Source organism: Triticum urartu, chromosome 2A (genome assembly GCF_056163025.1).
Source record: "Triticum urartu cultivar PI428250 chromosome 2A, HENAU_Tu73, whole genome shotgun sequence".
Classification (NCBI taxonomy): domain Eukaryota; kingdom Viridiplantae; phylum Streptophyta; class Magnoliopsida; order Poales; family Poaceae; genus Triticum; species Triticum urartu.
In genome coordinates, this window is record NC_141874.1 from 567,259,557 (window position 1) to 567,331,645 (window position 72,089).

A 72,089-nucleotide genomic window follows, 5' to 3' on the forward strand; every position below is an offset into this window, starting at 1 on the left:
AAGCCTATCCTCCTAACTGCACTGTAGGGTATGGCTCCAAAGGCTACTGAATGGATTATGGATAGTGGATGTACTAACGACATGACTGGTGATCGAAGTCTTCTTATGGATTCAACCTACGTCCGTTTGACAAAAGTCACATCACATTTGCTGACACTCGTAAAAGCAAGGTATTGGGCCTAGGTAGAGTTGCAATCTCAAAGGATCAGCACATGGATAATGTGATGCTTGTTGAATCCCTTGGTTTCATCTTAATGTTTGTCTCAATGCTTTGTGATCTGGACATGATTGTGATATTTGGAAAGTATCGTTGCCTTGTGCTTATGGAATCTTACAAATCTCTAGTCTTCGAAGGGTATCGAAGAGACGATTTGTATGTGGTAGATTTCTCCGCAGGACCACAACTCGCCGTATGTCTTCTAGCAAAAGCTTTAGAGTGCTGGCTCTGGCATCGGAGGCTAGGGCATGCGGGCTTGAGGAACTTGCACACTCTCGTGAAGAAGAAGCATGTTATTGTCATCAAGGGCGTCAAGTTCAAGAAGGATCATCTGTGTGGTGCCTGTGAAGCCATAAAGATGACAAGGGCCAAGCATCCCTCAAAGACAATCATGACGACAACACGTCCCTTTGAGCTGCTTCATATGGACTTATTTGTCCCTACTCATTACTCTACTCTTACTACTACGGCATGCCTATATGGTTTCGTTATTGTTGATGATTACTCAAGATACACATGGGTGCACATAATTCTCTACAAGACTGAACTGCAGGATGTCTTCAGGCGATTTGCCAATCGTGCCATGACCAACTATGGCATCAAGATCAAGCACATCAGAAGTGACAACAGCACAGAATTCAAGAACACGGGCCTCGACACTTATCTTGATACATTGGGCATCACACATGAGTTCTCTGCTCCATACACACCTCAGAAGAATGGCATCATGGAGCGCAAGAACAAAACCCTCATTGAGATGGCACGTACGATGCTCGATGAGTACAAGACTCCAAGAAAGTTCTGGCCTGAAGCCATTGATACTGCTTGCCACATCATCAACCGTGTTTATCTTCACAGGTTCCTAAAGAAGACATCCTATGAGCTCCTGACTGGTAAGAAACCACATGTCAGCTATTTCAAAGTCTTTGGTGCTAGGTGTTGGATCAAGGATCCACATCACACTTCAAAATTTGCACCAAAAGCACATGAAGGTTTTATGCTTGGCTACAGAAAGGACTCGCACTCCTATAGAGTATTCAACCTCTTTCACTACAAAGTGGTTGAAACTGTGGATGTGTGATTCGATGAGACTAACGGCTCGCAAAGAGAGCACCTGCCAAATGTGCTAGATGAAGCTACACCAAGTGAGTCTATCAAGCTAATGGGTACTGGAGAAATCATACCTACAGAGGAACAGGCTGAAGAGGAAATCATCATTTATGCACCTAATCAACATGAAGATACTTCTCAGCCTGAAGCCAATGCTGAAGATGAAGACAATGATCAGCAAGGGCAAAATCTTTGTCCGGAACATCCTCGCGTTGCAAATGAAGTCTAGATTAAGAAGATAATTGATAGCATCAATGCACCTGGTCCACTCACTCATTCAAAAGCAACACAACTAGCAAATTTCTGGGGGCACTTTGCATTTGTCTCAATATCTAAACCCAAGAAAGTTGATGAAGCCTTCATGGAACCTGAATGGATTCAAGCTATGCAAGAAGAGCTTCAACAGTTTGAGCTGAATAATGTATGGGAGCTAGTAAAGCGTCTTGATCCTCGCAAGCACAATATCATCGGCACCAAATAGATCTATCGCAACAAACAAGATGAGCATGGTCAAGTTATCAGAAACAAGGCTCGTCTTGTTGCTCAAGGTTACACGCAAGTGGAAGGGATTGATTTCGATGAAACATTTGCTCCTATGGCTAGGCCTGAAGCCATTTGCATACTGCTTGCTTATGCCAATCACAACAACATTCTTCTGTACCAAATGGATGTAAAGGGTGCCTTCCTCAAAGGCAAAATTGAAGAAGAGGTGTACGTTGCACAACCACCTGGTTTTGAAGACCCAAAGCGTCCTGACATGGTGTACAAGCTCAACAAGGCACTGTATGGCCTCAAACAAGCACCTCGCGCTTGTATGACACACTCAAAGACTTCCTGAAGAGCAAAGGCTTCAAACCTGGTCTCTAGATCCCACTCTCTTCACAAAGACATGCGATGGTGAATTGTTTGTATGCCAAATCTATGTGGATGACATTATCTTCGGCTGCACTGATAAGAGATAAAGTGATGAATTTGGGCATATGATGCAAGAGCAATATCAGATGTCCATGATGGGTGAGCTAAAATTCTTCCTTGGTCTTCAAATCCATTAGCAGCAAAATGGTATCTCAATATCACAAGAAAAGTATCTCAAAGATTGCCTGAAAAAGTTTGGAACGCAATACTGCAAAGGGTACACGACGCCAATGCCAACCAAAGGCCAATTAGGCCCCGATGAAAATGGTAAAGAGTTCGATCAAAAGGTATAGCGCTCCATGATTGGTTCTTAACTCTACTTATGTGCGTCTAGGCCTGATATAATGCTTGGCATTTGCATGTGTGCCCGATTCCAAGCGGCACCAAAGGAATCGCATCACTTAGCTATGAAGCGAATTCTTCGATATTTGGCTTACACCCCAACACTAGGATTATGGTATCCAAAGGGCTCAGAATTTGATCTAGTTGGATTCTCAGATGCTGATTATGATGGTGACAAGGTTGATCGCAAGTCCACATCAGGAACATGTCACTTTTTTGGACAATCTCTTGTCTGTTGGTCTTCAAAGAAGCAGAACTGTGTACCACTCTCCATTGCTGAATATGAATACATTGCTGCTGGATCATGCTGCGCTCATCTTCTCTAGATGAAGCAAACTCTCAAGGACTATGGCATCAATCTGAAGCATGTGCCACTCTACTGCGACAATGAAAGGGCCATCAAGATTGCCAACAATCTAGTTCAGCACTCGAAGACTAAGCACATTCAGATCCGTCGTCACTTTCTCAGAGATCATGTCATGAAGGAAGACATTGATATCATTCACGTCAACACTGAAGAGCAATTGGCAGATATCTTCATGAAGCCCTTGGATGAGAAAAGGATTTGCAAGTTGTGGTGTGAGCTAAATATCTTAGAATCCTCAAATGTCCTGTGAATGGACACACATCCTAATGCTTATGCATGTTGATGACTTAGATGTAGAACACACGAAGTAATGTATATCTTAAATTAATGAAGACTTGCCCTCTAAGTGTGAATACATTAATGCGGAATTTGACTTTGGAGCGCCACGATAATTGTGCGCCATATCTGGGTCTAATACTTCCTATACGGTGGGTAACACCACCACCAAATTTTCTCGAAGATTTTCATTTGGCATCATGATTGCATTATCTTCATATTTGATTTGTATTCAACATTGATTTGTCTTCAGAGTTTATCTTCGCAGTTCATGTGTGTGTGTGTGTGTGTTCTGTCCTCTACAGCATTCACTTATAGCTATGTCTTCAAACTTGCCATTTTCTGACCTACGTGAATGTGATCAGACCCTAACCCCTTCTGTGCTTCTACCTCAAATTCTGTCTAACTAGTCATATGCATTCCATTTACATGCGTCGAATGTCTTCACCGAGTCCTTGTCAGCTGAAGATATAGAGACACACATTTAAAATGGTTTTAATGCTATATATCCTTTGCCTAAATACCAGAGAAGTCGGAACGACCACCCGACAAACTAGGAGCGCGTGGGAACATGGAACAACTCTCAATGAGTTGCGTGCACGCCAGGTGTCCACCAAATGTGAACTGCCAGGGGCACCTGCGTAATTGCACTGTGCAGCCCTTCACCTTATAAATACACACTCGTGCGGTCATTATCTCCTCTTCCACCTCGCCATCTCGCTCAAACCCTAGCGCCACCACTAGCTCGAGTCGACGCTGGAGACGAAGCGCTTGGCTGCCGCGACCTCTTCGACGTCGTCCTCACGCAGGCCGCGGACCTTGTCTTCTCCGCTGCCACCGTAGGTGTCTTCCACCACCAAACTAGGGCATGGGAGATTGGAATGCTCGGCATCCTTTCCGCCCCGTCTAGCAGTTCTTCAAGTGGTAAATAAATTCGCTTGTTACCGCTTTTTCGATCTGTTGAATCTGTCTGCTTCACCCAAAAGTGGTTTCTGAAATTCCAAATCTGGATCTTTCTGTTTCTGCATCTCATATATTGCAAAGTATATTCACTTATGCTTCACAACTAGTTAGATTCCTCACTTGTACTTATTCATGGATTTGTAAAAATCTAGAACCAACTCATTTCAAATAAGTGAATGTCTTCGCACTATGAGGTTGATGTCTTCAAACTGATTGATCTTCAAAATCTTCTGAGAATGCATATGACCTCTTCCCCTTCCCTCGCATCTCTAATGCTGTCACAGGTACATGTCCGTGGGAGAATCCCTTGGTTCTCATAGTCTGCATTCATTTGTAGAATACTTGCAACATCACATCGAATCTCCTGAAGCCAGTTCTTGTTTGACAAGTCGTCGGAAGCCTTTCACTATTTTGAAGCCTCTCAATCTGAATATTATGGCAACTGAAAAATCCGCAAGGAAAGGTGGCAGGCAACACCGTGTCAATACTGCTCTGGACCTACCCCTAGATCTGTATGAACTTTACAAGTATGATCCTGAGGAGAACTACAATCAACGCCAAAATCCATACAAGAAGCCCAAGATCTCCTCTGACAGGTTTTGGAGCCATCAACAACGAAGCTATTACTCATGCATTCTCTACAACCAAGACCGGATCTTTCCTCATAAGCGTCTGGATTGTGATGCTATTGCTGGGCTGCCATGCCTTGAGGAGGCTCTGGACTGCTTCAGAGACGTTGGGCTGCTGCCATTTGTGATTGACAAAGAGCATTGGAACGAAGAGCTTCTGCTGCAGTTTTATGCCACTCTACACATTCGCGGCTACAACAGGGATCCAAAGACTTGGATCCTTGAGTGGATGACAGGTGACGTACATCATGAAGCCAAAGCTCAGGACATTATTGAGCTTACTTCCCCGCCCACTCCAGGTGAGTTGTTTGAACCTGGTTGTCAGCTTCATCAGAATGAAAGGCAGAGCATATTCCAGAAGCCAGAGCCAAACATGAGTCAGATGCTGAGCATGATGAAGCCTTTTCCCCATGACACCGACTACCCCAAGGAGTTCTTTGCTAATGACCTCGAGTACTTGCCTCGCACAGTTTATCACATTCTGAGGCGTACTCTCTGGCCAATCAAAGGCAACTCTTCTGAAGCCAAACTTGAAGGCGCCATGAATACATTGGTCTTCTATATCGTCCATGGAATCAGATTCAATACCCAGGATTTCTTCATCCGACAACTTGCAGCTTCTGGCATTGATCTCTTTGGACAGAAGTTTTATGCTCCCTGGGTTATGCGCCTGATCTAGCTTCATTCAACAATCAACTATCAGCCATCAGCGCGCAACCATGTCATATTTTTGCCTGATGTTGATATGGAATATCAAGCCATCTACCCTGAGCCTGCCAAGAAGCCACTCCATCTTCAAAATGCAGAACATCAAAGCTTCACACGGCCAATTGAAGGCATTCATGTGCCAAATTCTACTACTCCTGCTTATCCTCTGGCTAGCAACTTGTGTTTGCCGCATCGTGCCAACATTGAATCCACTCATGAGTCATTGCACATCCCGGTACACTGCCGGAGGCATTCATATAGAGTCATATTTTGTTCTAAGTATCGAGTTGTAATTCTTGAGTTGTAAGTAAATAAAAGTGTGATGGTCATCATTATTAGAACATTGTCCCATGTGAGGAAAGGATGATGGAGACTATGATTCCCCCACAAGTCGGGATGAGACTCCGGATGAAAAATATAAAAAAAGAGAGAAAAAGAGGCCATAAAAAAGAGAAAGGGCCCAAATAAAAAAAATAAAAAAATGAGAGAAAAAGAGAGAAGGGGCAATGCTACTATCCTTTTACCACACTTGTGCTTCAAAGTAGCACCATGATCTTCATGATAGAGAGTCTCCTATGTTGTCACTTCCATATACTAGTGGGAATCTTTCATTATAGAACTTGGCTTGTATATTCCAATGATGGGCTTCCTCAAAATGCCCTAGGTCTTCGTGAGCAAGCGAGTTGGATGCACACCCACTAGTTTCTTTTGTTGAGTTTTCATATACTTATAGCTCTAGTGCATCCGTTGCATGGCAATCCCTACTCACTCACATTGATATCTATTGATGGGCATCTCCATAGCCCATTGATACGCCTAGCTAGTGTGAGACTATCTTCTCCCTTTTTGTCTTCTCCTCAACCATCCTTCTATTCCACATATAGTGCTATATCCATGGCTCAAGCTCATGTATCGCGTGAAGATTGAAAAAGTTTGAGAACATCAAAAGTATGAAACAATTGCTTGGCTTGTCATCGGGGTTGTGCATTATTTAAATATTTTGTGTGGTGAAGATAGAGCATAGTCGGACTATATGATTTTGTAGGGATAACTTTCTTTGGCCATGTTATTTTGAGAAGACATGATTGCTTTGTTAGTATGCTTGAAGTATTATTGTTTTCATGTCAATATTAAACTTTTGTTTTGAATCTTATCGATCTGAATTTTCTTGCCACAATAAAGAAGATATCATTGATAAATATGTTAGGTAGCATTCCACATCAAAAATTATGTTTTTATCATTTACCTACTCGAGGACGAGCAGGAATTAAGCTTGGGGATGCTGATACGTCTCCAACGTATCTATAATTTTTTTATTGTTCCATGCTATTATATTATCAACCTTGGATGTTTTATATGCATTTATATGCTATTTTATATGATTTTTGGGACTAACATATTAACCTAGAGCCCAGTGCTAGTTTCTGTTTTTTCCTTGTTTTAGAGTATCGCACAAAAGGAAAATCAAACGGAGTCCAATTGCCAAAAACTTCACGGAACTTATTTTTGGACCAGAAGAAGCCCACGGAGTATCAGAGATGGACCAGAAGAGTCCCGGGCTGCCCACGAGGGTGGGGGGTGCGCCCACCCCCCTGGGCGTGCCCCTTGCCTCATGGACAGCCCAGAGATCCACTGACGTACTTCTTCCTCCTATATTTATCCATATACCCTAAAAACTTCAAGGAGCACAATAGATCGGGAGTTCCGATGCCAGAAGCCTCCGTAGCCACCGAAAACCAATCTAGACCCGTTCCGGCACCCTGCCGGAGGTGGAATCCCTCTCCGGTGGCCATCTTCATCATCCCGGTGCTCTCCATGATGAGGAGGGAGTAGTTCTCCCTTGGGGCTGAGGGTATGTACCAGTAGCTATGTGTTTGATCTCTCTCTCTCTCTCGTGTTCTTGAGGTGATACGATCTTGATGTATCGCGGGCTTTGCTATTATAGTTGGATGTTATGATGTCTCTCCTCCTCTACTCTCTTGTAATGGATTGAGTTTTCCCTTTGAAGTTATCTTATAGGATTGAGTCTTTAATGATTTGAGAACACTTGATGTATGTCTTGCATGGGATACCCGTGGTGACAATGGGGTATTCTATTGTCACAGCCCTAGAGTACCTGAGTGAAATAGTTGCATCTGCACTCATGCATCATGTCTAAAATTTCTGAAAGTTGAATTGAGGTTTGTTGAAACCCTCAGAAATCACTTCAGAAATAATCAACATTAAAAATCTTTTCAAATGAGTCCAAGGAAATGTTCCTGTTATTCTGTAAAAATATTGGCAAGAAGTAAAATTCAAACCAATATTTTTGGAGTTTCAGAAATATTTATTTTGGGCATTTGAAATTAATTCAATAACTATTTGAATTGGATCTATATTTATTATATAATAAATATATGTTCAATAATTCTGAAAATTGTTGTGTAGCTTTGGAGAAGTCCATTTAGTTCACACAATTATTTTCATGAATTTTGAAAATGGTTTGGTCTTTGAACTAAATCAAAGCATAACAGCAAAAAAATAGAAAAGAGAACAAATTAAAAAAAGGAGAGAGAGAGGTTACCTGTGGCTTACCTGGTGCCCACTTGGCCCAGCACTGTGCGGCCCAGCCCACTGGCCTGTGCCAGTCGTCGTCGTCCTCCCGCCAGTCGGACAGGGCGCATGCCCGACGCGCGCGCGTGCTCCGCGTGCCACGCGAGCTGCCTGCCTGCCCTCCCCTGCCACCGCGACGCCTCGCGTCCTCTCCTCGGCGCCGCCTCGACCCCCTCGTTCGTTCCTCTCTCTCCCCCGAATGCCTCCCCCTCCTCTGTTCTCCACACCGAACGCGCCCGCCGCTGCCGATGAGCATCACCGCGGCCATCGCCTCTCCCTCGTCCCCTGAAGCTGCCCACGAGCTCCGCCGAGTCCCTCTCCTCCTCCTCCTCCTCATTGAGCCGCCTGATGCCGGAAGCCCCTGGATGCGGCCTGCACTGCCGTTCCCCTCGTCGGCCACCGAAGATCGTCGCCGTCGATTAGCTGCCTCCGGTGCCTCCCCGAGCTCGCTGACCCTCCCGTTCGACTCACTGTGAGCTCCTGCTCCCAAACCCCCTCTCTCCTCTGTCTATTTCCTCTTCTAGCCAACTGACCACCACGGCCGAAGCTCGCCGCCGCCGTGCTTCATCGCCGCCGTGGCTGGAGCCGTTGTAGCTCGAAGCCGAGCACACCATCGCGCTCAATGCGTCTCCAGGAGCCCGTAGCCAGCACCAGCTTCTCCCCACATGCCCCCTAGCTCCAACCCGATTACGCCGTAGCTCCGGCCGCCGCTCGGCTCGTCGCCGACGTTGATTCCGGTGACCCCGTGACCTGCCGCTGCCTCCGCTAGATGCGCGGGAGCAAGGGCTATCACCCGGTGCCCTCGGCACGTCCAACCGACGCCATAGTGCGATTCCGGCGAGCCACCGCCGCACTGTGAGGTCGTCGGAGTTTAACTCTGGTGGCTGGTGACGTGGCACATCATTAGCCGCTGATGACCCTGCTAATTAACCCCCTCACTCACTAACATGTGGGCCCCAGCCTGCTAACTAACCTAGCTTAGCACTTAACTAATCTGAGTTAGTTAATTAACTAACTGTGTGACTGACCAACAGGCCCCACGGGTCAGTTTGACCTGGCCACGTCACTGTTGACCTGGTCCCACACGTCAGCCATAGAAACCAGCCCTGGGTCACTGACTAGTGGGCCCCACTGGTCAGGTTTGACCCGGACCAGCCCTGTTGACTTGGTGACACCATCATGACGTTAGGCTGACGCAGTAATCCTTTTTTCTGGAATTTAGATAAATCTTAAATGATTTATTTATTTTCAGAAAATATCCAAAACTTTGAAAAATCATAGAAAATAATCTATAACTCAGATTGAAAAGATTTATATATGAAAATTTATCAGAAAAATCGAAAGAATCTGAATCTGGCATTTTCATGCATGTCAGAACAGCTTAAAGTTGCTGTTTAGGACCATCCAATTAAATGGCATTTAAGAAATCACATATGGAGTTTGAATTTGAACTTAGGGTTCAAACCAACCCCATTTAACCTGTTGCTAGTTGCATTAGTTGAAAACACAGCATATTGACATGTGATCATCATGCATCATATTGTGCATTGCATTGATTGTGTTCTTTCTGTGTTTGCCGGTGGTTGTCCCCTCTCGATAGACGTTGTACCGACGTTGTGATCGTTGACACTGATGAAGACCCAATGATATCTTCAGAAGTGCCAGGCAAGCAAAAACCCCTTGTTCATTCTGATACAATCCCACTCTCTCGCTCCGGCTCTCTTTTACTGCATTAGGACAACAACGATTCAACTGTTACATGTTGCGGTAGTTGAACCCCTTTCCTCTGCATGACCTGTCATTGCCACAGTAAATAGATGAAATCCACTAGCATGAGTAGGAGTTGTTTGAGCCCTGATGTGCCTAGTCATTCATGCTTGTTTGCCATGCCTGCTATTGCCTAGAGTCGTGTCAGGTCTGGTTCATCGGGGATGAACTGGAGGTGTGTAAACATGTCCTACAGTGTGTGAGCTAAGTGTGTGAACACGATTTGGTAAAGGTAGCGGTGAGAGGCCATGTAGGAGTACATGGTGGGTTGTCTCATTGAAACCGTTCTTAGGAACTGAGTTCTGTGTTTGTGATCCATGAAACAGTTACTACCACGCATTGGGCCCGAAACCAATGGACCCTCTCGGCTTCTTGATCACCCTTGTCCTCTGTCCAGGAGTTTCAACTAGTTTCTGGTGTTTATAGGATATGTGTTGGCGGCCGTGCGTAGCACTGACCCTAGGGGTGGGCTATGTTGCGGTAGATACACTGTGGCCGGGCATGCCGGGCGCCCGTTTGGTGTCTCGGAACCCTGTACACATCGTTCGGGGCCGTAGGTGGAAACCTCAGCCGGACTCCCTGCGGATGGAACCTGGATAGGCGATAAACCTGGACTAGAGACTTGACTGTTTAGGTAGGCCATGTCCGACACCCTCATTGGGCTTCCGCTTGAAGGTTGCCGAGTACATGTCGTGTAAACGGCGGTAAGTGGTGAGAGCGTGTGTGAAGAAGTACACCCCTGCAGGGTTAACATCATCTATTCGAATAGCCGTGTCCGCGGTAATGGACTTCTGGGTTGCCTATAACAGTTCATAGACAAGTGAAAGTGGATACTCTAAAACTCGCAAGATAAGTGTGAGTGCTATGGATGGCCTTCTCGTAGGGAGACGGGAGCGGATCCATAGTGGTGTATTGAATGGTGAATATGTGGACTCGTGTGTGCCACCTCAAAAGAGTTGCTTGCAATCGTAGTTCAGGTTAGCCACTGAGTCAAAGCTGGCTTGCTGCAGTCAAACTCCACCACCACCCCCCCCTTGTTGATACCGATGCATATGTAGCTAGTTCTGATGTAAGTCTTGCTGAGTACCTTTGTACTCATGTTTGCTTAATTTATGTTTTGCAGAGAGAGAGAGACTTCCGTCTCGCTAGTAGTTCCGCGTGGACTTCGACGTTAGCTTGATACCTCAGCTACGATCTTGTGCCTTGGCAGGATCTGGTAGATAGTCAGGCTTCTCAGCCTTCTTCATTTGTAGTTGTCTGTACTCAGACAAGTTAAGCTTCCGCATGTGCTTGTTGCTTGTATGCTCTGTGTGTTGGGTCATAAGACCCATGTTTGTAATGTCTCGCTCCTCGGGGCCTAATGAATAAATACTTTGAGTCATAGAGTTATGTTGTGATGCCATGTTGTATTTACACATATCGAGCATATTGTGTGTATGATTGAAATGCTTGGTATGTGTGGGATCCGACAATCTAGTTGTTTATCCTTGGCAGCCTCTCTTATGGGGAAATGTAGTCCAGTGCTTCCTTGATCCATAGTAGTCCGCTACAGCCCAGTTCACCGGAGTCCTGTTAGCCCAGCACTACTGCTCAGGACACTTGACTGGCCGGCATGTGTTTCACTTCGTTCCTGTGTCTGTCCCTTCAGGGAAATGTCACGCGGTAACATCCGGAGTCCTGCCTAGCCTGCTACAGCCCGGGTTCCCGGAGTCCTGTTAGCCCAGTGCTACAGCCCGGATATACACGCTGCTGACCGACATGCTCGATGTGATTCATGTATGCCTGTTCCCATAGGTTAGTGCTGCTTTGGGTTCACGACTAGCCATGTCGGCCCGGGTTCTCTGTCATATGGATGCTAGCGATGCTATCATATACGTGAGCCAAAAGGCACAAACGGTCCCGGGCCATGGTAAGGCGACACCCGTGGGAATACCGTGCGTGAGGCCGCAAAGTGATATGAGGTGTTACCGGCTAGATCGATGTGACTTGGAATCGGGGTCCTGACAGCGTTGGTATTAGAGCCTGACTGCCTGTAGGATTACCAAGCCAAACTGGTCGAAGTCGAGTCTAGAAATGCTTTAGCTATGTAAGGGAATTGATTGTGGAAGGGAACGTAAGGCTCTCTTTACTCCTTTACCTTATGCCCTTCTGATCTGAGTCAACCTCTTCTTTTCTATGGGGATTAAGAATTAGGCCTTCTCATCTTTCTATCAGGATGACATGTTACTAATCCATAGACTTATAGAATTGATAGTTTCAAGTCTCAGTTCAGTTCCTTTTACCTCCGTATGCTCATAGCTGGCCTCAGAACCTTGATATTGTAATGTTGAGTGGTCATGCCACTATTTTGCAGGATGTCTCCAATTTTTTGAGCATTTACAGCCGTTATGCTGTCCGAGTCATCCCAGGTTTCTAAGTAGTCTGATGCATTTGCAAACCCCTTCCTCCTGTTCCTGATGTCCAATTGGGCCAGATTAATCACACTAATCGGTGAGTTGAGGTACTCTGTTGCCTCGACATATATGTTGGAGCTATTACTATGACCCTAGGTGTTTTAGGGAGTCACCTAGTAATCTAGCCATGTTTTGTGTTCCGGTGTGATGTTCTGGCCACCATTCTCGAAAGCATCCCATGATGCCATTTAGTTAGTAGGTATTCTACTACTGGGTTTTGAACCCGAGATTCACCCTACTTACCTCATGTTGATAGTGTTGCTAGTTCCTTTAGGATATTAGTAACTTTTGCATTAGTCCTCGAGGTTCGTGGTACATCCTTCTTCCAATTATCATGAGCCATTCTTGGCAGGAGTTCTTTTGAACCAAAAGGTCACGACAGAGTGCTCCTGATGAGTTCTCCATTCTATGTTGTGACTCTGCTAACCCTACCTTTCTGCATGGGTTATTCGGAAGAAATATGTTGAACTCGTTCGACATACTAATCTATGCATCCACAACTCAGAAAATTATATGTTCCTTTGAGTTGTCCCTCTTTATTTGTATTCTGAACCTCGTCCATCAATTGTTGGTCCAGAGTAGTTGTGCATTGGTGTTATCGATGCCTATTATTCATGTGATCCGTCAAGCCATTCTATTCCGGAATGACTAGGAGAAACAAACTCCAGTACCTCATCCATATCCGGGATTGGGTCAAAGTAGTTGTGTTCTGCAGATCAAATGCCAATCCACCTTTTGTTCTGTTCTACCCTGTAGTATTACCCCCTTTATGTCAGGAATGTCATGATAATTGTACCTTCTCTTACGAATTCTTGACATAGTGATACTTCTCGCCACCATTATTCATTCCTCGGTTCCGTGTTGTCGCAACCGGAATGCCGACAAGTGAATCGTGATGTGTGAAATCAGTACTGCTAGCAACCCCGTTGATGGGTAGTTAATGGACAATAATCTCATTCTTAGCGTGTTGGTATTGAATCATCACCCTAAGGTTGATCGTGCTACCTAGTCCATTTTCCTGGTGCACTCTTCAATCGATGAGTTAGGATTATTCCAAATCCTCGCTCTTTTGATCATATCATATTGCCCTAAGTAGCAAGATTTGTTCTCGAGCTTAGTAACATACCGGTGGTTTGTGATTTTCCGAATATCTTCTCGGAAGTATCACCAGGTTGTCACCTGACCACTATGTTGAGTTCGTGATCAAGTTGGTTTTCGAAACCACCCTTTCTCCAAGAATCGGTGTTGGGTACCCCTGAGCTAGTTGGTTAAGCTGAACAACAACTTGGAGAGTTGGAAGATAAAAGATTGCCTAACTTAGTTCATTCCAAAGGGATATTCTTGTGTAGTGTGTGTTGAAGAAAGATGATATCTTCATCGATTGGTCCCTGTGATCAGTTGTTGAACCTATTGTCTTATCAATCCTTTGATTTGAGTGTGGGCTATCGTCAAATCAAATCAGTACCAACGATGTTCGTAATGTTGTCTTACTTGCGGTTGTCCCTCGAGCATACACCATTATATCCTTGGTCTGACCAATACTATCACATTGTTCACATAGTGGTGGAAGTCCAGTGATATGGAAATCCCGATGAGTTGCTGTTGAGCCCATCAGCGGCATTTTGTCTCCTCCATGATTGTGTTGAACATCAAGCTAGTGCTGGAAACTTGTGCAAGCATATCTTCATGCTCTGTTCATGAAGTATCTGTCTGGATGAAAGAAGTGACTTCCTCTGGTTCACGTGCAATCGATGCAAGTTGCCGCCGTGAATTCGAGAAAGATTGTTTTTGTTTCCTCTAGAATCTTCCCAAGTTAGTCACGCATAGGTGCGAAGTACTCTATGGTTTGATAGGTTGGCCGCCTCCATTCTATATGTGTTTCCTAGCACACCAAGCCACTGACTGATTTGTTCAAGGAGAAGAAGTTCCTTCTTAAGCCAGGACTTCATTATCCTCGATGATGGTTCCCCAACCTGAACTTGGTAGTATTTTATTATAAGACTACCACGTGGTCACGCTTGTCTCGGATAGCGTGTTCACAGGTTTGTAGCAGAACCAGCTCATGTTTTGGAGCCTGCTATCGCAGTTCCTTCCTCGAGAATCTCGCAACGTCATCTCGTAAAATTGTGTTGCAAACCTTCATTTTCCTTTCTAGACTCGATGAGTCTAGAATATCCTGACACCAACCAGATCTGAATCTCAGGCAGATAAGATGGTTGGAGCATTTTCCAAGAACTATAATATTGGTCTCTCGATAAACGGTAAAGTGGATGTCGTGGCCAACACATCCAGTCGGAAGATCTATTATTGTAGTATCTTGATTGAAGAAGTTGGCCACCTCTCTATAAGGATTTCGTAGGATTTTCTCCAGAAGTTGTTCCTTATGGATCCTTTGTATTCCGAAGTCCGACCACTACTTGATGGCTATGTTGATGCTTTAAAGCATGACCATGGTAACCAGTACATCAAGGGGAACATTAGAAGTGGAGTGCTAAATGTCTCTCGGTCGATCATCCAGATTTTGATTCCTTGGCCTCGCTAAGGTGAAATCTGAGAACGTGTTATCTTTCTTTGCATCTGCATCTTCCACCATTATTCATCATGGTAGCATGTTGTGTTGCCAGGATCCTTGACACGGATATTGGTAAAACCTTGATTGATACGGAAATGCTCAAGTTCTTGAGAGCACGCTTAAGCACTAGGATTTATCGTCGGCATTAACTGGGATCCGTTCTCAGTTTCTTCGATTATGCCATAACCTTTCAAACAGTGGAATATCTCTCTACTGTTGGGTTTCTCCCCAGTTACTAGAATCATTCCCAGCATTTGCATTTTGTTCCCAGCTTGCACCTCCATTGTGTCCTCCTACTACGAACTACCCTAATCAGCAGTTGCTGTCCAGGATCATCTTCAACAGTGGTCCTGTCATGGGTCCCATCCATTTCCGGTGATAAGAAAAAGTCATCCATTGCGTTGTCTTCAACAAGGTAGTCCACATCATCCATTCTGGCATGGGTATGCCATTCGTTCGAATTCGTTCACACGATCATTTGTGATTGCTTAGGCTGGTATAAAGAATTTCAATGATCTTTGTATCAAAAGTAATTCTTTTTTCCACTTAAGGGAATACTTCTACGAGTCACCTTCCTTAAGATGTCTCGTTATGGTATCATGGCAACTCAACTCCTTGCTACATTGACAACCGTTCACCACCTTCTTAGGTGTGGAATTGTTGCCTATCTAGTGAACCTTTGTCATGTGTTTCACTCCATCCCTCTCGATGTGTTTTGTGTCTCAACTCGAGATGTTTCAACATCTCATTCCGCGAGTTGATATTGTTTAGCTCGATCTTCGAGAAGATCAATCCTAGTTGAGTTTCTTTCCGTCGTCATCGCGTGGATGAAGATCTCAAAAGCGAGGATGTCAAGATCGACATGATCAATGAATCAAAATCTTCGAGAAGGGCAATCGGATCGTGAAGATTCTTTATTGGTGTTCCCTCTGTCTTCTTACCTCACGTCTTGAATCTCGGGACGAGATTCTTGTTTAGTGGGGGTGAGTTGTCACAGCCCTAGAGTACCTGAGTGAAATAGTTGCATCTGCACTCATGCATCATGTCTAAAATTTCTGAAAGTTGAATTGAGGTTTGTTGAAACCCTCAGAAATCACTTCAGAAATAATCAACATTAAAAATCTTTTCAAATGAGTCCAAGGAAATGTTCCTGTTATTCTGTAAAAATATTGGCAAGAAGTAAAATTCAAACCAATATTTTTGGAGTTTCAGAAATTTTTATTTTGGGCATTTGAAATTAATTCAATAACTATTTGAATTGGATCTATATTTATTATATAATAAATATATGTTCAATAATTCTGAAAATTGTTGTGTAGCTTTGGAGAAGTCCATTTAGTTCACACAATTATTTTCATGAATTTTGAAAATGGTTTGGTCTTTGAACTAAATCAAAGCATAACAGCAAAAAAATAGAAAAGAGAACAAATTAAAAAAAGGAGAGAGAGAGGTTACCTGTGGCTTACCTGGTGCCCACTTGGCCCAGCACTGTGCGGCCCAGCCCACCGGCCTGTGCCAGTCGTCGTCGTCCTCCCGCCAGTCGGACAGGGCGCATGCCCGACGCGCGCGCGTGCTCCGCGTGCCACGCGAGCTGCCTGCCTGCCCTCCCCTGCCACCGCGACGCCTCGCGTCCTCTCCTCGGCGCCGCCTCGACCCCCTCGTTCGTTCCTCTCTCTCCCCCGAATGCCTCCCCCTCCTCTGTTCTCCACACCGAACGCGCCCGCCGCTGCCGATGAGCATCACCGCGGCCATCGCCTCTCCCTCGTCCCCTGAAGCTGCCCACGAGCTCCGCCGAGTCCCTCTCCTCCTCCTCCTCCTCATTGAGCCGCCTGATGCCGGAAGCCCCTCGATGCGGCCTGCACTGCCGTTCCCCTCGTCGGCCACCGAAGATCGTCGCCGTCGATTAGCTGCCTCCGGTGCCTCCCCGAGCTCGCTGACCCTCCCGTTCGACTCACTGTGAGCTCCTGCTCCCAAACCCCCTCTCTCCTCTGTCGATTTCCTCTTCTAGCCAACTGACCACCACGGCCGAAGCTCGCCGCCGCCGTGCTTCATCGCCGCCGTGGCTGGAGCCGTTGTAGCTCGAAGTCGAGCACACCATCGCGCTCAATGCGTCTCCAGGAGCCCATAGCCAGCACTGGCTTCTCCCCACATGCCCCCTAGCTCCAACCCGATTACGCCGTAGCTCCGGCCGCCGCTCGGCTCGTCGCCGACGTTGATTCCGGTGACCCCGTGACCTGCCGCTGCCTCCGCTAGATGTGCGGGAGCAAGGGCTATCGCCCGGTGCCCTCGGCACGTCCAACCGACGCCATAGTGCGATTCCGGCGAGCCACCGCCGCACTGTGAGGTCGTCGGAGTTTAACTCTGGTGGCTGGTGACGTGGCACATCATTAGCCGCTGATGACCCTGCTAATTAACCCCCTCACTCACTAACATGTGGGCCCCAGCCTGCTAACTAACCTAGCTTAGCACTTAACTAATCTGAGTTAGTTAATTAACTAACTGTGTGACTGACCAACAGGCCCCACGGGTCAGTTTGACCTGGCCACGTCACTGTTGACCTGGTCCCACACGTCAGCCATAGAAACCAGCCCTGGGTCACTGACCAGTGGGCCCCACTGGTCAGGTTTGACCCGGACCAGCCCTGTTGACTTGGTGACACCATCATGACGTTAGGCTGACGCAGTAATCCTTTTTTCTGGAATTTAGATAAATCTTAAATGATTTATTTATTTTCAGAAAATATCCAAAACTTTGAAAAATCATAGAAAATAATCTATAACTCAGATTGAAAAGATTTATATATGAAAATTTATCAGAAAAATCGAAAGAATCTGAATCTGGCATCTTCATGCATGTCAGAACAGCTTAAAGTTTCTGTTTAGGACCATCCAATTAAATGGCATTTAAGAAATCACATATGGAGTTTGAATTTGAACTTAGGGTTCAAACCAACCCCATTTAACCTGTTGCTAGTTGCATTAGCTGAAAAACACAGCATATTGACATGTGATCATCATGCATCATATTGTGCATTGCATTGATTGTGTTCTTTCTGTGTTTGCCGGTGGTTGTCCCCTCTCGATAGACGTTGTACCGACGTTGTGATCGTTGACACTGATGAAGACCCAATGATATCTTCAGAAGTGCCAGGCAAGCAAAAACCCCTTGTTCATTCTGATACAATCCCACTCTCTCGCTCCGGCTCTCTTTTACTGCATTAGGACAACAACGATTCAACTGTTACATGTTGCGGTAGTTGAACCCCTTTCCTCTGCATGACCTGTCATTGCCACATTAAATAGATGAAATCCACTAGCATGAGTAGGAGTTGTTTGAGCCCTGATGTGCCTAGTCATTCATGCTTGTTTGCCATGCCTGCTATTGCCTAGAGTCGTGTCAGGTCTGGTTCATCGGGGATGAACTGGAGGTGTGTAAACATGTCCTACAGTGTGTGAGCTAAGTGTGTGAACACGATTTGGTAAAGGTAGCGGTGAGAGGCCATGTAGGAGTACATGGTGGGTTGTCTCATTGAAACCGTTCTTAGGAACTGAGTTCTGTGTTTGTGATCCATGAAACAGTTACTACCACGCATTGGGCCCGAAACCAATGGACCCTCTCGGCTTCTTGATCACCCTTGTCCTCTGTCCAGGAGTTTCAACTAGTTTCTGGTGTTTATAGGATATGTGTTGGCGGCCGTGCGTAGCACTGACCCTAGGGGTGGGCTATGTTGCGGTAGATACACTGTGGCCGGGCATGCCGGGCGCCCGTTTGGTGTCTCGGAACCCTGTACACATCGTTCGGGGCCGTAGGTGGAAACCTCAGCCGGACTCCCTGTGGATGGAACCTGGATAGGCGATAAACCTGGACTAGAGACTTGACTGTTTAGGTAGGCCATGTCCGACACCCTCATTGGGCTTCCGCTTGAAGGTTGCCGAGTACATGTCGTGTAAACGGCGGTAAGTGGTGAGAGCGTGTGTGAAGAAGTACACCCCTGCAGGGTTAACATCATCTATTCGAATAGCCGTGTCCGCGGTAATGGACTTCTGGGTTGCCTATAACAGTTCATAGACAAGTGAAAGTGGATACTCTAAAACTCGCAAGATAAGTGTGAGTGCTATGGATGGCCTTCTCGTAGGGAGACGGGAGCGGATCCATAGTGGTGTATTGAATGGTGAATATGTGGACTCGTGTGTGCCACCTCAAAAGAGTTGCTTGCAATCGTAGTTCAGGTTAGCCACTGAGTCAAAGCTGGCTTGCTGCAGTCAAACTCCACCACCACCCCCCCCTTGTTGATACCGATGCATATGTAGCTAGTTCTGATGTAAGTCTTGCTGAGTACCTTTGTACTCATGTTTGCTTAATTTATGTTTTGCAGAGAGAGAGAGACTTCCGTCTCGCTAGTAGTTCCGCGTGGACTTCGACGTTAGCTTGATACCTCAGCTACGATCTTGTGCCTTGGCAGGATCTGGTAGATAGTCAGGCTTCTCAGCCTTCTTCATTTGTAGTTGTCTGTACTCAGACAAGTTAAGCTTCCGCATGTGCTTGTTGCTTGTATGCTCTGTGTGTTGGGTCATAAGACCCATGTTTGTAATATCTCGCTCCTCGGGGCCTAATGAATAAATACTTTGAGTCATAGAGTTATGTTGTGATGCCATGTTGTATTTACACATATCGAGCATATTGTGTGTATGATTGAAATGCTTGGTATGTGTGGGATCCGACAATCTAGTTGTTTATCCTTGGCAGCCTCTCTTATGGGGAAATGTAGTCCAGTGCTTCCTTGATCCATAGTAGTCCGCTACAGCCCAGTTCACCGGAGTCCTGTTAGCCCAGCACTACTGCTCAGGACACTTGACTGGCCGGCATGTGTTTCACTTCGTTCCTGTGTCTGTCCCTTCAGGGAAATGTCACGCGGTAACATCCGGAGTCCTGCCTAGCCTGCTACAGCCCGGGTTCCCGGAGTCCTGTTAGCCCAGTGCTACAGCCCGGATATACACGCTGCTGACCGACATGCTCGATGTGATTCATGTATGCCTGTTCCCATAGGTTAGTGCCGCTTTGGGTTCACGACTAGCCATGTCGGCCCGGGTTCTCTGTCATATGGATGCTAGCGATGCTATCATATACGTGAGCCAAAAGGCGCAAACGGTCCCGGGCCATGGTAAGGCGACACCCGTGGGAATACCGTGCGTGAGGCCGCAAAGTGATATGAGGTGTTACCGGCTAGATCGATGTGACTTGGAATCGGGGTCCTGACAGCGTTGGTATTAGAGCCTGACTGCCTGTAGGATTACCAAGCCAAACTGGTCGAAGTCGAGTCTAGAAATGCTTTAGCTATGTAAGGGAATTGATTGTGGAAGGGAACGTAAGGCTCTCTTTACTCCTTTACCTTATGCCCTTCTGATCTGAGTCAACCTCTTCTTTTCTACGGGGATTAAGAATTAGGCCTTCTCATCTTTCTATCAGGATGACATGTTACTAATCCATAGACTTATAGAATTGATAGTTTCAAGTCTCAGTTCAGTTCCTTTTACCTCCGTATGCTCATAGCTGGCCTCAGAACCTTGATATTGTAATGTTGAGTGGTCATGCCACTATTTTGCAGGATGTCTCCAATTTTTTGAGCATTTATAGCCGTTATGCTGTCCGAGTCATCCCAGGTTTCTAAGTAGTCTGATGCATTTGCAAACCCCTTCCTCCTGTTCCTGATGTCCAATTGGGCCAGATTAATCACACTAATCGGTGAGTTGAGGTACTCTGTTGCCTCGACATATATGTTGGAGCTATTACTATGACCCTAGGTGTTTTAGGGAGTCACCTAGTAATCTAGCCATGTTTTGTGTTCCGGTGTGATGATTCTGGCCACCATTCTCGAAAGCATCCCATGATGCCATTTAGTTAGTAGGTATTCTACTACTGGGTTTTGAACTCGAGATTCACCCTACTTACCTCATGTTGATAGTGTTGCTAGTTCCTTTAGGATATTAGTAACTTTTGCATTAGTCCTCGAGGTTCGTGGTACATCCTTCTTCCAATTATCATGAGCCATTCTTGGCAGGAGTTCTTTTGAACCAAAAGGTCACGACAGAGTGCTCCTGATGAGTTCTCCATTCTATGTTGTGACTCTGCTAACCCTACCTTTCTGCATGGGTTATTCGGAAGAAATATGTTGAACTCGTTCGACATACTAATCTATGCATCCACAACTCAGAAAATTATATGTTCCTTTGAGTTGTCCCTCTTTATTTGTATTCTGAACCTCGTCCATCAATTGTTGGTCCAGAGTAGTTGTGCATTGGTGTTATCGATGCCTATTATTCATGTGATCCGTCAAGCCATTCTATTCCGGAATGACTAGGAGAAACAAACTCCAGTACCTCATCCATATCCGGGATTGGGTCAAAGTAGTTGTGTTCTGCAGATCAAATGCCAATCCACCTTTTGTTCTGTTCTACCCTGTAGTATTACCCCCTTTATGTCAGGAATGTCATGATAATTGTACCTTCTCTTACGAATTCTTGACATAGTGATACTTCTCGCCACCATTATTCATTCCTCGGTTCTGTGTTGTCGCAACCGGAATGCCGACAAGTGAATCGTGATGTGTGAAATCAGTACTGCTAGCAACCCCGTTGATGGGTAGTTAATGGACAATAATCTCATTCTTAGCGTGTTGGTATTGAATCATCACCCTAAGGTTGATCGTGCTACCTAGTCCATTTTCCTGGTGCACTCTTCAATCGATGAGTTAGGATTATTCCAAATCCTCGCTCTTTTGATCATATCATATTGCCCTAAGTAGCAAGATTTGTTCTCGAGCTTAGTAACATACCGGTGGTTTGTGATTTTCCGAATATCTTCTCTGAAGTATCACCAGGTTGTCACCTGACCACTATGTTGAGTTCGTGATCAAGTTGGTTTTCGAAACCACCCTTTCTCCAAGAATCAGTGTTGGGTACCCCTGAGCTAGTTGGTTAAGCTGAACAACAACTTGGAGAGTTGGAAGATAAAAGATTGCCTAACTTAGTTCGTTCCAAAGGGATATTCTTGTGTAGTGTGTGTTGAAGAAAGATGATATCTTCATCGATTGGTCCCTGTGATCAGTTGTTGAACCTATTGTCTTATCAATCCTTTGATTTGAGTGTGGGCTATCATCAAATCAAATCAGTACCAACGATGTTCGTAATGTTGTCTTACTTGCGGTTGTCCCTCGAGCATACACCATTATATCCTTGGTCTGACCAATACTATCACATTGTTCACATAGTGGTGGAAGTCCAGTGATATGGAAATCCCGATGAGTTGCTGTTGAGCCCATCAGCGGCATTTTGTCTCCTCCATGATTGTGTTGAACATCAAGCTAGTGCTGGAAACTTGTGCAAGCATATCTTCATGCTCTGTTCATGAAGTATCTGTCTGGATGAAAGAAGTGACTTCCTCTGGTTCACGTGCAATCGATGCAAGTTGCCGCCGTGAATTCGAGAAAGATTGTTTTTGTTTCCTCTAGAATCTTCCCAAGTTAGTCACGCATAGGTGCGAAGTACTCTATGGTTTGATAGGTTGGCCGCCTCCATTCTATATGTGTTTCCTAGCACACCAAGCCACTGACTGATTTGTTCAAGGAGAAGAAGTTCCTTCTTAAGCCAGGACTTCATTATCCTCGATGATGGTTCCCCAACCTGAACTTGGTAGTATTTTATTATAAGACTACCACGTGGTCACGCTTGTCTCGGATAGCGTGTTCACAGGTTTGTAGCAGAACCAGCTCATGTTTTGGAGCCTGCTATCGCAGTTCCTTCCTCGAGAATCTCGCAACGTCATCTCGTAAAATTGTGTTGCAAACCTTCATTTTCCTTTCTAGACTCGATGAGTCTAGAATATCCTGACACCAACCAGATCTGAATCTCAGGCAGATAAGATGGTTGGAGCATTTTCCAAGAACTATAATATTGGTCTCTCGATAAACGGTAAAGTGGATGTCGTGGCCAACACATCCAGTCGGAAGATCTATTATTGTAGTATCTTGATTGAAGAAGTTGGCCACCTCTCTATAAGGATTTCGTAGGATTTTCTCCAGAAGTTGTTCCTTATGGATCCTTTGTATTCCGAAGTCCGACCACTACTTGATGGCTATGTTGATGCTTTAAAGCATGACCATGGTAACCAGTACATCAAGGGGAACATTAGAAGTGGAGTGCTAAATGTCTCTCGGTCGATCATCCAGATTTTGATTCCTTGGCCTCGCTAAGGTGAAATCTGAGAACGTGTTATCTTTCTTTGCATCTGCATCTTCCACCATTATTCATCATGGTAGCATGTTGTGTTGCCAGGATCCTTGACACGGATATTGGTAAAACCTTGATTGATACGGAAATGCTCAAGTTCTTGAGAGCACGCTTAAGCACTAGGATTTATCGTCGGCATTAACTGGGATCCGTTCTCAGTTTCTTCGATTATGCCATAACCTTTCAAATAGTGGAATATCTCTCTACTGTTGGGTTTCTCCCCAGTTACTAGAATCATTCCCAGCATTTGCATTTTGTTCCCAGCTTGCACCTCCATTGTGTCCTCCTACTACGAACTACCCTAATCAGCAGTTGCTGTCCAGGATCATCTTCAACAGTGGTCCTGTCATGGGTCCCATCCATTTCCGGTGATAAGAAAAAGTCATCCATTGCGTTGTCTTCAACAAGGTAGTCCACATCATCCATTCTGGCATGGGTATGCCATTCGTACGAATTCGTTCACACGATCATTTGTGATTGCTTAGGCTGGTATAAAGAATTTCAATGATCTTTGTATCAAAAGTAATTCTTTTTTCCACTTAAGGGAATACTTCTACGAGTCACCTTCCTTAAGATGTCTCGTTATGGTATCATGGCAACTCAACTCCTTGCTACATTGACAACCGTTCACCACCTTCTTAGGTGTGGAATTGTTGCCTATCTAGTGAACCTTTGTCATGTGTTTCACTCCATCCCTCTCGATGTGTTTTGTGTCTCAACTCGAGATGTTTCAACATCTCATTCCGCGAGTTGATATTGTTTAGCTCGATCTTCGAGAAGATCAATCCTAGTTGAGTTTCTTTCCGTCGTCATCGCGTGGATGAAGATCTCAAAAGCGAGGATGTCAAGATCGACATGATCAATGAATCAAAATCTTCGAGAAGGGCAATCGGATCGTGAAGATTCTTTATTGGTGTTCCCTCTGTCTTCTTACCTCACGTCTTGAATCTCGGGACGAGATTCTTGTTTAGTGGGGGTGAGTTGTCACAGCCCTAGAGTACCTGAGTGAAATAGTTGCATCTGCACTCATGCATCATGTCTAAAATTTCTGAAAGTTGAATTGAGGTTTGTTGAAACCCTCAGAAATCACTTCAGAAATAATCAACATTAAAAATCTTTTCAAATGAGTCCAAGGAAATGTTCCTGTTATTCTGTAAAAATATTGGCAAGAAGTAAAATTCAAACCAATATTTTTGGAGTTTCAGAAATTTTTATTTTGGGCATTTGAAATTAATTCAATAACTATTTGAATTGGATCTATATTTATTATATAATAAATATATGTTCAATAATTCTGAAAATTGTTGTGTAGCTTTGGAGAAGTCCATTTAGTTCACACAATTATTTTCATGAATTTTGAAAATGGTTTGGTCTTTGAACTAAATCAAAGCATAACAGCAAAAAAATAGAAAAGAGAACAGATTAAAAAAAAGGAGAGAGAGAGGTTACCTGTGGCTTACCTGGTGCCCACTTGGCCCAGCACTGTGCGGCCCAGCCCACTGGCCTGTGCCAGTCGTCGTCGTCCTCCCGCCAGTCGGACAGGGCGCGTGCCCGACGCGCGCGCGTGCTCCGCGTGCCACGCGAGCTGCCTGCCTGCCCTCCCCTGCCACCGCGACGCCTCGCGTCCTCTCCTCGGCGCCGCCTCGACCCCCTTGTTCGTTCCTCTCTCTCCCCCGAACGCCTCCCCCTCCTCTGTTCTCCGCACCGAACGCGCCCGCCGCTGCCGATGAGCATCACCGCGGCCATCGCCTCTCCCTCGTCCCCTGAAGCTGCCCACGAGCTCTGCCGAGTCCCTCTCCTCCTCCTCACCGAGCCGCCTGATGCCGGAAGCCCCTGGATGCGGCCTGCACCGCCGTTCCCCTCGTCGGCCACCGAAGATCGTCGCCGTCGATTAGCTGCCTCCGGTGCCTCCCCGAGCTCGCTGACCCTCCCGTTCGACTCACTGTGAGCTCCTGCTCCCAAACCCCCTCTCTCCTCTATCGATTTCCTCTTCTAGCCCACTGACAACCACGGCTGAAGCTCGCCGCCGCCGTGCTTCATCGCCGCCGTGGCTGGAGCCGTTGTAGCTCGAAGCCGAGCACACCATCGCGCTCAACGCGTCTCCAGGAGCCCGTAGCTAGCACCAGCTTCTCCCCACATGCCCCTAGCTCCAACCCGATTACGCCGTAGCTCCGGCCGCCGCTCGGCTCGTCGCCGACGTTGATTCCGGTGACCCCGTGACCTGTCGCTGCCTCCGCTAGATGCGCAGGAACAAGGGCTATCGCCCAGTGCCCTCGGCACGTCCAACCGACGCCCATAGTGCGATTCCGGCGAGCCACCGCCGCACTGTGAGGTCGTCGGAGTTTAACTCTGGTGGCTGGTGACGTGGCACATCATTAGCCGCTGATGACCCTGCTAATTAACCCCCTCACTCACTGACATGTGGGCCCCAGCCTGCTAACTAACCTGGCTTAGCACTTAACTAATCTGAGTTAGTTAATTAACTAACTGTGTGACTGACCAACGGGCCCCACGGGTCAGTTTGACCTGGCCACGTCACTGTTGACCTGGTCCCACACGTCAGCCATAGAAACCAGCCCTGGGTCACTGACCAGTGGGCCCCACTAGTCAGGTTTGACCCGGACCAGCCCTGTTGACTTGGTGACACCATCATGACGTTAGGCTGACGCAGTAATCCTTTTTTCTAGAATTTAGATAAATCTTAAATGATTTATTTATTTTCAGAAAATATCCAAAACTTTGAAAAATCATAGAAAATAATCTATAACTCAGATTGAAAAGATTTATATATGAAAATTTATCAGAAAAATCGAAAGAGTCTGAATCTGGCATTTTCATGCATGTCGGAACAACTTAAAGTTGCTGTTTAGGACAATCCAATTAAATGGCATTTAAGAAATCACATATGGAGTTTGAATTTGAACTTAGGGTTCAAACCAACCCCATTTAACCTGTTGCTAGTTGCATTAGCTGAAAACACAGCATATTGACATGTCATCATCATGCATCATATTGTGCATTGCGTTGATTGTGTTCTTTCTGTGTTTGCCGGTGGTTGTCCCCTCTCGATAGACGTTGTACCGACGTTGTGATCGTTGACACTGATGAAGACCCAATGATATCTTCAGAAGTGCCAGGCAAGCAAAAACCCCTTGTTCATTCCGATACAATCCCACTCTCTTGCTCCGGCTCTCTTTTACTGCATTAGGACAACAACGATTCAACTGTTACATGTTGCAGTAGTTGAACCCCTTTCCTCTGCATGACCTGTCATTGCCACAGTAAATAGATGAAATCCACTAGCATGAGTAGGAGTTGTTTGAGCCCTGATGTGCCTACTCATTCATGCTTGTTTGTCATGCCTGCTATTGCATAGAGTCGTGTCAGGTCTGGTTCATCGGGGATGAACCGGAGGTGTGTAAACATGTCCTACAGTGTGTGAGCTAAGTGTGTGAACACGATTTGGTAAAGGTAGCGGTGAGAGGCCATGTAGGAGTACATGGTGGGTTGTCTCATTGAAACCGTTCTTAGGAACTGAGTTCTGTGTTTGTGATCCATGAAACAGTTACTACCACGCATTGGGCCCGAAACCAATGGACCCTCTCGGCTTCTTGATCACCCTTGTCCTCTGTCCAGGAGTTGCAACTAGTTTTTAGTGTTTATAGGATATGTGTTGGCGGCCGTGCGTAGCACTGACCCTAGAGGTGGGCTATGTTGCGGTAGATACACTATGGCCGGGCATGCCGGGCGCCCGTTTGGTGTCTCGGAACCCTGTACACATCGTTCGGGGCCGTATGTGGAAACCTCGGCCGGACTCCCTGCGGATGGAACCTGGATAGGCGATAAACCTGAACTACAGACTTGAGTGTTTAGGTAGGCCATGGCCGACACCCTCGTTGGGCTTCCGCTTGAAGGTTGCCGAGTACATGTCGTGTAAACGGCGGTAAGTGGTGAGAGCGTGTGTGAAGAAGTACACCCCTGCAGGGTTAACATCATCTATTCGAATAGCCGTGTCCGTGGTAATGGACTTCTGGGTTGCCTATAACAGTTCATAGACAAGTGAAAGTGGATACTCTAAAACTCGCAAGATAAGTGTGGGTGCTATGGATGGCCTTCTCGTAGGGAGACGGGAGCGGATCCATAGTGGTGTATTGAATGGTGAATATGTGGACTCGTGTGTGCCACCTCAAAAGAGTTGCTTGCAATCGTAGTTCAGGTTAGCCACTGAGTCAAAGCTGGCTTGCTGCAGTCAAACTCCACCACCCCCGTTGTTGATACCGATGCATATGTAGCTAGTTCTGATGTAAGTCTTGTTGAGTACCTTTGTACTCACGTTTGCTTAATTTATGTTTTGCAGAGAGAGAGACTTTCGTCTCGCTAGTAGTTCCGCGTGGACTTCGACGTTAGCTTGATACCTCAGCTACGATCTTGTGCCTTGGCAGGATCTGGTAGATAGTCAGGCTTCTCAGCCTTCTTCATTTGTAGTTGTCTGTACTCAGACAAGTTAAGCTTCCGCATGTGCCTGTTGCTTGTATGCTCTGTGTGTTGGGTCATAAGACCCATGTTTGTAATATCTCGCTCCTCGGAGCCTAATGAATAAATACTTTGAGTCGTAGAGTTATGTTGTGATGCCATGTTGTATTTACACATATCGAGCATATTGTGTGTATGATTGAAATGCTTGGTATGTGTGGGATCCGACAATCTAGTTGTTTATCCTTGGCAGCCTCTCTTATGGGGAAATGTAGTCCAGTGCTTTCTTGAGCCATAGTAGTCTGCTACAGCCCGGTTCACTGGAGTCCTGTTAGCCCAGCACTACTGCTCAGGACACTTGACTGGCCGGCATGTGTTTCACTTTGTTCCTGTGTCTGTCCCTTCAGGGAAATGCACGCGGTAACATCCGGAGTCCTTCCTAGCCTGCTACAGCCCGGGTTCCCGGAGTCCTGCCCAGTGCTACAGCCCGGATATACACGCTGCTGACCGACATGCTCGATGTGATTCATGTATGCCTGTTCCCATAGGTTAGTGCCGCTTTGGGTTCACGACTAGCCATGTCGGCCCGGGTTCTCTGTCATATGGATGCTAGCGACGCTATCATATACGTGAGCCAAAAGGCGCAAATGGTCCCGGGCCATGGTAAGGCGACACCTGTGGGAATACTGTGCGTGAGGCCGCAAAGTGATATGAGGTGTTACCAGCTAGATCGATGTGACTTGGGGGGGTCCTGACATCTATTGATCCACTTCGTGTATGTTTTGGTGATCAACTTGCGGGTTCCGCCCATGAACCTATGCGTCAGTGTGCAACCATGTCGTATTTTTGCCTGATGTTGATATGGACTATGAAGACATCTACCCTGAGCCTGCCAAGAAGCCACTCCGTCTTCAAAATGCAGAACATCAAAGCTTCACACAGCCAATTGAAGGCATTCATGTGCCAAATTCTGCTACTCCTGATTATCCTCTGGCTGGCAACTTGCGTTTGCCGCATCGTGCCAACATTGAATCCACTGCCAGCACCATTGCTCAAAGGCCTCAGAAGCGTCACCATGTCCTCAATGACCGTGAGCTTCTGGTATCTTTGCATCAAAAGCAGGATATGCATCATGACTAGCTGAAGCACCAAATGCAGAGTCTCTTGGTTGGTGTAAATCGCATTCGCAACTTGGCCACCAAGAACTCATTCGCCGCTCATGAAGCTTGTCGGCGGTCCTGGAAGAGCCTCACATTACTCTTCTCTGAAGATGATCTTCACGAAGATGGCTTCACACAGACATTCAAGTTTGATTCCAGGCCTCCACAACCAGCAAGCTGGCGTCGAACCCATTCAATTGACGATTCTGAACATTCATCTTCGACTGCAACTATTGTTGCAAGAGTCGTCGATGAACAAGGTGACGCCACTTCACCAACTATGGCTTCATTGCATCTCGACTCCGCGTCAGGCCCGTCTACACCGCCCAACTCCAACGTCGACCCTGCTCCAACATCTTCTCCAACTGGGAACAAGTAGCTACTCTATGTCTTCAAACCTTTTTGGCTCGTACTGACAAAAGGGGGGAGAAGCATATGATGTTGATAGTCTTCAAGCGGGTCCATATGGGGTGGTTGCTTTATTTTGCTAAGTTCTTACAACTCTCGTTTTGAAACTATTTGGATCTTGGGTTGTAACACTTAAACTTGATGGCCGTCTGCTACTCTTGTTGCTACTTTCTGATGCGATGATAAATTCCGCATGGATTCATTCTACAGATGCCCATTTCTCATTATGCATTTCATTATCTTCGCTATTCTTATATATGCATGATGAATTGTCTTCGTGAGTTGAAGAGTGATATGTCTCCAACGTATCTATAATTTTTTATTGTTCCATGCTATTATATTATCAACCTTGGATGTTTTATATGCATTTATATGCTATTTTATATGCTTTTTGGGACTAACCTATTAACCTAGAGCCCAGTGCCAGTTTCTGTTTTTTTCCTTGTTTTAGAGTATCGCAGAAAAGGAAAATCAAACGGAGTCCAATTGACCTGAAACTTCCCGAAACTTATTTTTGGACCAGAAGAAGCCCACGGAGTATCAGAGATGGACCAGAAGAGTCCCGGGCTGCGCACGAGGGTGGGGATGCGCCCACCCCCCTGGGCGTGCCCCCTGCCTCGTGGACAGCCCGGAGATCCACTGACATACTTCTTCCTCCTATATTTATCCATATACCCTAAAAACTTCGAGGAGCACAATAGATCGGGAGTTCCGCCGCCAAAAGCCTCTGTAGCCACCGAAAACCAATCTAGACCCATTCCGGCACCCTACCGGAGGGGGAATCCCTCTCCGGTGGCCATCTTCATCATCCCGGTGCTCTCCATGATGAGGAGGGAGTAGTTCTCCCTCGAGGCTGAGGGTATGTACCAGTAGCTATGTGTTTGATCTCTCTCTCTCTCGTGTGTTCTTGAGGTGATACGATCTTGATGTATCGCGAGCTTTGCTATTATAGTTGGATGTTATGATGTCTCTCCCCCTCTACTCTCTTGTAATGGATTGAGTTTTCCCTTTGAAGTTATCTTATTGGATTGAGTCTTTAAGGATTTGAGAACACTTGATGTATGTCTTGCGTGGGATACCCATGGTGACAATGGGGTATTCTATTGATCCACTTCATGTATGTTTTGGTGATCAACTTGCGGGTTCCGCCCATGAACCTATGTGTAGGGGTTGGCACACGTTTTCGTCTTGACTCTCCGGTAGAATCTTTGGGGCACTCTTTGAATTTCTTTGTGTTGGTTTGAATAGATGAATCTGAGATTGTGTGATGCATATCATATAATCATCCCCACGGATACTTGAGGTGACATTGGAGTATCTAGGTGACATTAGGGTTTTGGTTGATTTGTGTCTTAAGGTGTTATTCTAGTACGAACTCTATGATAGATTGAACAGAAAGAATAGCTTCATGTTATTTTACTACGGACTCTTGAATAGATCGGTCAGATAGGATAACTTTGAAGTGGCTTCATACCCTACAATAATCTCTTCGTTTGTTCTCCGCTATTAGTGACTTTGGAGCGACTCTTTGTTGCATGTTGAGGGATATTTATGTGATCCAATTATGTTATTATTGTTGAGAGAACTTGCACTAGTGAAAGTATGAACCTGGGCCTTGTTTCCTAGCATTGCAATACCGTTTGTGCTCACTTTTATCATTAGTTACCTCGCTGCTTTTATATTTTCAGATTACAAAAACCTATATCTATCATCCATATTGCACTTGTATCACCATCTCTTCGCCGAACTAGTGCACCTATACAATTTACCATTGTATTGGGTGTGTTGGGGACACAAGAGACTCTTTGTTATTTGGTTGCAGGGTTGTTTGAGAGAGACCATCTTCATCCTATGCCTCCTACGGATTGATAAACCTTAGGTCATCCACTTGAGAGAAATTTGCTATTGTCCTACAAACCTCTGCACTTGGAGGCCCAACAACGTCTACAGGAAGAAGGTTGTGTAGTAGACATCAAGCTCTTTTCTGGCGCCGTTGCTAGGGAGGTTAGCACTTGAAGGTATATCTTTAGATCTTGCAATCGAATCTTTTTGTTTCTTGTTTCAGCACTAGTTTAGTTTATAAAAGGAAATTACAAAAAATATGGAATTAAGGTTACCTCATATGCTTCATCTTTTTAATATCTATCATGAAAATAAGGATTCCGGTAATTGTGCTCAAGTTATAGAATAAGAATGCATTGGAATGTTTGGCACTAAATATTTGAATGATGAGCATGATTGCAATGTTGTTAGTATGAATTCCTTGAATATCCATGATGCTAATGATATGCAAAGCCACAAGCATGGGGAAGCTATGTTTGATGAAGATGATGTTTTTTGTCCCCCAAGTTATGATGAACAAATTTATTGTGATGAAAGCATGCCTCCTATTTATGATGATTATATTGATGAAAGTGGATTTGGAGATGGCATGACTTTATTTTGTGATGAATCCACTATTTTGGAAGAGGTTCCACTTGATTATGAGAACAAAGTTGCTATCTATGATGATTATTGTGATGACTTGTATGCTATAAAGAATAATTATAAACATGAAACTTGTCATCATGATTTTAGTTTTCAATTGGATTATGCCTCACATGATAATTATTTTGTTGAGTTTGCTCCCACTACTATTCCGAATGAAAAGAATTTTGCTTATGTGGAGAGTAGTAAATTTTCTATGCTTGTAGATCATGAAAAGAATGCTTTACATGATATTTATATTGTTGAATTCATTCATGATGCTACTGAAAATTATTATGAGGGAGGAACATATGCTTGTAGGAATTGCAATAATATCAAGGTTCCTCTCCATGTGCTTAAAATCTTGAAGTTACGCTTGTTTTGCCTTCCTATGCTAGTTGATTATTGTTACCATAAATTGTTTGCTCACAAAATCCCTATGCATAGGAAGAGGGTTATACTTAAATGTGCTAGTCATATTCTTCATGATGCGCTCTTTATGTTTCAATTCTTATCTTTTATGTGAGCATCATTGAAATCATCATCCTAGCTAGGCGCATTAAACGATAACGCTTGTTGGGAGGCAACCCAATTTTATTTTTTGTTCCTTGATTTTTGCTACTCTATAGAAATAAATAATTTATATAGCCTCTGTTATTATTGAGTTTTTATGTTTTAATTAGTGTTTGTGCCAAGTAGAACCGTTGGGAAGACTTGGGGAAAGTCTTTGTGATCATGTTGTAAAAACAGAAACTTTAGCGCTCACGAGATTTGCTGCCATGTTTTACTGGAGAGTGATATTTAGTTAATTATTTTTTCAGATAATTAATAGATAAATTCCTCACGTCCAGAAATTTATTTTAGAATTTTTGGGGTTCCATAAGTATACGTTTGATCCAGATTACTACATACTGTTCTGTTTTTGACAGATTCTGTTTTGTATGTGTTGTTTGCTTATTTTGATGAATCTATGAGTAGTATCGGGGGGTATGAACCATAGAGAAGTTGTAGTACAGTAGATATTCCACCAATATGAATTTATAATGAGTTCACAAGAGTACCTAAGTGGTGATTTATTTTCTTATACTAATAGAGCTTACGAGTTTTCTGTTAAGTTTTGTGTTGTGAAGTTTTCAAGTTTTGGGTAAAGATTCGATGGACTATGGAATAAGGGGTGGCAAGAGCCTAAGCTTGGGGATTCCCAAGGCACCCCAAGGTAATATCCAAGGACAACCAAAATACTAAGCTTGGGGATGCCCTGGAAGGCATCCCCTCTTTCGTCTTCGTTCATCGGTAACTTTACTTGGAGCTATATTTTTATTCACCACATGATATGTGTTTTGCTTGGAGCATCATTTTATTTTGTTAGGATTTGCCCATGAACCTATGCATAGGGGTTGGCAAACGTTTTCATCTTGACTCTCTGGTAGAATCTTTGGGGCACTCTTTGAAGTTCTTTGTGTTGGTTTGAATAGATGAATCTAAGATTGTGTGATGCATATCGTATAATCATACCCACGGATACTTGAGGTGACATTGGAGTATCTAGGTGACATAGGGTTTTGGTTCATTTGTGTCTTAAGGTGTTATTCTAGTACGAACTCTATGATAGATTGAACGGAAAGAATAGCTTCATGTTATTTTACTACGGACTCTTGAATAGATCGATCAGAAAGGATAACTTTGAGGTGGTTCCATACCCTACAATAATCTCTTTGTTTGTTCTCCGCTATTAGTGACTTTGGAGTGACTCTTTGTTGCATGTTGAGGGATAGTTATGTGATCCAATTATGTTATTATTGTCGAGAGAACTTGCACTAGTGAAAGTATGAACCCTAGGCCTTGTTTCCTAGCATTGCAATACCGTTTGTGCTCACTTTTATCATTAGTTACCTCGCTGTTTTTATATTTTCAGATTACAAAAACCTATATCTATCATCCATATTGCACTTGTATCACCATCTCTTCGCCGAACTAGTGCACCTATACAATTTACCATTGTATTGGGTGTGTTGGGGACACAAGAGACTCTTTGTTATTTGGTTGCAGGGTTGTTTGAGAGAGACCATCTTCATCCTACGCCTCCTACGGATTGTAAACCTTAGGTCATCCACTTGAGGGAAATTTGCTACTGTCCTACAAACCTCTGCACTTGGAGGCCCAACAATGTCTAAAAGAATAAGGTTGTGTAGTAGACATCAAAGAGGATCTCCACTAAGTAAAACCTGCCATGTGCATTTGCATTCAAAAGCAAACTACTTATATGCACATCTTCAGGGGGAGCCCTTTGCAACATATGAAGACCATGACTTTGATCCTTAACTTTCACATACTTTAATCCCCATTGAAAACTTCAACCAGTTTTTCATCAATCACCAAAAATGGGGAGATTGTAAGTGCATCTAGTGCCACCCTAGTTGCTTTTGGACTATTGACGACAAACTTGGTTTAGGGACTAATGTGTTTGTGAGAATTACAGGATAACACAGGTAGTAGTAGTCCCTTATTGAATCGGTTTACCTATCAGAGATGACCCCTAAAAATGTGTGAAGATATCGAAGACAATGGTGGTATGTGAAGACATTCACGATGAAGATAATGGCATGTGAAGACATTCACTTGAAGACTATGGAGTGCAAATACATAGTTGTTTCGTAGTTTCCTTTTCTTCTTTATTGAGTCATAGGAACCACTGTACTGTTAAGTGGGGTCCAAGTGAACAAAGTCAGAGTGACTGATGTGATGCTCAACATAAATCCTATGTCTTCGAGCGAAGACAATGAGAGAAAATCTTATCCAGAGCTGAATGAGTTAGCTTTGCTTGTAGCCCAAGTCAAGCTGCCGTGTGTGTTTGAAATCCGGCTGTTGGACATGTGTCGGTTCCTTAGTGACCTAGGGTCATTTCGGACATATCATGTCGGGTTGCCTCCAGGCTATAAATAGCCCACCCCCTACACCATAATTTGGTGGCTGCTCAGAGTTAGTGCATGGTTTTTGTCGTTTGAGAGCAACCCACCTCCGAAGCTTTTAAGAGACAGATCCTTGCGAGGACAAAGCCCAAAAAACCTAGATCCAAAGAGTGCTAGGCATGACTGAAGTCTTTCTGTCTGCGTGACCTGAAGACTTGTTACACTTCAGGACTGTGAATCCTCCAGCCAGTTAGGCGTCGCATTCTGAGCATCCAAGAGCCATTGTGGATCGTCAGTGAACGAAGTCGGTGAAGGTTTGGAAGTCTACCTTGAAGACTTACCAGAGTGATTGGGCGAGGACTGGGTGTCCTTAGCTCAAGGGGAATAAGGTGAAGACGCGGTCATCTGAGTTCAATCTCAGCCTCCCTAACCAAACGTACAGTTGTCACAGCAACTGGAACTAGTCTACCAAATCCTTGTCTTCACCAAGCTACTGGTTCTATCCCCACTTCCTTTTACATTTCAGTTTGTCTTCGTGAAGTCATTGCTCATTTACCTGATCTAATTGACTTCACTATGTGAAGACTATTACCTGTTTTGCTTCATACTGTCTTCCATTCTGATCCATACTACCTAGCTACTGATAGTGTCCGTACTTTCACTATACTGCTCACTTGACTATGGCTTGTCTAGGGTAGTCTATCTTCCGCTAAATATCAATAGGTTCATTTCATCTATTTGTCTTCAAAGACCTCATGTTTTGAATACTTTCATAAAAATCGCCTATTCACCCCCTCTACTCGATAACCAGCACTTTTAGCCTATGATATATCAAGCATGGAAAGTACTAGGAACTACTCGATCGTTCTCGTTGACAGGAAAAGCATGCCTCCCATAATGTTTTTATCTCTATATTTTTCACTTTGAGCTCTGGCACCTCTACAAATACCTACTTCCCTTTACGAAGGGTCTTTTTTTTACTTCATGCAATTTTTATTTTTAATTTGAGTCTCCATCTTCTCTTATAAAGCACCAACTAAGGGCCACTATGATCGTACTTGAGCATTGGGTGTAGCTAATATGCGTGTGTGTTTCATGAATGGATCAATCATTGAGCATAATGGGCTAGGGATAACTTATTTTAGTGTTGATATTTTGAAAGACATGGTTGCTTGTTGATATGCTTGAGTATTTAAGTATCATGTCAAAACTAGACTATTGCTTTGAACCATATAAAAGTCCAAATGTCCATGCTATAAAGAAAAGAATATGTGATGACATGTTAGGCAGCATTCCACATCAAAAATTCCATTTTTATCATTTACCTACTCGAGGACGAGCAGGAATTAAGCTTGGGGATGCTGATACGTCTCCAACGTATCTATAATTTTCGATTGTTCCATGCTATTATATTACCATTCTTGGATGTTTTACAATCATTTTATAGTCATTTTATACTAACCTATTGACATAGTGCCAAGTGTCAGTTGCTATTTTCTGCATGTTTTTTACATCACAGGAAATCAATATCAAACGGAGTCCAAACGCAGTGAAACTTTTTTGGAATTTTTTGTACCACAAGACATCCAGTGGGCCAAAGAAGTACCAAAGAGGGAACCCGAGGCGAGTACAAGACACCAGGGCGTGCCTAGAGGCCCAGGCACGCCCTGGTGAGTTGTGCCCACCTTGGTGGCCTACCAAACCGCCTCTTTGCTCTATAAATACCCCAATATTCCAGAAACCCTAGGGGAGTCGACGAAAATCAATTCCAGCCGTCGCAAGTTCCAGAATGATGTCTACTACGCAACTTTATTCTTGTAGACACGTGTTGGGCCTCCAAGCGCAGAGTTTTGTAGGACAGTAGCAATTTTCCTTCAAGTGGATGATCTAAGGTTTATCAATCCGTGAGAGGTGTAGGATAAAGATGGTCTCTCTCAAACGACCCTGCAACCAAATACAAGAAATCTCTTGTGTGCCCAACACACCCAATATAATGGCAAATTGTATAGGTGCACTAGTTCGGCGAAGAGATGGTGATAAAAGTGTAATATGGATGGTAGAAATATATTTTTATAATCTGAATAAATAAAAACAGCAAGGTAGCAAATAGTAAACGGGCACAAAAATGGTATTTCAATGCTTAAAAACAAGGCCTAGGGTTCGTACTTTCGCTAGTGCAATCTCTCAACAATGCTAACATAGTTGGATCATATGATTATCCCTCAAAGTGTAACGAAGAATCACTCCCGAGTTCCTATTAGCGGAGAACAAAAGATAGGAATTTTTTGTAGGGTACGAAGCCACCTCAAAGCTATTCTTTCCGATCGATCTATTCAAGAGTTCGTACTAAAATAACACAAAGCTATTGTTTCCGTTCGATCTATCCAAGAGTTCGTACTAGAATAGCACCAAGAAAATTCATATTCATAATACTTAATCCACACAAAGAACTACAAAGAGTGCCCCAAGATTTCTAACGGAGAAACAAAGACAAGAACGTGCATCAACCGCTATGCATAGATTACCCCAATATCACCGCGTGTCGTGGATTTTTCACGGCAGATGTCCTTACTGTGAGGACTTAGTCGTGAGGCCAACGCATCTATGTGGTAGCTTGAGAGGGGTTGAACGGGACAAGAGACACGAGGTTTTACCTAGGTTCGGCCCCTCATGGTGGAGGTAAAAGCCTAGATCATGCTTCATATATTGATGATGATGAACATGATTACAAGGGTGCTCTATGTCGAGAGCTACAGACTTGTCTGTCTAACCCTAACTTGTGAAACTTGTCTATTGAGACGTGTAGAAAAACATGACCCTCTTGGGGCGCCCCGCCCCTCCTTATATAAGAAGGGGCGGGTTACATGTAGAGTCCTAGTCGGATTAAGACTTAAACTATTCTAATCTTTTATCATGTGCTTCCCTCCATGGGCTTCTTAATGTCTCGGGCTTATTAACCCTGGGCGACTCTGTCTGCTAGGTTATAACTATCTCCGGGTCATAACTGTCTGCCGGGTTATAACTGTCTGCCGGGTTAGAGACTGTCTGTCGGCTTACAATTCTCTGCCGACTTACAACTGTCTGTCGGCTTACCACTGTCTGCCGGCTTACCACTGTCTGCCGGCTCACCAATGGGTCACCCGGCTCGGCCGGGTCATCAGTGAGTCGTCAGTCCTCGGGCAGTTTACCAATGAAATACCAAGTCCCAGCCGGGTCATACCGTGGGGTATATCCCCGACATTAGCCCCGGTTTAATTTCGATTTATCCATGTTAAACTGATCATGATCATCCTTAAGTCCTTGTCATTTCCTTCTTCTAAAAAATCCGGATCAATAGGCAGCCTCATAATCAATTTGCTAACATTGGTTTCTCTCAGAAAAATATTGTGAAGAATAATTCATTTGATTCAGCTCCCAATGCTTAACAAAAAAATATTGGTCTTGAAACACTCATCTGATTTTCAACTGGCTTGAAGATGTAGAACTTGCCGGTTTAACATTGCCAAAATTGTCTATTTGTAAATATTGATGGCACCGGGTCATAATTGTTGCTAACATCAAGCTTGAAAATATACCTCCCTTGTATGCATACTTGTAGCTCCCAAGTCTTAAGAAGGGAGTGTAGTAACAGCTTAAGAATTGCTTCAATATCAATGTTGCAACCTTGAAGAAATCAAGGTTGTTCATCTCAATCACTAGTCAAATTGAATATTCCACATATGTAGCCCCCAAGTGCCGGGTTGTCATGCTTGCAGCAACCTGGGACTTGTAATTGCATTATGCTCATAAAAACTTCAACCAGTGTAGCCCCCAAGGGCCGGGTCATTATGCAATAATGAGCAGGGACTTTGTAGATATGATCATGTAGACTTGAACAACAACGTGTAGCCCCCAAGGGTCGGCTCATTACAATGTGATGAGTTGGGTCTTCAATAAGGCAAGTAAAAAAATGACCTTGCATTAGCCCCCAAGTGCCATGGTGCATGCTTGCAGCGACATGGGACTTCCACATTTGATATAATCATGATTTGAATAATGTAGACCCCAAGTGCCCGGTCGTAAGCCTGCAGTGACTCGGGACTATTCCTTCATTTGTAGAATAAATCATATCCATTGATAAAATAACCATTGCGCTAAAGCGACATTGAAAACTTCAACCATAATATTGGTTATTGATAACCATAAATATCCAGCCATGTTGGCTATTCAAGATTTGAATAATATAATCTGGTATGAAAACCTCAATCATTCAATATCATCATGACAATCCAACCAAATTTGGCTATTTAAAGATTTGAATACCTTATCGGTTGAAAAGTAAATCCAGAGTTTTAAATACTCAGTGGCTCTTGGCCGATGATGACTTAATGCGCATCCATTTCAATCCGGGATTTTTTGTAACCCGGTAGCTTATAGCCTTTGTGAAAATCAATAATTGACAACCCTTTTGAAACACCAATTTCAATTTTTGATGATGGGCTTGAACTTAATCATTTATATAAGTCATAGCTCTGCAAATCCTGCACAGAGTTTAAACAACATATGCCCTGGCGACTTAACGTCAAAAGCCAGGGCGGGTAACAACCCAAACACAATATAGTCTTATGCAATTATGGAAAATACTAGCATTAAAGCCATTCAAGCCTAAACATACTGGCAACTTAAAATCAAAATCCAGGGAGGGTTATCAAACCTCGCATATTCATATAACCAGGAAAACATACCTGTAGGATTGGTTTATACTATTGGCTTACATTGCCATGCCCAGTGAGGGTAATAATCCAATGATTTATAAGCGCATGAATTCCAATGGCGCAATCCAAAATATATTGGCGACTTCACGTCCAAAACCAGGCTGGGTAAAATAAAAACCCCAGAAAGGATCATAATATGAACCATAAGGCATGATAGCCGTCATCAGTTTCCAATCATGTGTCATCATGTCACAAGAGGCAAACCTCAACAAAGTAACTTCAAATCAAATAAAAACCAGAAAACAAGGCTTTCATAGGTGGCCAGGCCTAAAACCCAAGTGCTTTTCATGGGCTTGCACAACCACTAGTTGAATCTTCAACCCTTGTACGCGGACCTCACATAACCAACTGTCGTTTTAACCTTGATAAGTTCAGGGTCTTTAATAAGATTGACTTCAAGAGTTCGGCGGGTTAGCCTAGGATTACCTGGGTGGAGTGGCAGACGTATAAGGGAGGATCAACTAAAATTGTTTGGTGCTATGCACCTGGCGTTTCAAACCAAGAGGGTTTAAAGCTATGTTCTTTGAACAGGTAACCCCCAAGGGATATATATCGACATGTGCTCGCCGGGTACCTATGTTTGAGCTGTGTTGTGCAGCAGACTCTCTTTGGGAGCTGAATCAAATGAATTATTCTTCACAATATTTTTCTGAGAGAAACCAATCTCAACAAATTGATTATGAGGCTTGCCTATTGATCTGGATTTTTCAGAAGAAGGAAATGACAAGGACTTAAGGATGATCAAGATCAGTTTAACAAGGATAAATCCAAATTAAACTGGGGGCTAATGTCAGGGATATACCCCGCGGGATGACCCGGCCAGAGTTATGACCCGGCTAGAACTTGGTATTTCATTGGTAAACTGCCCGAGGACTGACGACTCACTGATGAACCGGCCGAGCCAGGTACCCATTGGTGAGCCGGCACACAGTGGTAGGCCGGCAGACAGTTGTAAGCCGGCTCACCAATGGGTCACCAGGCTCGGCCGGGTCAGCAGTGAGTCGTCAGTCCTCGGGCGGTTTACCAATGAAATACCAAGTCCCAGCCAGGTCATAACTCCGGTCAGGTCATACCGTGGGGTATATCCCCGACACCGCGGGAATCCACGAGTTGAGTGCCAAAACATATATCAAGTGAATCATTACGATACCCCATTGTCACCACGAGTATTCAATTGCAAGACATATATCAAGTGTTCTCAAATCCATAAAAGTATTCAATCCGATGACAACAAGATCTCAAAGGGAAAAACTCAATTCATCACAACAAGACAGAGAGGGGAGAAACATCATATGATCCGACTATATTAACAAAGTCCATGATATAGATCACGAGAGAGAGAGAGAGATAAATCACATAGCTACTGGTACAAACCCTCAGCCCCGAGGGTGGACTACTCCCTCCTCATCGTGGTGGCCGCCGGGATGATGAAGATGGCAACCAGAGATGATTCCCCGCTCCGGCAGGGTGCCGGAATGGGTCTAGATTGGTTTTTGGTGGCTACGGAGCCCTGCGGCGGCGGAACTTCTGATCTAGGTTAACCCCAAGGCGTTTCGGAATATTTGGGAATTTATAGTGCAAAGAAGGGGTATGGGAGGCCACCGAGGTGGCCACAACCCACCTAGGCGCGCCAGGGGGCCCTGGCACGCCCTGGTGGGTTGTGCCCCCCTTGGGGCACCCCCAGGTGCTGCTTTGGCCCATCGGGAGTCTTCTGGCCCATAGAAAATCCACAAAAAGTTTCGCGGTGTTTGGACTCCATTTGATATTGATTTTCTGCGATGTAAAAAACAACCAAAAAACAGCAAATGGCACTGGGTCAATAAGTTAGTCCCAAAAAATGATATAAAGTTGCTATAAAATGATTGTAAAACATCCAAGAATGATAATATGTTGGCATGAATACTTCATAAATTATAAATACCTTGGAGACGTATCACAGAACCACCAGATCTGTCGTGGAGTTGTCACGGCAGATGTCCTAGCGAAAGGACTTAGTCGTAGGGCCATCGCAACTAGGAAGTTTAAATGGGTTAATCGGGACAAAGGACACGAGAGGCTTTATACTAGTTCGTCCCCTTACGATGAAGGTAAAAGCCTACGTCTAGTTGTGTTTGGAATTGCTGGGGTTTTGAAGACCAGGGAGTGCATATGCTTGTCCTGGCTTCGAGTTGTTGTCTCTTGACCTAAGCCGCCGCCGGGTCGTCCCCTTATATACACGGGTTGACGCCTGGCAGCCTACAGAGTCCCGGCCGGCTTGTAAAACGTGTCCGGCTCGGTGACTTCTTTTACATGCCTTTCTTTACAGGTCTTTCCTTACAATGGCGGTTTACAATATTGGGCCTTAAGCCGCCTCTAGGCTTAGGCCTTATATAAGTCTTAATAAACTATCGCCTTGAATGTTACTAGGCTTCTTTTGTAACCCGCCATTGGGGCTGACCCGGCCCCTCCTAGGCGGGTCTTACCTAGTATCTATATTCCCAACATTAGGCCCAAGTTGACTTTGAACTTTGTTCCTTGCCAATCTTCAATACTTAGATGAAATACATCTTCCTCTCTTTGTAAAAATTCTGTAACTCGTCGTGACGTCATCTTCTGAAAACACAAAAAACTTTTATGACGTCATCCTCAACGGATCTTTATCTTTTATTGTCTTCCGAGAATCGAGGCGTCCGTTTAGTCAGATAATCATTATATGGGTCTTCCTCGATTTTCGCGCCCGCATGTTCACTTATCTCCTTATAAATAGGCACGCCCCAGTCTTTCTCATTCTTCTCTTTCTCAGTCTTCTTCCTCTCGCAACCCTTGATAACCCACAAGTATAGGGGATCAATTGTAGCCTCTTTCGATAAATAAGAGTGTCGAACCCAACGAGGAGCTAAAGGTAGAACAAATATTCCCTCAAGTTCTATCGACCACCGATACAACTCTACGCACACTTGACGTTCGCTTTACCGGAAACAAGTATGAAACTAGAAGTACTTTGTAGGTGTTTTTGGGTAAGCTTGCAAGAAAGTAAAGAGCACGTAAATAAAAGCTAGGGGTTGTTTAGATAAATACACAACTAAATTAGTTTTAGTAAAGAGATTTTGTCAACAAGAAAGTTATTTGTCCCTAGGCAATCGATAACTAGACCGGTAATCATTATTGCAATTTTATTTGAGGGAGAGGCATAAGCTAACATACTTTATCTACTTGGATCATATGCACTTATGATTGGAACTCTAGAAAGCATCCGCAACTACTAAAGATTCATTAAGGTAAAACCCAACCATAGCATTAAAGTATCAAGTCCTCTTTATCCCATACGCAAACAACCTACTTACTCGGGTCTATGCTTCTGTCACTCACGCCACCCACCATAAGCAAATCATAAGCATATTGCAAACCCTACAGCGGGAATCCCTCATGCTTGCGCGACACGGAGAGCGCCATAGGACAGCACCAATAATAAAACATACAACTCAAACCAATCACGATCATCAAATAGCCATTAGGACAAAGCGGATCTACTCAAACATCATAGGATAGCCATACATCATAGGGAAATAATATATAGCGTTGAGCACCATGTTTAAGTAGATATTACAGCGGGTAAGAGAGTGGTTACACCGTTGCATAGAGGGCGGAAGAGTTGGTGATGATGGCGGTGAAGTTGTTGGTGAAGATGGCGGTGATGGTGATGGCCCCGGTAGCGCTCCGGCGCCACCGGAAGCAAGGGGAGAGGGCCCCCCTTCTTCTTCTTCTTCTTCTTCTTCTTCTTCTTCTTCTTCTTCTTCTTCCTTGACCTCCTCCCTAGATGGGAGAAGGGTTTCCCCTCTGGTCCTTGGATCCCATGGTGTGGGAGGGGCGAGAGCCCCTCCGAGATTGGATCTATCTCTCTGTTTCTCTCTGGTTCTACGTTCTCTCTTGGCTCTGTTTCACCGTTTCGTATATATATGGAGATCCGTAACTCCGATTGGCCTGAAACCTTCGCCGTGATTTTTTTCCGAATATTAGCTTTCTTGCGGCAAAAGAAGAGCGTCAACCGCCTTACGGTGGGCTCATGAGGGTAGGGGCGTGTTGATTTTCCTTCCAAATTTTCCATATTTTCCAAAAATAAGCTCCGTCCGTTTTTATCCCGTTTGGACTCCATTTGATATGGATATTCTACCAAACCAAAAACATGCAATAGACAGGAACTAGCACCGGGCACTGGATCAATATGTTAGTCCCAAAAATAATATAAAAAGTTGCCAAAAAGTATATGAAAGTTGAATAATATTGGCATGCAACAATCAAAAATTATAGATACGACGGAGACGTATCAGCATCCCCAAGCTTAATTCCTGCTCATTCTCGAGTAGGTAAATGATAAAAAAGATAATTTTTGATGTGGAATGCTACTAGCATAATCTTGATCATATGTCTAATCATGGCATGAATATTAAGACACGAGTGATTCAAAGCAATAATCTATCCTTTGACATAAAGACAATAAAATTTCAAGCATACCAACCAAGCAATTATGTCTTATTGAAATAACATAGCCAAAGAAATCTCATCCCTACAAAATCATATAGTCTGGCTATGCTCCATCTTCACCACACAAAGCATTCACATCATGCACAACCCAATGACAAGCCAAGCAATTGTTTCATACTTTTGACGTTCTCAAACCTTTTCAACTTTCACGCAATACATGAGCGTGAGCCATGGACATAGCACTATAGGTGGAATAGAATATGTTGATGGGGGTTATGTGGAGAAGACAAAAAAAGGAAGAAAGTCTCACATCAACTAGGCGTATCAACGGGATATGGAGATGCCCATTAATAGATATCAATGTGAGGAGTAGGGATTGCCATGCAACGGATGCACTAGAGCTATAAGTATATGAAAGCTTAAACTGAAACTAAGTGGGTGTGCATCCAACTTGCTTGCTCATGAAGACCTAGGGCATTTGAAGAAGCCCATCGTTGGAATATATAAGCCAAGTTCTATAATTAAAATTCCCACTAGTATATGAAAGTGATAACTCAAGAGACTCTCTATATGAAGAACATGGTGCTACTTTGAAGCACAAGTGTGGTAAAAGGATAGTAACATTGCCCCTTCTCTCTTTTTCTCTCATTTTTTTGTTTTTTTATTTTTTTTTGTAGGCTTCTTTGGCCTCTCTCTCTTTTTTTTGGGGGGGGCTTCTTTGGCCACTTTTATTTTGATAACCTCACATGGGACAATGTTCTAATAATGATGATCATCACACTTTTATTTACTTACAACTCAATATTACAACTCGATATCTAGAAAAAAGATATCACTCTATATGAATGCCTCCGGCGGTGTACTGGGATGTGCAATGATCTAGCGTAGCAATGACATCAAAAAACGGACAAGCCATGAAAACATCATGCTAGCTATCTTACGATCATGCAAAGCAATATGACAATGAATGCTCAAGTCATGTATATGATGATGATGAAAATTGCATGGCAATATATCTCGGAATGGCTATGGAAATGTCATGATAGGTAGGTATGGTGGCTGTTTTGAGGAAGGTATATGGTGGGTTTATGGTACCGGCGAAAGTTGCGCAGTACTAGAGAGGCTAGCAATGGTGGAAGGGTGAGAGTGCGTATAATCCATGGACTCAACATTAGTCATAAAGAACTCACATACTTATTGCAAAAATCTATTAGTCATCGAAACAAAGTACTACGTGCATGCTCCTAGGGGGATAGATTGGTAGGAAAAGACCATCACTCGTCCCCGACCGCCACTCATAAGGAAGACAATCAATAAATAAATCATGCTCCGACTTCGTTACATAACGGTTCACCATACGTGCATGCTACGGGAATCACAAACCTCAACACAAGTATTTCTACAATCCACAACTACCCACTAGCATGACTCTAATATCACCATCTTTATATCGCAAAACTATTGCAAGGAATCAAAGATATCATATTCAGTGATCTACAAGTTTTATGTAGGATTTTATGACTAACCATGTGAATGACCAATTTCTGTCATCTCTCTAAACAGATATAAGTGAAGCAAGAGAGTTTAATTCTTTCTACAAAAGATATGCCCACGCTCTAACAAATATAAGTGAAGCAAAAGAGCATTCTACAAATGGCGGTTGTCTATGTAAAGAGAAACAGGCAATCCAAACTTCAAATGATATAAGTGAAGCACATGAAGCATTCTATAAAGCCATACTCAAAAGATATAAGTGAAGTGCAATGATCATTCTATAAATCAACCAAGGACCATCTCATACCAGCATGGTGCATAAAAGAAAAATGAAAACTAAATGCAAAAGACGCTCCAAGATTGCACATATCGCATGAACGAAACGAATCCGAAAACATACCGATACTTATTGAAGAAAGAGGGGATGCCTTCCCAGCATCCCCAAGCTTAGACACTTGAGTCTCCTTGAATATTTACTTGGGGTGCCTCGGGCATCCCAAGCTTGAGCTCTTGCCTCTCTTCCTTCTTCTCACATCGAAACCTTCTCAATCATCGAACACTTCATCCACACAAAACTTCAACAGAAAACTCGGTAAGATCCGTTAGTATAATAAAGCAAATCACTACTCTAAGTACTGTTGCAAACCAATTCGTATTTTGTTTTTTCATTGTGTCCACTGTAACATAACTTTTCCATGGCTTAATCCACTGATATAAATTGATAGTTTCATCAAAACAAGCAAACTATGCATCAAAAACAGAATCTGTCTAAAACAGAACAGTCTGTAGCAATCTGAACATTGACCATACTTCTGATACTTGAAAAATTCTGCCAAAATTAGGAAAAATAAAAAATTTGTACATCAAGACAGTGCAAAAAGAATCAGAACCATTTGATGTTCCAGTAAAAAACTAAAATTCACGCACTACAGCCAAAGTTTCTGTCCTGCACCGCACAAACCAACAAACATCGTAAACATCCTAAAGGCAAACCTTGGCACATTATTTTTATAATACAATGGAATTGTACAAGGGGATAATTATTTTTGTTGAAAAGTATCTGTAATCAAGATTCACAAAGTTTCTGTGGCATGAACAAAGTTCAAGGCTAGCTCCCACTTCAACAATGCTTGTCTTTCTCACTTTCACTTTTCTTTTTGAAAAAGCTTTGGGTTCCCCTCTTTATTTTTGTTGTTTTTAAACTATATGAAAGCACTCAACAGAAATAAATGACTCTCTAAAACTTCTAGGTTGTCTCCATGGCAGCGCTTTCTTTAAAGCCGTTAAGCTAGGCATATAGTGCTCAAGTAGTGAATCCACCCGGATCCCAAGGTATATCAAAGCCAATTTTAATTAGCAATCATTTGGCATTTAGTAGTGAGCACAAAGCAACATATATCAAGCAATGGAGAAGTCTAACTTTCTTTCTATGCATCGCCATGTCATAAAAGAACAATTCATGCACACCTAGTAAAGGCCAATGCATAGTATAAACAGTTTCTTGCAATTTTATCGTATTGGAAACATAGAGAGGTGGAGATATAGTTCCTCTCTCATAATAATTGCAAGTAGGATCAGAAAGCACATGCATATTATATCTATCAAAATCATCATGTGCAACGGTAAAAGGCAACCCATCAATATAATCCATAATAAGTGCAAACTTCTCCGATATAGTGTAGTTGGGAGAATTCAAAAAGATAATAGGACTATCATGCGTGGGTGCAATAGCAACAATTTCATGTTTAACATAAGGAACTATAGAAAGTTCATCTCCATAAGCATAATTCATATTGGCATCTTGGCCACAAGCATAGCAAGCATCATCAAAAAGGGATATTTCAAAAGAATCAACGGGATCATAACAGTCATCATAGCAATCATCCTTTGGTAAGCACGAAGGGAATTTAAACAATGTATGAGTTGAAGAGTTACTCTCATTAGAAGTTGGGCACGGGTAGCTAATCCGCTCTTCCTCCTTTTGTTCTTCGCTCTCCTCATCATCTTTTTCATCCAATGAGCTCACATTTTCATCAATTTCTTCTTCCATAGACTCCTGCAAAATATTAGTTCCTTCTTGGGCAGCGGAGTACTCCTCAATATATTGTTTAACATAGGCATTAGAAGCATAATTCTCATAGCAATATTCAAGTATGGCAAAATTTTCAGATTTGTAAAGAGTAGCATCATTGTAACGCCCCAAGACCGTTGCGCCAGGTGTCCTCTAGTTATTCGCTGTTGTTGCCTTAGCATTTGCTTGCGTGTTGCATTTTATTATGTCATCATATGCATTGCATCATCATGTTTTCCAAACTTGCATCCGTCTCGTTCTCCTCGTTCCATCTGTTGTCCGTTCTGAGCCCAACCACACTTGCACGCGTCCGCGACATGTCCGAAATAATAATTTACAAGTGGCCAGAAAATGTTCTCGGATTGGGTTGAAAGTTGGCGTGTGGTCTTATTATAGTGTAGATAGACCGCCTGTCAAGTTTCATCGCATTCGGAGTTCGTCTGATAGCCCAACCGTTAAACTATAGCGGCATTATAGCCGGTTTAACGCCGGACGTTTTCGGTCTCCGGAAACAATCGCCGGGCCTCCCTCTCTTCTCTTCTCTCAGCTCGAGACCGTCTACGCAGATCATTACCTACCGCCAGGTCCAATCTAACCTCTCTCGTCAGCCCGCAGCCCCCCTCGCGCGCGTCCAAAAATTGTCCCGGACCCGACCTGGGCAGTCGTGACTGTTGTGTCCGGATCATCCCCAAACATCTAAAAAACATCACCGTTTTATTATTTGGACTCCCTAGCCTATTTTTCTCGACCGCACGATTTAAATCGGAGGGTCCGATCTAGCCTCTTTTGGACCTTCTTACTATATATAAGCCCACCACCTACCAAATCAACCCAACCCTAATTTCTAGGAGGTTTGTCCCATCGCAGCGCCGCCTCTCCACCAAATCCTCACCGGGATCTCCCCTGCCCGATCCACCCAACCAGCTCGCAGCCACCCACAAATCCATCCAGTCACCGGGCCGCTCGTCGGCGCAAGCTCCTCCCGTGCCCTTCCTGAGCCGAGCTCCATCTTCCATGCCCTCGTCCGTGAGCACCTGAGGGCCTGCCTCCTCGTTGCCTCACCCCTCCCCGAGACCCACCTCCGTCCCGAGCACCCGCAGATGCTCCCGAGGGCGTTACAAGTTGGTAATGAGAGCCTTCCCCGACCTTAGGAGCCCCCTGCTTGATTGAATCGCTGGCGTTATTGAGTCTAGAAATGTTTTGAGTCATTTAGGAATTATATATATCAAAGAGTTAGGACTTCTTTTTACTCCTCAGTCCCTTCGCCGCTCTGGTGAGGCATCCTGACGTAGAGTTTTGACTCTTCTCTTCTCAAATTTCACTAAAAAATTTAGGATCACGCGGGTATCTTGGAATCGTTCCGATGGTTTTGTGACGAGAACATTGTTCTTGGTGCCTCTTGTCATTTAGGGGTTGTGGCAGTGTCCCGGGGAGTTGAGCTCCGAGGTGTTGCCGTCACAATTTTATCCTTGCAGTTCTGGAATACCTGAGTTTAGTTTCGCCGACATCGAAAATCTCTTTTATGCAGTTGTTGGTGAGATAACCTCGACGCCACCCAGTACTGGGCGGGAGTTCGGGAGTATTGCCATAACTCGTATAACGGATGCTTTTCGAAGGTTGAGGTAGACGATTTCAGAAGGTTTCTTGGTTATGTGTTGAAGGATGGATACAGCTGGATGTAGGATTTGCTAGTTTTGGGTGAGATATTATGCTTCTCCTGTATCCCCAACACCTGATTGCATAACCGGAAAATTTCAGGAGTTTATAAGTGGGAATTCAAGTAGCTCTTAGGATATCTTTCTCACAGATGTATGATATGAAATTGGGGTTCGACGTCTAGTGGTCCGCCTATTCACGGTTGGTTTTACAGTGGTCTCGTTGTGTCTTAAAGAGTCCTTGGCTATGCCGACTCGGGGACGCTTCGTATGTCATGTGCACTGCCTTGTACATGATGGTGCTGTACGATCGAGCCCGTGTAGGCCCACCACAAAAACTTTGGACAAAATCTCTATCATATGTTTGTTCCGGCTTATTTTGCAAGCCAATCCGTTGTTGTGTTTTGAGTTGTGGTATTCGAGTTGCTTCAAAGTCAAATGTTGATCCCATACCTTTCCTAAGCGGTGTTCTCATACTTTGATGTGAATACTAATCTTTCTCGATCATCGAGTTTGTCATTTCAATTTCTTTTCATCGGCGTGTTTCTCTTCAAGTGGATCCGATCATTTCAACAACCGCAAGATCAAGTATAAGTTCTTCTCAACGGTGTTTGTTTCATCCGTCTCCAAGTTGCCTTTGTTTTCCCTCCCTCCCACCCTTGTTTTTCTTCGAGGACTCGGATTTCTTAATCAAGTATCATCTCATTGATGAGAAGTATCTCCATTCTTTTCTGTTAATGTTCTTTTCCGGTGATTCTCATGAAGATTCTAACGGAGCTTCAAGTTTGTCACTCTTCACTCATTTTCTTCTCCGGTGGATCCAATTCAAGCTTTGTGGATCATATCCTTTTTCCTCATTTCAAATACCTTCTATTGCCAGTGCACCTCTTAATCATCCACTCCTTGCTATTAAATTTTTTCCGGAGTGCTCAAGATATCTCGAAGATTCGTGTTTCCACTCTACATTCGTTCAAGCTCTTTTGAGGTGGTTATCTGATTCAAGCCATTTAATCAACCGGTGCAATCTCTCTTCAAAATCGTTCAACGGTGTATTTTTTCAGTGGGCCCTAACCCACAGGTCTTTTCCCAGGGTCTTACCTGACTCCTCTATTTTCCCGGAGCTATCCTCAAATTTCTTTTTTGGAGTTTGACGTAAGAATGATTTTCATCAGTCAAGTGCCTTTATCCAAGATCTTTCAAATTCTTTTCATCGTTGGCTCAACCTTTCCATTCATCATTCCAGAGTGTCTAAATAATTCATGGTGGTGTTAATCATCGTCATTCTCAGATTTTTGAAGACCGAAGAAGAGTTTCTCTTTAATCTTGCTCCATTTTCTTCAAGATTCGTGATTCTAGCTTGTTGCCATCCTCTCGTAATTGTTTTTGATCGTGAGAATTTTTTTCACCTATCTGGAGCAATTCAAGAGTCTTCTTAGTTTGTTATCCGGAGTTCATCAATTCAGGGCTATTCATTCACAGCGTTCAGCTCTCGTTCTCCAAATCTTATCGGTGCTTCATTCAAGTTTTCTCTAATCATCTCGGAATCTCTTCGTTCACTTGTATCTAAATTCTCTCAGGATCCTCGTTCATTCCATAATTCTAACCGGTGTACCTTTATCTTCCTTTCGGTCATTTTAATTCTTACGGTGGTTCATTCAAGATTTCTTCTTCTTTCTTATCATATCAATTTATTCGTTGTTTCAACCCTACCGGTGGTTCGTCGAAGACCTTCTCAAGTTTTGTGCTATATCTATCTTAATCCTTTCTACAAGAATAAGTTGTATTCAATCCGTTGATTGTCATCAATTTAATTGGTGAAGGTTAAGCATAATGTAATTCTTATTCTTGTTTCATCCATATGTTAACCTTTTCTTCCGGAGTTTGTTCATGATGATTAAATTCTTGGCTTCAATAGCTCATCTTTCTTTTCCGGAGTTCCAAGCTCTCGCAATTATATCATCACAAAGATCCATCAAAATCATTACAAGGTTTCACCTTGTGTTTTCAACTTCGCTTTCTTTTCGTTATCCTTTTGTTACCGGAGTTGGCCATGAAGGTTCTACCTGATGGTTCATCAAGGATTTAATTCATTCTCGAAGTGTTCATTGAGATTCTTTTCTAAGAAGCTCAAGCTTTCTTCATATTGTAATCCGGAGTGCAATTCTTTCTTCCATATCATTGGAGGTGGTATTATGTCATTCTTGATAATTTGAATTCATGTTTCATGATTCACATGTTGTCATGAATGAGATATTTTAAATCCATCAACCTCTTCGTTGGAGTTATCTTGTGTCATGTTCCACCTAAAGCCTTCCCTAAGGATTGTTGCTATCTATGGTGCTTATAAATGATCCAATTTCTTCATTTATCCTTTCCGGTGCGATATACTTTCTCGTCAATTTGCTCATATCAATCCAGTTCTTTTCCCGTGAGTGGCAGGTTGTCACCTCATAATTTGAGATGTATTCCATAAGACCATGTCAAGCTTATTTTTTTCGTTGTTGATAATCCAACAACTCCATTCCAGCATTTGTTGTAAGCATGCTCTCTCAAGATCTTGTTCCTCTCCGTCCATTCCATTCCGTTCTTTCATTTCTTCCGGAGGCTTTGTGATGTTGCTCTTTTCAATCATCATCTCGAATTGTGAATATCATGATCTTTTCATTCTTATCCTCTTAACCGGAGTAGTTTCAATATATATCTTGCCCTTCAACCTCAAGGTTTTCGCAATGTTCTTTGTCCCTCTTTTCTAACGGAGTGTTTTCGACTTTGTTCACCTTCCTTGTATTTTTTCTCGAATTTGTTCAACCTTTGCAAGGTTCTTTGGTTTCACTCGTTTGTCAAAGAAGCAACTTAGTTTTACATCTTCTCTTTCTCTTCCGGTTTCCCTCCGGTGCCATTCTAGATCTCGGGACGAGATCCTCTCGTAGTGGTGGAGTGTTGTAACGCCCCGAGACCGTTGCGCCAGGTGTCCTCCAGTTATTCGCTGTTGTTGCCTTGTCATTTGCTTGTGTGTTGCATTTTATCATGTCATCATATGCATTGCATCATCATGTTTTCAAAACTTGCATCCATCTCGTTCTCCTCGTTCCGTCCGTTTCCGTTCTGAGCCCAACCACACTTGCACGCGTCCGCGGCATGTCCGAAATAGTAATTTATAAGTGGCCGGAAAATGTTCTCGGATTGGGTTGAAAGTTGGCATGTGGTCTTATTATAGTTTAGATAGACCGCCTGTCAAGTTTCATCGCATTCGGAGTTCGTCTGATAGCCCAACCGTTAAACTATAGCGGCATTATAGCCGGTTTAACGCCGGACGTTTTCGGTCTCCGGAAACAGTCGTCGGGCCTCCCGCTCTTCTCTTCTCTCAGCTCGAGACCGTCTACGCAGCTCACTACCTACCGCCAGGTCCAATCTAACCTCTCTCTTCAGCCCGCAGCCCCCCTCGCGCGCGTCCGAAAATTGTCCCGGACCCAACCTGGGCAGTCATGACCGTTGTGACCGGATCACCCCCAAACATCTACAAAACGTCACCATTTTATTATTTGGACTCCCTAGCCTATTTTTCTCAACCGCCCGATTTAAATCGGAGGGTCCGATCTAGCCTCTTTTGGACCATCTTACTATATATAAGCCCACCACCTACCAAATCAACCCAACCCTAATTTCTAGGAGGATTGTCCCATCGCAGCGCCGCCTCTCCACCAAATCCTCATCGGGGTCTCCCCTGCCCGATCCACCCAACCAGCTCGCAGCCACCCACAAATCCATCCAGTCACCGGGACGCTCGTCGGCGCAAGCTCCTCCCGTGCCCTTCCTGAGCCGAGCTCCATCTTCCACGCCCTCGTCCGCGAGCACCTGTGGGCCTGCCTCCTCGTTTCCTCGCCCCTCCCCGAGACCCACCTTCGTCCCGAGCACCCGCAGATGCTCCCGAGGGCGTTACAAGTTGGTAATCAGAGCCTTCCCCGACCTTAGGAGCCCCCTGCTTGATTGAATCGCTGGCGTTATTGAGTCTAGAAATGTTTTGAGTCATTTAGGAATTATATATATCAGAGAGTTAGGACTTCTTTTTACTCCTCAGTCCCTTCGTCGCTATGGTGAGGCATCCTGACATAGAGTTTTGACTCTTCTCTTCTCAAATTTCACTAAAAAATTTAGGATCACGCGGGTATCTTGGAATCGTTCCGATGGTTTTGTGTCGAGAACATTGTTCTTGGTGCCTCCTGTCATTTAGGGGTTGTGGCAGTGTCCCGGGGAGTTGAGCTCCGAGGTGTTGTCGTCACAATTTTATCCTTGCAGTTCTAGAATACCTGAGTTTAGTTTCGCCGACATCGAAAATCTCTTTTATGCAGTTTTTGGTGAGATAACCTCGACGCCACCCAGTACTGGGGCGGGAGTTCGGAGTATTGCCATAACTCGTATAACGGATGCTTTTTGAAGGTTGAGGTAGACGATTTCCGAAGGTTTCTTGGTTATGTGTTGAAGGATGGATACAGCTGGATGTAGGATTTGCTAGTTTAGGGTGAGATATTATGCTTCTCCTGTATCCCCAACACCTGATTGCATAACCGGAAAATTTCGGGAGTTTATAAGTGGGAATTCAAGTAGCTCTTAGGATATCTTTCCGACAGATGTATGATATGAAAATGGGGTTCGACGTCTAGTGGTCCGCCTATTCATGGTTGGTTTTACAGTGGTCTCGTTGTGTCTTAAAGAGTCCTTGGCTATGCCGACTCGGGGACGCTTCGTATGTCATGTGAACTGCCTTGTACATGATGGTGTTGTACGATCGAGCCCGTGTAGGCCCCACCACGAAAAGTTTGGACGAAATCTCTATCATATGTTTGTTCCGGCTTATTTTGCAAGCCAATCCGTTGTTGTGTTTTGAGTTGTGGTATTCGAGTTGCTTAAAAGTCAAATGTTGATCCCATACCTTTCCTAAGCGGTGTTCTCATACTTCGATGTGAATACTAATCCTTCTCGATCATCGAGTTTGTCATTTCAATTTCTTTTTACCGGCGTGTTTCTCTTCAAGTGGATCCGATCATTTCAACAACCGCAAGATCAAGTATAAGTTCTTCTCAACGGTGTTTGTTTCGTCCGTCTCCAAGTTGCCTTTGGTTTCCCTCCCTCCCACCCTTGTTTTTCTTCGAGGACTCGGATTTCTTAATCAAGTATCATCTCATTGATGAGAAGTGTCTCCATTCTTTTCTGTTAATGTTCTTTTCCGGTGATTCTCATGAAGATTCTAATGGAGCTTCAAGTTTGTCGCTCTTCACTCATTTTCTTCTCCGGTGGATCCAATTCAAGCTTTGTGGATCATATCCTTTTTCCTCATTTCAAATACCTTCTTTTGCCAATGCACCTCTTAATCATCCACTCCTTGCTATTCAATTGTTCCGGAGTGCTCAAGATATCTCTAAGATTCGTGTTTCCACTCTACATTCGTTCAAGCTCTTTCGAGGTGGTTATCTGATTCAAGCCATTTAATCAACCGGTGCAATCTCTCTTCAAAATCGGTCAACGGTGTATCTTTTCAGTGGGCCCTAACCCACAGGTCTTTTCCCAGGGTCTTACCTGACTCCTCTATTTTCCCGGAGCTATCCTCAAATTTCTTTTTTGGAGTTTGACGTAAGAATGATTTCATCAGTCATGTGCCTTTCTCCAAGATCTTTCAAATTCTTTTCATCGTTGGCTCATCCTTTCCATTCATCATTCCGGAGTGTCTAAATAATTCATGGTGGTGTTAATCATCGTCGTTCTCGGATTTTTGAAGACCGAAGAAGAGTTTCTCTTTAATCTTGCTCCATTTTCTTCAAGATTCGTGATTCTAGCTTGTTGCCATCCTCTCGTAATTGTTTTTGATCGTGAGAATTTTTTTCACCTACCTGGAGCAATTCAAGAGTCTTCTTAGTTTGTTATCCGGAGTTCATCAATTCAGGGCTATTCATTCACAGCGTTTAGCTCTCATTCTCCAAATCTTATCGGTGCTTCATTCAAGTGTTCTCTAATCATCTCGGAATCTCTTCATTCACTTGTATCTAAATTCTCTCAGGATCCTCGTTCATTCCATAATTCTAACCGGTGTTCCTTTATCTTCCTTTCGGTCATTTTAATTCTTACGGTGGTTCGTTCAAGATTTCTTCTTCTTTCTTATCATATCAATTTATTCGTTGTTTCAACCCTACCGGTGGTTCGTCAAAGACCTTCTCAAGTTTTGCGCTATATCTATCTTAATCCTTTCTACAAGAATAAGTTGTATTCAATCCGTTGATTGTCATAAATTTAATTGGTGAAGGTTAAGCATAATGTAATTCTTATTCTTCTTTCATCCATATGTAACCTTTTCTTCCGGAGTTTGTTCATGATGATTAAATTCTTGGCTTCAATAGCTCATCTTTCTTTTCCGGAGTTCCAAGCTCTCGCAATTATATCATCACAAAGATCCATCAAAATCATTACAAGGTTTCACCTTGTGTTTTCAACTTTGCTTTCTTTTCGTTATCCTTTTGTTACCGGAGTTGGCCATGAAGGTTCTACCTGATGGTTCATCAAGGATTTAATTCATTCTCGAAGTGTTCATTGAGATTGTTTTCTAAGAAGCTCAAGCTTGCTTCATATTGTAATCCGGAGTGCAATTCTTTCTTCCATATCATTGGAGGTGGTATTATGTCATTCTTGATAATTTGAATTCATGTTTCATGATTCACATGTTGTCATGAATGAGATATTTTAAATCCATCAACCTCTTCGTTGGAGTTATCTTGTGTCATGTTCCACCTAAAGCCTTCCCTAAGGATTGTTGCTATCTATGGTGCTTATAAATGATCCAATTTCTTCATTTATCCTTTCCAGTGCGATATACTTTCTCGTCAATTTGCTCATATCAATCCAGTTCTTTTCCCGTGAGTGGCAGGTTGTCACCTCATAATTTGAGATGTATTCCATAAGACCATATCAAGCTTATTTTTTTCGTTGTTGATAATCCAACAACTCCATTCCAGCATTTGTTGTAAGCATGCTCTCTCAAGATCTTGTTCCTCTCCGTCCATTCCATTCCGTTCTTTCATTTCTTCCGGAGGCTTTGTGATGTTGCTCTTTTCAATCATCATCTCGAATTGTGAAGATCATGATCATTTCATTCTTATCCTCTTAACCGGAGTAGTTTCAATATATATCTTGCCCTTCAACCTCAAGGTTTTCGCAATGTTCTTTGTCCCTCTTTTCTAACGGAGTGTTTTCGAGTTTGTTCACCTTCCTTGTATTTTTTCTCGAATTTGTTCAACCTTTGCAAGGTTCTTTGGTTTCACTCGTTTGTCAAAGAAGCAACTTAGTTTTACATCTTCTCTTTCTCTTCCGTTTTCCCTCCGGTGCCATTCTAGATCTCGGGACGAGATCCTCTCGTAGTGGTGGAGTGTTGTAACGCCCCGAGACCGTTGCGCCAGGTGTCCTCCAGTTATTCGCTGTTGTTGCCTTGTCATTTGCTTGTGTGTTGCATTTTATCATGTCATCATATGCATTGCATCATCATGTTTTCAAAACTTGCATCCGTCTCGTTCTCCTCGTTCCGTCCGTTGTCCGTTCTGAGCCCAACCACACTTGCACGCGTCCGCGGCATGTCCGAAATAGTAATTTATAAGTGGCCGGAAAATGTTCTCAGATTGGGTTGAAAGTTGGCGTGTGGTCTTATTATAGTGTAGATAGACCGCCTGTCAAGTTTCATCGCATTCGGAATTCGTCTGATAGCCCAACCGTTAAACTATAGCGGCATTATAGCCGGTTTAACGCCGGACGTTTTCGGTCTCCGGAAACAATCGCCGGGCCTCCCTCTCTTCTCTTCTCTCAGCTCGAGACCGTCTACGCAGATCATTACCTACCGCCAGGTCCAATCTAACCTCTCTCGTCAGCCCGCAGCCCCCCTCGCGCGCGTCCGAAAATTGTCCCAGACCCGACCTGGGCAGTCATGACCATTGTGTCCGGATCATCCCCAAACATCTACAAAATGTCACCGTTTTATTATTTGGACTCCCTAGCCTATTTTTTTCCACCGCCCGATTTAAATCGGAGGGTCCGATCTAGCCTCTTTTGGACCTTCTTACTATATATAAGCCCACCACCTACCAAATCAACCCAACCCTGATTTCTAGGAGGTTTGTCCCATCGCAGCGCCGCCTCTCCACCAAATCCTCATCGGGATCCCCCCTGCCCGATCCACCCAACCAGCTCGCAGCCACCCACAAATCCATCCAGTCACCGGGCCGCTCGTCGGCGCAAGCTCCTCCCGTGCCCTTCCTGAGCCGAGCTCCATCTTCCACGCCCTCGTCCGCGAGCACCTGAGGGCCTGCCTCCTCGTTGGCTCGCCCCTCCCCGAGACCCACCTCCGTCCCGAGCACCCGCAGATGCTCCCGAGGGCGTTACAAGTTGGTAATCAGAGCCTTCCCCGACCTTAGGAGCCCCCTGCTTGGTTGAATCGCTGGCGTTATTGAGTCTAGAAATGTTTTGAGTCATTTAGGAATTATATATATCAGAGAGTTAGGACTTCTTTTTACTCCTCAGTCCCTTTGTCGCTATGGTGAGGCATCCTGACGTAGAGTTTTGACTCTTCTCTTCTCAAATTTCACTAAAAAATTTAGGATCACGCGGGTATCTTGGAATCGTTCCGATGGTTTTGTGACGAGAACATTGTTCTTGGTGCCTCTTGTCATTTAGGGGTTGTGGCAGTGTCCCGGGGAGTTGAGCTCCGAGGTGTTGTCGTCACAATTTTATCCTTGCAGTTCTGGAATACCTGAGTTTAGTTTCGCCGACATCGAAAATCTCTTTTATGCAGTTGTTGGTGAGATAACCTCGACGCCACCCAGTACTGGGCGGGAGTTCGGGAGTATTGCCATAACTCGTATAACGGATGCTTTTCGAAGGTTGAGGTAGACGATTTCAGAAGGTTTCTTGGTTATGTGTTGAAGGATGGATACAGCTGGATGTAGGATTTGCTAGTTTTGGTTGAGATATTATGCTTCTCCTGTATCCCCAACACCTGATTGCATAACCGGAAAATTTCAGGAGTTTATAAGTGGGAATTCAAGTAGCTCTTAGGATATCTTTCCGACAGATGTATAATATGAAATTGGGGTTCGACGTCTAGTGGTCCGCCTATTCACGGTTGGTTTTACAGTGGTCTCGTTGTGTCTTAAAGAGTCCTTGGCTATGCCTACTCGGGGACGCTTCGTATGTCATGTGCACTGCCTTGTACATGATGGTGCTGTACGATCGAGCCCGTGTAGGCCCCACCACGAAAACTTTGGACGAAATCTCTATCATATGTTTGTTCCGGCTTATTTTGCAAGCCAATCCGTTGTTGTGTTTTGAGTTGTGGTATTCGAGTTGCTTCAAAGTCAAATGTTGATCCCATACCTTTCCTAAGCGGTGTTCTCATACTTCGATGTGAATACTAATCCTTCTCGATCATCAAGTTTGTCATTTCAATTTCTTTTCACCGGTGTGTTTCTCTTCAAGTGGATCCGATCATTTCAACAACCGCAAGATCAAGTATAAGTTCTTCTCAACGGTGTTTGTTTCATCCGTCTCCAAGTTGCCTTTCTTTTCCCTCCGTCCCACCCTTGTTTTTCTTCGAGGACTCGGATTTCTTAATCAAGTATCATCTCATTGATGAGAAGTATCTCCATTCTTTTCTGTAATGTTCTTTTCCGGTGATTCTCATGAAGATTCTAACGGAGCTTCAAGTTTGTCACTCTTCACTCATTTTCTTCTCCGGTGGATCCAATTCAAGCTTTGTGGATCATATCCTTTTTCCTCATTTCAAATACCTTCTTTTGCCAGTGCACCTCTTAATCATCCACTCCTTGCTATTCAATTGTTCCGGAGTGCTCAAGATATCTCGAAGATTCGTGTTTCCACTCTACATTCGTTCAAGCTCTTTCGAGGTGGTTATCTGATTCAAGCCATTTAATCAACCGGTGCAATCTCTCTTCAAAATCGGTCAACGGTGTATCTTTTCAGTGGGCCCTAACCCACAGGTCTTTTCCCAGGGTCTTACCTGACTCCTCTATTTTCCCAGAGCTATCCTCAAATTTCTTTTTCGGAGTTTGACGTAAGAATGATTTTCATCAGTCAAGTGCCTTTCTCCAAGATCTTTCAAATTCTTTTCATCGTTGGCTCAACCTTTCCATTCATCATTCCGGAGTGTCTAAATACTTCATGGTGGTGTTAATCATCGTCATTCTCGGATTTTTGAAGACCGAAGAAGAGTTTCTCTTTAATCTTGCTCCATTTTCTTCAAGATTCGTGATTCTAGCTTGTTGCCATCCTCTCGTAATTGTTTTTGATCGTGAGAATTTTTTTCACCTACCCGGAGCAATTCAAGAGTCTTCTTAGTTTGTTATCCGGAGTTCATCAATTCAGGGCTATTCATTCACAGCATTCAGCTCTCGTTCTCCAAATCTTATCGTTGCTTCATTCAAGTGTTCTCTAATCATCTCGGAATCTCTTCGTTCACTTGTATCTAAATTCTCTCAGGATCCTCGTTCATTCCATAATTCTAACCGGTGTTCCTTTATCTTCCTTTCGGTCATTTTAATTCTTACGGTGGTTCGTTCAAGATTTCTTCTTCTTTCTTATCATATCAATTTATTCGTTGTTTCAACCCTACCGGTGGTTCGTCGAAGACCTTCTCAAGTTTTGCGCTATATCTATCTTAATCCTTTCTACAAGAATAAGTTGTATTCAATCCGTTGATTGTCATCAATTTAATTGGTGAAGGTTAAGCATAATGTAATTCTTATTCTTGTTTCATCCATATGTTAACCTTTTCTTCCGGAGTTTGTTCATGATGATTAAATTCTTGGCTTCAATAGCTCATCTTTCTTTTCTGGAGTTCCAAGCTCTCGCAATTATATCATCACAAAGATCCATCAAAATCATTACAAGGTTTCACCTTGTGTTTTCAACTTCGCTTTCTTTTCGTTATCCTTTTGTTACCGGAGTTGGCCATGAAGGTTCTACCTGATGGTTCATCAAGGATTTAATTCATTCTCGAAGTGTTCATTGAGATTGTTTTCTAAGAAGCTCAAGCTTTCTTCATATTGTAATCCGGAGTGCAATTCTTTCTTCCATATCATTGGAGGTGGTATTATGTCATTCTTGATAATTTGAATTCATGTTTCATGATTCACATGTTGTCATGAATGAGATATTTTAAATCCATCAACCTCTTCGTTGGAGTTATCTTGTGTCATGTTCCACCTAAAGCCTTCCCTAAGGATTGTTGCTATCTATGGTGCTTATAAATGATCCAATTTCTTCATTTATCCTTTCCGGTGCGATATACTTTCTCGTCAATTTGCTCATATCAATCCAGTTCTTTTCCCGTGAGTGGCAGGTTGTCACCTCATAATTTGAGATGTATTCCGTAAGACCATATCAAGCTTATTTTTTTCGTTGTTGATAATCCAACAACTCCATTCCAGCATTTGTTGTAAGCATGCTCTCTCAAGATCTTATTCCTCTCCGTCCATTCCATTCCGTTCTTTCATTTCTTCCGGAGGCTTTGTGATGTTGCTCTTTTCAATCATCATCTCGAATTGTGAAGATCATGATCTTTTCATTCTTATCCTCTTAACCGGAGTAGTTTCAATATATATCTTGCCCTTCAACCTCAAGGTTTTCGCAATGTTCTTTGTCCCTCTTTTCTAACGGAGTGTTTTCGAGTTTGTTCACCTTCCTTGTATTTTTTCTCGAATTTGTTCAACCTTTGCAAGGTTCTTTGGTTTCACTCGTTTGTCAAAGAAGCAACTTAGTTTTACATCTTCTCTTTCTCTTCCGTTTTCCCTCCGGTGCCATTCTAGATCTCGGGACGAGATCCTCTCGTAGTGGTGGAGTGTTGTAACGCCCCGAGACCGTTGCGCCAGGTGTCCTCCAGTTATTCGCTGTTGTTGCCTTGTCATTTGCTTGTGTGTTGCATTTTATCATGTCATCATATGCATTGCATCATCATGTTTTCAAAACTTGCATCATTCTCGTTCTCCTCGTTCCGTCCGTTGTCCGTTCTGAGCCCAACCACACTTGCACGCGTCCGCGGCATGTCCGAAATAGTAATTTATAAGTGGCCGGAAAATGTTCTCGGATTGGGTTGAAAGTTGGTGTGTGGTCTTATTATAGTGTAGATAGACCGCCTGTCAAGTTTCATCGCATTCGGAGTTCGTCTGATAGCCCAACCGTTAAACTATAGCGGCATTATAGCCGGTTTAACGCCGGACGTTTTCGGTCTTCGGAAACAGTCGCCGGGCCTCCCTCTCTTCTCTTCTCTCAGCTCGAGACCGTCTACGCAGCTCATTACCTACCGCCAGGTCCAATCTAACCTCTCTCGTCAGCCCGTAGCCCCCCTCGCGCGCGTCGGAAAATTGTCCCGGACCCGACCTGGGCAGTCGTGACCGTTGTGTCCGGATCATCCCCAAACATCTACAAAACGTCACCGTTTTATTATTTGGACTCCCTAGCCTATTTTTCTCGACCGCCCGATTTAAATCGGAGGGTCCGATCTAGCCTCTTTTGGACCTTCTTACTATATATAAGCCCACCACCTACCAAATCAACCCAACCCTAATTTCTAGGAGGTTTGTCCCATCGCAGCGCCGCCTCTCCACCAAATCCTCATCGGGATCTCCCCTGCCCGATCCACCCAACCAGCTCGCAGCCACCCACAAATCCATCCAGTCACCGGGACGCTCGTCGGCGCAAGCTCCTCCCGTTCCCTTCCTGAGCCGAGCTCCATCTTCCACGCCCTCGTCCGCGAGCACCTGAGGGCCTCCCTCCTCGTTGCCTCGCCCCTCCCCGAGACCCACCTCCGTCCCGAGCACCCGCAGATGCTCCCGAGGGCGTTACAAGTTGGTAATCAGAGCCTTCCCCGACCTTAGGAGCCCCCTGCTTGATTGAATCGCTGGCGTTATTGAGTCTAGAAATGTTTTGAGTCATTTAGGAATTATATATATATCAGAGAGTTAGGACTTCTTTTTACTCCTCAGTCCCTTCGTCGCTCTGGTGAGGCATCCTGACGTAGAGTTTTGACTCTTCTCTTCTCAAATTTCACTGAAAAATTTAGGATCACGCGGGTATCTTGGAATCGTTCCGATGGTTTTGTGACGAGAACATTGTTCTTGGTGCCTCCTGTCATTTAGGGGTTGTGGCAGTGTCCCGGGGAGTTGAGCTCCGAGGTGTTGTCGTCACAATTTTATCCTTGCAGTTCTGGAATACCTGAGTTTAGTTTCGCCAACATCAAAAATCTCTTTTATGCAGTTGTTGGTGAGATAACCTCGACGCCACCCAGTACTGGGGCGGGAGTTCGGGAGTATTGCCATAACTCGTATAACGGATGCTTTTCGAAGGTTGAGGTAGACGATTTCCGAAGGTTTCTTGGTTATGTGTTGAAGGATGGATACAGCTGGATGTAGGATTTGCTAGTTTTGGGTGAGATATTATGCTTCTCCTGTATCCCCAACACCTGATTGCATAACCGGAAAATTTCGGGAGTTTATAAGTGGGAATTCAAGTAGCTCTTAGGATATCTTTCCGACAGATGTATAATATGAAATTGGGGTTCGACGTCTAGTGGTCCGCCTATTCACGGTTGGTTTTACAGTGGTCTCGTTGTGTCTTAAAGAGTCCTTGGCTATGCCGACTCGGGGACGCTTCGTATGTCATGTGCACTGCCTTGTACATGATGGTGCTGTACGATCGAGCCCATGTAGGCCCCACCACGAAAACTTTGGACGAAATCTCTATCATATGTTTGTTCCGGCTTATTTTGCAAGCCAATCCGTTGTTGTGTTTTGAGTTGTGGTATTCGAGTTGCTTCAAAGTCAAATGTTGATCCCATACCTTTCCTAAGCGGTGTTCTCATACTTCGATGTGAATACTAATCCTTCTCGATCATCAAGTTTGTCATTTCAATTTCTTTTCACCGGTGTGTTTCTCTTCAAGTGGATCCGATCATTTCATCAACCGCAAGATCAAGTATAAGTTCTTCTCAACGGTGTTTGTTTCATCCGTCTCCAAGTTGCCTTTATTTTCCCTCCGTCCCACCCTTGTTTTTCTTCGAGGACTCGGATTTCTTAATCAAGTATCATCTCATTGATGAGAAGTATCTCCATTCTTTTCTGTAATGTTCTTTTCCGGTGATTCTCATGAAGATTCTAACGGAGCTTCAAGTTTGTCACTCTTCACTCATTTTCTTCTCCGGTGGATCCAATTCAAGCTTTGTGGATCATATCCTTTTTCCTCATTTCAAATACCTTCTATTGCCAGTGCACCTCTTAATCATCCACTCCTTGCTATTCAATTGTTCCGGAGTGCTCAAGATATCTCGAAGATTCGTGTTTCCACTCTACATTCGTTCAAGCTCTTTCGAGGTGGTTATCTGATTCAAGCCATTTAATCAACCGGTGAAATCTCTCTTCAAAATCGTTCAACGGTGTATCTTTTCAGTGGGCCCTAACCCACAGGTCTTTTCCCAGGGTCTTACCTGACTCCTCTATTTTCCCGGAGCTATCCTCAAATTTCTTTTTTGGAGTTTGACGTAAGAATGATTTTCATCAGTCAAGTGCCTTTCTCCAAGATCTTTCAAATTCTTTTCATCGTTGGCTCAACCTTTCCATTCATCATTCCGGAGTGTCTAAATAATTCATGGTGGTGTTAATCATCGTCATTCTCGGATTTTTGAAGACCGAAGAAGAGTTTCTCTTTAATCTTGCTCCATTTTCTTCAAGATTCGTGATTCTAGCTTGTTGCCATCCTCTCGTAATTGTTTTTGATCGTGAGAATTTTTTTCACCTATCCGGAGCAATTCAAGAGTCTTCTTAGTTTGTTATCCAGAGTTCATCAATTGTTGTAAGCATGCTCTCTCAAGATCTTGTTCCTCTCCGTCCATTCCATTCCGTTCTTTCATTTCTTCCGGAGGCTTTGTGATGTTGCTCTTTTCAATCATCATCTCGAATATTGAAGATCATGATCTTTTCATTCTTATCCTCTTAACCGGAGTAGTTTCAATATATATCTTGCCCTTCAACCTCAAGGTTTTCGCAATGTTCTTTGTCCCTCTTTTCTAACGGAGTGTTTTCGACTTTGTTCACCTTCCTTGTATTTTTTCTCGAATTTGTTCAACCTTTGCAAGGTTCTTTGGTTTCACTCGTTTGTCAAAGAAGCAACTTAGTTTTACATCTTCTCTTTCTCTTCCGTTTTCCCTCCGGTGCCATTCTAGATCTTGGGACGAGATCCTCTCGTAGTGGTGGAGTGTTGTAACGCCCCGAGACCGTTGTGCCAGGTGTCCTCCAGTTATTCGCTGTTGTTGCCTTGTCATTTTCTTGTGTGTTGCATTTTATCATGTCATCATATGCATTGCATCATCATGTTTTCAAAACTTGCATCCATCTCGTTCTTCTCGTTCCGTCCGTTGTCCGTTCTGAGCCCAACCACACTTGCACGCGTCCGCGGCATGTCCGAAATAGTAATTTATAAGTGGCCGGAAAATTTTCTCGGATTGGGTTGAAAGTTGTCCTGTGGTCTTATTATAGTGTAGATAGACCGCCTGTCAAGTTTCATCGCATTCGGAGTTCGTCTGATAGCCCAACCGTTAAACTATAGCGGCATTATAGCCGGTTTAACGCCGGACGTTTTCGGTCTCCGGAAACAGTCGCCGGGCCTCCCTCTCTTCTCTTCTCTCAGCTCGAGACCGTCTACGCAGCTCACTACCTACCGCCAGGTCCAATCTAACCTCTCTCGTCAGCCCGTAGCCCCCCTCACGCGCGTCCGAAAATTGTCCCGGACCCGACCTGGGCAGTCGTGACCGTTGTGTCCGGATCATCCCCAAACATCTACAAAACGTCACCGTTTTATTATTTGGACTCCCTAGCCTATTTTTCTCGACCGCCCGATTTAAATCGGAGGGTCCGATCTAGCCTCTTTTGGACCTTCTTACTATATATAAGCCCACCACCTACCAAATCAACCCAACCCTAATTTCTAGGAGGTTTGTCCCATCGCAGCGCCGCCTCTCCACCAAATCCTCATCGGGATCTCCCCTGCCCGATCCACCCAACCAGCTCGCAGCTACCCAGAAATCCATCCGGTCACCGGGACGCTTGTCGGCGCAAGCTCCTCCCATGCCCTTCCTGAGCCGAGCTCCATCTTCCACGCCCTCGTCCGCGAGCACCTGAGGGCCTGCCTCCTCGTTGCCTCGCCCCTCCCCGAGACCCACCTCCGTCCCGAGCACCCGCAGATGCTCCCGAGGGCGTTACAATCATACTTTTCAATCAAAGAAGCAATTTCAAAAGCACCCTTAAAAGCAACAAATTCTTCAATTTGTTGAACATCATAGTAACTATAAGCACCTTTAGCATACGAAGATACGATTCCATTATCACTAAACTCACATTGGTAGGGAAGGTGTTTCTTAGGGTTTTCAGAACAACAATTAAAATCATAATAATAGCATAAATTCCAAGCATAGCATTGCATAGTATTAATTTGATGATGTAAGAGTTTCCCTTTTTGAGATATACGGTGTCGCACATAACAAGCATGCTCATCTAAAGATTTGCCCTCAACTAAGCTAGTTGGGGTTTCAGCACGAGCACATAGGGATCGAAGATGATCTAAGTAATAAGCTTCAGCAGTGTGATAGATTTTGATTGGTTCTTCAACCATTGGTTCAGTAGGTACAACTAATTTTTTTGGTATTTTGTGTTTCCTACCCATAACTAAAGATAGGAAACAACTAAGAACAGCAAATAAAAATTACTTAGTGATAAAGCAAACAAGCACACACGAGAATATTCACCCCACGCTATTGCTCCCCGGCAACGGCGCCAGAAGAAGGTCTTGATAACCCACAAGTATAGGGGATCAATTGTAGCCTCTTTCGATAAGTAAGAGTGTCGAACCCAACGAGGAGCTAAAGGTAGAACAAATATTCCCTCAAGTTCTATCGACCACCGATACAACTCTACGCACACTTGACGTTCGCTTTACCGGAAACAAGTATGAAACTAGAAGTACTTTGTAGGTGTTTTTGGGTAAGCTTGCAAGAAAGTAAAGAGCACGTAAATAAAAGCTAGGGGCTGTTAGACACAACTAAATTAGTTTTAGTAAAGAGCTTTTGTCAACAAGAAAGTTATGTGTCCCTAGGCAATCGATAACTAGACCAGTAATCATTATTGCAATTTTATTTGAGGGAGAGGCATAAGCTAACATACTTTCTCTACTTGGATCATATGCACTTATGATTGGAACTCTAGCAAGCATCCGCAACTACTAAAGATTCATTAAGGTAAAACCCAACCATAGCATTAAAGTATCAAGTCCTCTTTATCCCATACGCAAACAACCTACTTACTCGGGTCTGTGCTTCTGTCACTCACGCCATCCACCATAAGAAAATCATAAGCATATTGCAAACCCTACAACGGGAATCCCTCACGCTTGCGCGACAAGGAGAGCACCATTGGACAGCACCAATAATAAAACATACAACTCAAACCAATCACGATCATCAAATAGCCATTAGGACAAAGAGGATCTACTCAAACATCATAGGATAGCCATACATCATAGGGAAATAATATATAGCGTTGAGCACCATGTTTAAGTAGAGATTACAGCGGGTAAGAGAGGGGTTAAACCGCTGCATAGAGGGGGGAAGAGTTGGTGATGATGGCGGTGAAGTTGTTGGTGAAGATGACGGTGATGGTGATGGCCCCGGCAGCGCTCCGGCGCCACCAGAAGCAAGGGGGAGAGGGCCCCCCTTCTTCTTCTTCTTCCTTGACCTCCTCCCTAGATGGGAGAAGGGTTTCACCTCTAGTTCTTGGCTCCCATGGCGTGGGAGGGGCGAGAGCCCCTCCGAGATTGGATCTATCTCTCTATTTATCTCTAGTTCTGCGTTCTCTCCTGGTTCTGTTGCACCGTTTCGTATATATATGGAGATCCGTAACTCCGATTGGCCTGAAACCTTCGTCGTGATTTTTTTCCGAATATTAGCTTTCTTGCGGCAAAAGAAGAGCGTCAACCGCCTTATGGTGGGCTCATGAGGGTAGGGGGCGGATTGATTTTCCTTCCAAATTTTCCATATTTTCGAAAAATAAGCTCCATCTGTTTTTATCCCGTTTGGACTCCGTTTGATATGGATATTCTGCGAAACCAAAAACATGCAACAGACAGGAACTGGCACTGGGCACTGGATCAATATGTTAGTCCCAAAAATAATATAAAAAGTTGCCAAAAAGTATATGAAAGATGAATAATATTGGCATGGAACAATCAAAAATTATAGATACGATGGAGACGTATCAACCCTACCGCCGCTCGAGCTCCACCACCGTCGCAGAGCTCCTCATCTCCATCGACCTTGGCCACTGCATCAACCTGAATCGGTCCAAAGAACGGCAGGGACCTCCGCAGAAGATCTGTGGTTGTAAGTTTTCACCTTCCTGCTCCTCAGATCCGCATTAGGGTTTCTAAGTTTCCTGCGTGTTCTTCGCAGTTCGTCGCGGGTTCGTTGTAGTTCTTCCACTTCAGCTTCTTCTTGATCCAAAAAGAAAGATATAATTGTACGGTAGTTGTTTTGTGCCCATCCTTGATACTAGTAGATTCCTTCTTCTGGTAAAAAGGGTTTCATTAGAGCTCACGAACTCTTCTGTGCCAGACTTTTAGGTCTAGAATATTTTCCATTTTGAACGACCACTCGATCCAGAATAATATCAAGAATTTAGGAAACCTGTTTGCCTAAACACTTAGCCAATTCTGTTTCTGTTTTCCTTCAAATGTCTGTAGTCATGGCGGCTTATGACGCCGGCTTACTTTTCCCTTATATGACATTAGCCCTTACTTAAGCCGCCATTACCTATTTGCACCATCATCATTTAACTGTTAATTTCACCACTGAATTGAACCGACACGTTACTTTCTTTTCAGTTCATCTTTTGATCATCATGCCATCAAAAGCACCGACCGTCTGCAACTGGGTGCCTTCTACAGTAACTGAGGACAACTTGAAGGAATTCTTCACCATAGGTTTTTTGCCAGGGAAAAATGTTATGTCCTATCTTGCACCTGACCCAGACGAGGAACGGCCTAACCCCAAAGATGGTGAAGTTATTGTCTTCTCTGACCACATGAATCGGGGCTTTTCACCACCCCGCTCAAAGTTCTTCAGAGATGTTCTCCATTTTTTCAAACTCCACCCTCAAGATCTCGGGCCCAATTCCATATCCAATATCTGCAATTTCCAAGTTCTCTATGAGGTGTACCTTCAAGAAGAACCGACTGTGGAACTCTTTAGACAGTATTTTTATGTGAACCGCCAGAACGAGTGTACTAATGGCCCCAGCTTGGAACTTGGAGGCATCTCAATTCAGCGCCGACAGGGCGCCGTTTTCCCCCTGATAGTCTTGCCGAGTCATCCCAAAGACTGGAATCGGACCTGGTTCTACTGTCAAGACACTTCACCAGCCAATGAGAAACCACTGCCGGGTTATCGCGCGGATCGTCTAGATTCCAAGTTTGCGCTCCCTGACAAGCTTACTGCCGCCAAATGCAAAAAGCTTATTCCATCAATTAAAAGGATTAATGCCTTACTGGGGAACGGCTTAACCGGAGTTGATTTGACTCATTGCTGGGTCTCGTGGCGGGTCATCCCTCTAAGCCGCCGATCCAAATTGATGTATGAATATGGTGGAGGCCCAGATGACTCTCTTCGTCACAGCTCCGTTCAACTAACTGAAGAAGATATTGTTTCAACGTCGACCCTGCTGGTGAACGACAAATATGAAGACTCGAGTAAAGTCGGGTTAAACCCCTTCTGCAAACTTAACCCGGCGCCAGAGGTAAGAAACCCCTGACCTCTTTCTCTTTGTATTTTCCTCAGCAGTTTTAAATACCTGCATGACCTTGTTTACTTGTTCACAGGCTAAATCTTATTTCTGGAAAGCCAAGTATGACCATGAAACCGCCAAGAAGGCTAGAGCCGCTGCCATAAACGCCAAGAAAATGACACGGAGGTCCAAGAAGAAAAAGAGCACCGATGAGGACCTGTTAAAGCTTGATGATATTTCTGAGTCGGAGGTAGCCCTTGATCCCCTTGGCCAGTTTTTTAATAACCTTATTGACACTAACCATTGCCAGGATGACACGGGGGCCAGTCAGGCCGTAGAAGAAGAGGTAACTATTTCCTCCGACTCAGCCCATTTGCCAAGATAGGAACTTTGACTGGTAACTCGGAAATTAAGGTTTTCACACCCTTTGGCTTATTTGGACCCTCATTTTCTTTTGAAAAAGCAGCAACATGAGAGCCGCCGTCAGGCTCGGAACGACGGTGAACCGCCTTCCGTTCTTCAACAAACTCCTCAAAAACGCCAGAATGAGGTCTCTTTTACCTTCATCTTTTACTTTCCATTAATGGATCTTCTCCCTTGCATTACTAACTTTATTTTATCTTTGCGGGAGGTGTCTTGCTCTTCTGGCGACTCGTCTTAGACTCAATTTCCGGCCTTCAAGACTGCCCCTAGGTAAGGAAAAAATCATCTTTCCTCCGTATCTTTCAAACTGCATCTTTGTACTGACTGTCTCATAACATCTTTCTTAGTGGCCAAGCCAAGTCCAAGAAGGCCCGGGTGACTAAACCGCCGGAGGACCCGTCAGTCCTTGCACCTGAACCAGCCATGCCTACTTCTCCCCCTCGAACTGAAGCACCAGAAGACCCAGCTGTTGACACTCAATTAGACCCTCCTGAGCCATCAGCTGATGACACCGTTGTTAACCCCTCTACTACCGGACGATCCAGCTCGGCTAACCTGCCATCATCTTCTGACCATGACGTTCTGATCACTAGAAGCCGTTTTGTTGAGCCGGGGACTCCCACCGTGTTAGCTCAACACACCGCTAAACAAGAAGCCCTGGAGAGACAGAAAGTGTGTTTTGATATCTCTCACTACAGTCATCTGAATGCTAATGACATATTGCCCGGCTATCTCAGCCATGTTCATTCCAGCCGTGAGTCGGAGATTGAAATGGTCAAGCAACTTCAACTGGAGTAGTTTCAATAAGCTCCGTCTGTATACTCTGCCAGCCCCCAAGTCTTCAGATGATGATCCTGAATGATCTGGAGACTTTATGGTATAGATGGGTACTTTCTCTCTAAGTCTTTCAAAAGTCCAACAGAATAGTGCAAACTTCACCTGTAGTCCCCAAGGGCTAGCTCAATTTATCATAAATGAACCGGTACTTAACTTCATAGCTGTCTTTTACTAATCCCAACAAATATTGTAATCCGACTTAATCTTGAGAAACTTTCTGAATATCATGCATTAGCCCCCAAGTGCCAAGTGTTGTTACTTTGTAAGGTACTTGGGACTTGAAATATATAAGAGTCATAAGAAATTGTTTTGGCAAACATTAGCCCCCAAGTGCCAAGTGTTATTACTTTGTAAAACACTTGGGACTTGAAACATATAAGAGTCATAAAAGATTGCTTTGGCACACATTAGCCCCCAAGTGTCAAGTAGTATTGCAGTGCAAAGTACTTGAGACTTGAATCTTTATAACTTTTAGTTTAAGCCTTCACTACAAAAAAATACACTTCCGTGATGATACGTGTTTGTCACAGTAGGTCGCTTTTTTTGTCATGCATGTACATCCATGACAAATTTATGAAAGAATCAAGATAGTCATACATGTGCTGTCGTAGAAGTGTTCCATGACATTACCAAAATTATCATCACGGAAGTGTCCACTTCCATGACGATAAATCGCGCGTCACATAAGTGCTTTCGTCAAGGGTGACCGACACGTGGCATCCACCGTAACGGAACATCGTTAAGCTATCGGGTCTGGTTTTGGATCCGATAAACCATTAACAGCCCCGACCAATGGGGATTTTCCACGTGTAAAATCATCATTGGCTAGAGCAAACACGTGTCGGCTCATCGTCGGGACAGATGTCATCCAATCACTGGACAGAAGGCGCCTATGATACGTCGACACGTGGCACGGCCCAACAAGTTTAAATGGGCCGGCCCAACTAAAGGCCCACAAGATTTTGCGAACCATAATGGGTCGGCCCAGCTAAAGGCCCACGAGATTTTGCGGACCATAATGGCCTGGCCCAGCTAAAGGCCCACAAGATTTTGCGGGCCATAATGGGCCGGCCCAGGTACAGGCCCACAAGATTTTTGTGTGCCATAATAGGCCGGCCCAGGTAAAGGCCCACAAAATTCTTGCGGATCATAATGGGCCGGCCCAGCTAAAGGCCCACGAGATTTCGCCGACATTAATGGGCCAGCCCAGCTGTAGGCCCACAAGATTTTGAGGACCCTAGTAGGTCGGCCCGTTAACTGGCTGCCATGTTTTGGGCCAAATGCCGGTCCATATTTGATACGGTCTATTAATGGCCTGCCACGCTCTGGGCCTAATAGTGGCCCATATGAGATCCGGCCCGTTAAAAGCCTACCACGTTCTGCGCCAAATTACGGCCCAGATTAGGTCCGGCCCTTTAAGAGGTTTTCGCCTAATTATGGCCCATATCAGATTCGGCCCATCAACTGGACACTATGCTTTTGGGCCCACTTGCTAAAGGCCCACTTAGTAATTCGGCCTGATATTAGTTTTAGCCTGTTAAGGGCCCGTTTAACATTTCGGCCCTATATTAATTTCAGCTTGCTAAAAGCCCGTCATATAGTTGGGCCTAACTACGGCCCGGTTTGCATCCGGCCTGCTCGCAGCCGATATCTGATTGGGCCAAACAAGGACCGAGACAATTTTTCGGCCTGTTAAAAGCCCGTGATTTGATTCGCACAATCTTGGGCCGACGTTCATTTCAGGCTGCTGCTGGCCCGTGAGCTGATCGGCACGTCTTAGGCCCAACCTACATCGTGATTGCATGACGGCCCGATTATGTACCATAATTTTACGGTTTGGCCGGTTTACTGCGAAGACAGGATATATATATACAGTAAAATAACTACAGCATAGTGAATAAGAAAAACCCTATA